Genomic DNA, 70,182 nt, shown 5'->3' with positions numbered 1-70,182 from the left:
AATCGGAGTGAGACGCGGCCTCTGAGGTGGTCCCCCCAGCCCACTCAGGTCCCACGGGAGGCAGAGACGGGAGCAAAGCCGGGCGCGAGTGATTGGGGTCTCGCTGCTGTCTCCTCAACTGCTACATCGGGAATCCATCTAGAGTATCTTCGGGGTCCCTTCTCGCTCTCCATTCTAGCTTCCACTCCCACACACATAGCCAGGGGAGCCCCAGAGCCTTCGAGGAGGTGCTCAGAGCTACAAGGAGATCCCCTTCCCACTATGGGCAACCAGTTGCTCTGCTGTGTGGCCCTCTGTCTCCTGGCAACAGGTGAGTCTTGAGTTCAGGGAGCAAATGGTGTCCCGAGAGGACAGCCTCCAGATGGAAGCCTTTCGCCCTGGATGGCAGCTTTAGGCCCTGTCTGAGGCTGTGTTCCCAGAGCCTTCCTCTTCCTTGTGTAGGCACCATGGCTGGTGAAGTCACTCAGACCCCAAAATACCTGCTCATACAGGAAGGACGAGAAGTGACCCTGGAATGTACACAGGACTTTGGCCACGACGCCATGTACTGGTACCGACAGGACCCGGGTCAAGGCCTGAGACTCATCTACTACTCTATAAATGTAAGGCACTTTCAGAAAGAGGAACTTGCAGACGGCTATAGTGCCTCGAGGGATAAGAAGGCGTCCTTTCCTCTCACGGTGACATCGGCCCGACAGAACCAGGCAGCTCTGCATCTCTGCGCCAGCAGCGTAGACACAGTGAGGCACAGCCACGTCCTCTCCGCGCATAAATGTGTCCCAAGCCCTGCTTCCCCGCCAGGTGGCAGGCTTTCCTGCCCTCAGGACCCGGCTTCCTGCTTCCTCCACCTCCACCGCCCCCAGGCTGCTGGGGCCGTTGCCGTGCTGTGAGGAAACGGCCACACGTCAGCAACACGCTAGGTTAGCTTTAAAGTGACATGGATCTCTTTCCCTACATCTGCCATCTGCCATCTATCATCTATGTATTTATGTATGTATGTATGTATGTATGTATCTATTTATCTATCTATCTATCAATCATTTATCTGTCTATCATCTCTCTGTCTAGATCATTAAGTGAGAGGTTGATTTTACGTCCCAGCTTTTTTTTTTTTTCCTAGTTCTAAACACTAGGAAACAAAAATGAACAGAAAATGGTTTCTTCCTTCAGAAATATAGTAAAAGCCCAGTGGGGAGAGGAATCTGTAGAAGACAAATACGATCATCCAATACCACATGAGGTGTGGTTTGCTCAAAGGTGACAGTGGGAATAACACGGCCGGTTGCGTCCGGGACATCGGGAAGGGTCAGAGAGAAGGCAGCCCGTGGGATGGAGCTCCGTGGCTGAGCGGGGCGGCACCAGGTGGACACGCGCTGTCAGGGGTACGGGCCTAGGGGACGATGCTGGGGAGGCTGATGGGATAACGTCAGGAATACAGTGATCGGCCCCCGTCAGGAATGTGGCCACAGGAGGCAATGAGGACGAATGGGTGGAGCGGAGTCACTGAGCAGAATCGAGCTTCCGGTTCTGGGGGGCCGTCCTGGGATGTCTGCAGAGAAGTAGCCACAAGGCTCTCTGGCACTGACCAGACAGAGTCCCGGTCCAGGGAGGGAAATATTTGCACGACTCGTCAGCAGACGTGTGCTCAGTATTATTTTTGACGAGACTTTTATGTTCTCTGCATATGGCCTCCCCTTCTGGTCCCGACACGTATCTGAAATTACAAGGCAGGTGGCATTAACTCTGTTTGTAAGTGCCTTTGTTTATGTAAGTTTTCTTGATCGTATCATTCTATTTCTAGAAATAAATGACAGTCTATAGTATTCAGACTAACCCTCCCACGGCATACAACTGAAAGTACTGGATTGAATGGATTTTCAAATATTCTTGGAATCATTAAGAACCGCAGCCTGTTCTGCGTGACCTTGCGTCCCCTAGGACAAGCAATTTCTGGAGAAATGTCAGGAGTCCCCGACCACGAGCTATAAGCCTTGGCTCTGTGCATGTCGTTGTGATTCCCTCCTGAACGCTGGGTGAGCTGGGCTTTCTTCTCTTGTATATTCTGTGGCAGCTCCACTCACACAAAGTCCAACGTGCTGAGATGCTGAGATGGGATAGAGACTCTGGCCTCTGCATGGAGGTAGAACACGGAAATGTGCTATGATGGGCTAAAGTTCTCTGATTTCAAAACAAACAGAAAACAAATACCGTCGGGAGAGAGCTGGATCTAAGATGCTTTACAGTCACAGTCCTGTCCAGACCGAAGTCACAGACACCCCCGGGTCCCTCATTCCCTGAGCCTTTTGACTCTAGAGCTCTCTGCTTCTGTGTGTCAGCCGGACTCACGAGGTGACAGGTGGGGAGAGGCCATCTGTCCAATGAGAGAACGGAAGTTAAATGGAAGACAGGAAGAGACAGACACTCTCACAGTTCTTGGTGATCTTGGATGTTACTAGAAAGGATCCTGATTTCTTTCTGTCACCGAAAAACTTGTAAAACCCAGCATATGCAGCTTACTCGATTTAAAAATTTTTACTATAAAACTCTTACCTGTATGCTTAAGACACATGCAGTCTATTGCATGTATTTTACCCATTTACTTTTCCCTGATACTAAAAGAACTCGTTAGCTGTAAAGTTTTCGAAGATCCCCTCCCCCATTGCCATAACCAAGCTGAGTATTGTATGAAAGTCAACAAAGTTGAAATATCACTAAGTGTTTCCTAAGAGCAGGCATTCAAGAGGCCCAGGTGGGACCCAGGAGACCCTTGAGGACCCACTTCGAAAATCGTCCATCGTCACTTCAGCCACATTCCGGCCAGCCCTGACGCAAGGGGGAGGGCCTCACAGGCGTGCGAACACTGGGGAGTGAGGCTGATCCGGGCGCCGTCTTTGAGCAATGCGAAATGCTGGGATTTCTGACCCTGTTTCTCATGACCGTGGGCCAAGGATGACTCAGAGCATGACGACAGCTGTCTCATTTGCCAACATCCATCCCGAGGCCGACTCTCGTCAGGGACGACACAAGGGGGGGGTCCTGGGAAATGTGTCTCCTCCTTAGTTGAGGTGATACAGGATCTAAACACCACAGGTGCATTTACCTGATGGCTGGTGGTCCCCAAAAGCAGTAGGAAGATTTTCTTCTGATCCGGTGGCTTCTAGCCACATCCATCCCGTGAATGTCGTAAACCTATTCTTTGCAGAAGAAGTACAGATGTAGAGGGAGGCCCCGCATTCTAATGTGGTCCACCCCAGCTAGGAAAAAATATGGCCACAGGAGCACACAGGATGATGCCCTTTAAACACAGGCCATTGCTGTGTACACAGTTAAATTTAGTGCGCACAATTATATTTACTATACTAAAGATCTATGTCGCTACAGTACAAACATTATTTCATGGATCGAGCCTTCGTCTCCCCTTTCTGACTAATCCACTCCAGAGAAAAAGAACTCAATATTAGGGGAGAGAACATTTCCAAGGGCCGTTCAGCAATGTGTGGTTCTTTCCCAGTGGGGGAGATGGAGGGACCCTGTGTCATTGGCACAGGCTCCCACCAGGGGGCAGAGGAGAGCATCCTCGGGGTCCTGTCAGCTCCATCCATCCTCCCAGGGGTTGGGACAGGAAGAGTGAAGAGCAGGTCGCACGTCCCTTGAGAGCCCTGTGGTGCGAGGCCGGGACCTGGCGATGCTGCTGCTGCTGCTGCTCCTGGGGCCCAGTATGAGCGTGTAGTCTGAGTGTCCTGGGCGAGCGTGCGCGCGGGTCGTCACGGGTGAATGGTGGCCGGAGGGTGTGGACTTTTTTCTGCTCATGACAATGAGCGGGACACCCATGCTCTGTGGAGGGGGAAAGGGTGAGGGGAGACGTCACCGGCCAGAGGAGATGGGGCCCCTGGTCCCAGGGAGTCTGACCCGAAGGGTCACAGCACAGCCGGGCCTGGGAGCTGGGAGGAAGGAGACGGGGCGAGGCTGCGAGTCGTCTGCCTGTGGTCACGTCTGACGGGGCCCGCGGGGCGCTCACCTCCCTGACCTCTGTTTCAGCAGGCCCCGCGCTTGGTGCGCACGTCATGCAACAGCCCAGCAGGGCCATCCGCAGGAGCGGAGCCTCTCTGGTCATCCAGTGCCATGCAGTGGACTTGCAAGCCTTCACTGTGTATTGGTATCGTCAGTTCCCGCAACAAGGCCTCACACTGATGGCGACTTCTACCCAGGGAGCCAGTGTCAAATACGAACAAGGTTTCACGGAGGACGAGTTTCCCATCAGTCATCCAGGCACAACGTTCTTCAATCTGACGGTGGCGAGTGCTCAACCTGCAGACAGCGGCCTCCACCTCTGTGCTGCCAGTGACACAGCGCTGGCCCGAGATGAGAGACCCAGTCAAGAACCTGTGCGCCAGCCCCCTCTTCCCCACCCCACCCCGGCCCCGCAGAGCCCTGTGGGAGGGTCCGGGGCGGGGAGGAAACCACAGCTCCCCTGATGAGACAGCTGTGTGGGAGGTGGGGTGGGGGAGGGGAGAGAGGCGAGGATATCTGTGGACGAAGTGTGGGGAAGCTGTAGCGTTTGACAATAGCAAAATATGAATGAGCTGAGCCTATAAAGTGGCCACGTGACTTGGGAAGCTTCCAGGGATGAAAATTAGAAAAACCTAGCTTTTCCTGACTCTGCCATATGTGAACAATACGCTTTTAGATAAATCTACACATGATCCTCCAGTTAGATCTCAAAGCACTTCTACAAAACATTGTGTCTTTCGTATAACAACCCTTGACATTTTGCTCTCCAAGACCGTTTTCCACCATCTTGTCACCATCCTCAGCCCTCGAGATAAACAAAGTAACAAGGCAGCCCAGTAGAGACGTCCCCTCATGGAAGAATTCTGTGATGTCCTATATATAGTGTTTCGGTTGATGCATGAATAGGATAAGGCTGGGTACAAAGGAAAGTGTGCACCCTGTATATCTAGGTACAGGGACCTTCATAGAGAGGATGTTGGCTCCGCCGGCTCTCGAGAAAGGTGTCAAAGGGAAGAGAAGGTAGAGGGAGCACAAGAGAAAGACGTCAGACAACATGACTTCTCTACAATCTAGGAAGTTCTGTTAGAAGTCAGAAGTTCATAAGTGACGCGGTGATCGTAAGCCCTTCGGAAAAATCCTTTCCTAGGAAACACCAAACAATTACACTGACCACAGATCTTGTATGACCCAAGGAAAAATAAGCAGAGGATGTCAAACCGTTTTAACGGAAGAAACATGTATGACCAGTAAACAGATGAGGAGACAATTAAGTTCACTGGTGACCAGGACAATGTGAAGCAAGACAGAGTGGAATGTAAGTTTATATCCATTTGATGAGCAGAATGTAAAGGCTGGAAGAACAAGCTGAGGGTGCGAATCCTCAGGGCGGGGAGCGTAAGTGACTCAAGCAATTTAGAAACGGTTTGGCATCTGCTCCTACGGTCGTTCATTTCTCTGTCCCATGACCCAGCAATTCCACTAAATCAGGAGAAGCTCTCGAATACACTTATTAAAGATATAAGTGCAAAATGTCCTCAGCACTAGTTACAAAACAAGACACAGAACCAGCCATAGATGCCCTGACAAGACAGCGAAGGAATCAACTGTGGTGGATCCACATGAGGGAAAACTATGCATGTCAGCCAAAAGGAAGAACTCCTGTGATGAGCAATGTTGTAGGTGAATCTTAACCATGTAACATGAAATATCAGGGCGAAAACTAACCTTGATAAGATTGTGGTAAACACAATGCATTTTTTATAAAGCTGAAAAAAAAAAAGAAAGAAACTAAATCTGGAAAATAATTTTCATGACTGCAAATATATTAAAAGGAAAGCGATGTAAAGAGTTGCTGCTGAAACTGCCCGTGACCAGTCTGGGGCTGCTTGCTGGTCACTCACATCTTTCCCAGCTCCGATTTCAGCGACTTCATGTTGGTAGCTTGAAATGGGCCATTGCAGTGATATTTATACCACAGTGATCAAAAGACATGGCCGGCGAGGGCTGGTTTTATTTCCTCCAGAAAGCTGGCTGTCACCCATTTATCAACACGCACTGGCAAGGAACGATAACCCAAGTTCAGGAAGGCATGCGACATGGGACTTGGGCGGGGAGCAGCCCCGGATGGGATGGAGAGAACCACGTAGCTAAATTTAAGTGCTGTCGAGGTCTACTTGTCTGTGGTAGGGTGAGGAGTGGGGATGTTTCACAAGTCCCTATGATATTTCTACGTAAACCCTAACCATGCATCAACGAACAATGCCTTGTGTTATGAGCCGAAGGTTACGATTAATCGAATTCTAGGCGCACATGACATAAAAAAGGAGAGAATATAAAACCAGTAACTGAAGGGATTTGAGTTTGTGACAGAGGAGGACGAAGGGCATTGTGTAGTGAGCACCAAGCAATGGGGACTCGGACACTGAGTGTGAAAATGAAGGCGTGGAAATGTGACCTCGCCCCTGACCAAAGTGGAACTGAATGAAATAACGTGGGAACCGGTTCAGCAAAGGACACGCTGTCACGTGATAGCCACATGGTGACCACGTCCATTTTGTTGCTGGTGACTAAGTGCTCCATCTGATTTCAGTCACCAAACCTCAGCCTGTCTTCATTGCCACTGAAACCGGGGACCCATTTAAATGGCAGCACCTGCTGTCAGCATTTTTCAGCCTGAAGAAGAAAGCTAGCAGAATACTGTTTAAATAGGCCACTGCTTCCTTCACCGATAATGGCAAGGAAAGGATGAAATTAGGTTCTGGCATGAAATATTCCAGTGATAACGTGCCTATCTCGAGCAGTCATTTATTTCCTTCCTTTGCATTAAGCGTAAGAGCGTAGTATTCCGATGTCAGCTAGCATGGATGGATGCCGCGTCCAATCTGGCCTCTTCTAATCCAGTTAGGGGAATATGGCAATAGCACTGAATCTAATCCCATCCAAATGTGTGTCCTCTCTCCTTAGTCCAGGATCACCAAAATAAAATCCTCCAGACTGTTTGTAATGTGTAAGTGAGCAATTCTTTTGAAATATAGAGTACTTTCTTTTTGGGCTCTGAGTCCGTATTCTGCTGTCTGGGTTATATTATGTTTGACACCAAGTTAAGCTTGGAGAGTCAGTGATGGAGAGAGTAAGAGATAGACTCTTACCTCCCTCTCACCAACACACACACACACACACACACACACACACACGCACACACATGCACACAACAGGGGCACGTCCTAAAGATGAGATGAAGTTAATTAAGCCTGGGGATAATGAACTGATGGTTGGGAGATTCAGTGCAAAACTTTTCAGGCAGGAAAGAAATCGCCCTGTTTAATGATTAGAAAGATGAATTAATATGACAGGAGCGAAGAGCGAGGAAGGAGCCGACAACAAGGTGAGCCTGGGGAGCGGGAGCCAGACGTCAGATCGTTCGTGACCTTATCATGATGTGGAATTTAACATAAAATTCAAGAGGAGTCACTGAGTTTCTTAAACGGACTCTGTAAAGAGCGGTTTTAGGTTTACAGCAAAATGGAGTAGAAAGTGTAGTGAATTTTCATAGATCCCTCAGCTCTGCCATTGAGGTTTTAAGCATTTTACTTCCACAGTAATCCGATTAGTGGGGTTTTGTTGTTGTGTCGTTGTGGTGTGTGCATGCACACATGTTTTTTAAATCGCCCTGGCTACACCGTAAAAAATAACAGGCAGTGTGAATGCAGAGAGAAGAATTAGCTAATACAGGTGCCCAGCTAAGGACGATGGCATGGTGACAGAGATTCAGGGAAACGAGATACTTAAAAGATGTTTTGGAGGTAAAATCGGTGGGCTTGGTAATTGATTAGACACACGAGGCAATGGATAGGAAGGCTTAAAGATGACTACCACAGCCAGATGGATTGGGGGGACCAAGTGGGGAGAAAGTATGATTTACTTGAGGCTGGGGGGTGCCTTCGAGACAGAGTGTGACTGGGAACATGCACAAAGCACTGGTGTGTACAAGTCATGGACCCCAAAATTGGATCTGAATAGGAGGTAAAAATCCAGCACATTTAGCATAATTGGAAGAATGAAAGTGCATATGGTCCCTTGATGATAGAATATACAAAGGAAAGAGTAGAGAACTTAGGAAAGAGATTTAAGGGGTACACTCTCCTTGAATGGTGGCTGGAAAAGATTGAAAAGGCAAATTATCAAATTAATCGATATCAGATTAATAACCAAGTAATTGTGTAACTGATTGCAAGTAACAGTTCCTCAGTTTCCCACACCAAGGGCTGCTTGTTTCCTGATTCTGCTCTAATACTAAAGCCACCTGACGGTTGCTTCACAGTGTGGAGCTGGCAACTCCTCCTACCTCAGGGAACCCTACACAGGCAGCGAGATCAGAGGGGATCTGATGAATTTGCCTATTTGACCACTAGGGGGTGATGTGGGTCTTTCTGTGAAATAGGTCTGGAGCCTAAAGAGCAGACACAGATCTCCCTTCATCTGAGAAGTCATTAGATACCTCAGGTACCTCAGGTGAGACACATTAGGTACTGGCTGGGAGAATGATTTGCAGGTATCCTGGGATGCCAAAAGGTCCTTAAAGGAGCTGGATCTAACATTACACTTTGTAACCCCTGTAGCATTTACCACATACCTACCTGGCACCTGTAGTTGTCTGATTTACACGTAATTAATCAATAAAAACATGAATGCCGGATGACTAGTTTAGAAGTAGCAAAGGAATCTAAAGAAGCACTAAATATTAATAACAAATTTAATAAGTTTACTGAACTTGACATAAATATGAGTCAGTTTTATTTCCATATACAACAGTTAAGATATATTTTTAAAGCGAGAAAGACCATTTACAAACTATAAAACCTAAGACAAATCTATTAGAAGATGAGCAACACCTTAATGCATAAAATTATTAAAATTTTAGTGGAAGACGCTTTAAAAATCTGAAATAAGTAGATATATACCATGAAAATGAATAAGTAAGTAAACTCACCAGTAAGAGTATTTAAATTTCCGCAATATCATCTATGTATTCAGTGGAGCACTAACCACATTCACAAAGGATATCTTTCCATGAAATCTGACCAAAGCAATGTGAAATTTAAGTGACAGGGACAAAATATATTGAAGAACTATCAAGTGAGGTGACTTGCCCTACCAATCATCAAATTGTTTTATAGTTTAGGACAATGAAAAAGGCATAAATAAATACTATTAAAATTACGAATATTCCCATACACATATAGGAATATGGCAGAGCCATCCTTGTGGGTATATAGAAGAATGATGTACTATATAATAAGTTATCCTGGGATGAGTGGTTATTCATGGCGTATTTCATAGAAAGAAAGATGAATTTCCACCCCTCTTCGGAGCAGAAGCAAAAATAAATTCTAAATGGATTAAATGCTTAAATGCAAAATTTAAAATATTTGCCATTTTGGTAAATAATACGGTAGTATATCTATATGAACTTTGGCAATGGGAACACTTCTTAAATCATTTAAAAATGCATTCTGCCCCCCAAATAACAAGGTCTACTAAATTAGGAAATTCAACAACAAAAAAAGCATTTCAAAGAGACTGAAACACAAGCCACAAATTGGAAAGATATTAACAACTCATATAACTGACACAGGTTTGGTTCGGAACATGTAAAAAAATATTACAAATAAATAATAGCTAATAACCAGAAAGAAATTGAGGCAAAGTGTGATTTAGAGAAAGTGATAGTGGCCTATAAATATGGAAAATATGTTCGATCTCCTTAGTCATCAGAAAAATGCAAACTAAAACTTCAGTGAAATATAATTTTAGCCTAATAGGCTAGAAAAAATTAAAGTCCTAGACATGGAGCATTTGAAAATACTCACGAACTGCTGTCGATGGGACTACTTATTTGGCATAATTAATCTGGAAAGCATTTTGTCATATTAAATGACAAAATGTAAATTTGACATGGTGACCCAAAGGCTGTCTCTACATTCCCAGGCATGGAGAAAATCTTGCACCTAGGTATGCAGAGAAATGTACAGAAATGCAATACTTTTTGTAGTAGCATAAAAACCTTAAAAAAAGAAGCACTAATTCAAGAGTGGCTAATAAATTCTAGTACATGAATAGAATGGAATGGTAAATATCAGTGAAGATGAATTATCTGAAATTACGTGTGTAAATATTAATTTTACCTCATGTTTAAGGGAAAAACATGTCACAGAAAAAAAAAATAGGAACAGAATGATCTCCCATAGATAAATTTCAAAGACATACAACATTAAATAATATGTAACTCACAGATTCTTATACAGGTGTTAAAAACTATAACGAAAAGCAAGTGAATAAAATGATAAACTCCAGGGGTGTAGATAGCTGGGCATGATGGAGAAATCACAATGACACCTGGAAGAATAACACGGTTTTAGAAATTCTCAGCGATAATCTCAATCCTGAGCTGATTGGTTTCAGCCAAGAGCATTTATTTTATTGTTTCCCTAGATGCATTGCACATGTGTCACACATACTGTTTTTGTATAGCTCAACATTTAATGTGAAGCAGCTGCTATGGCGTTTTATACATGGGGAGAAGCTATGATTGACATACCCCAAGCTGGATGATTCATCGCCTGAGAGGGAAGGGAGGTGGCAAGGGGCGGAGGCAAATCGACAGGTTAAACAAGCAAATAAACCAATGATGTGTAAGTGATTTTGCAACAACAACAATAATGAAAGAGCAGAGTCAGGGAAAAATACGGTATAAGCAGTTTGAAATTCACACCAGTCATTTCCACCAGCTCTCCGTATCCTCCTACTTCCTATGAAATATTTCAGTCTCACGTCCTTGGCGACTCTGAAAACTACGGGAAGCGAACACGTCATAAAGAGGCTGCTGATGAGGGGGAGGAAGGCTTAGAGAAAAGGCCACCTGCCACTGATTCTCCCCTGAGCAGACCATGTGCTTCGAACTTCTCTGCTGGGTGGCCCTTTGTGTCTGGGGAGCAGGTAGGTTCCTGTGGTGAACTTGTAGGTGTCAGGAATTTCTCCTGTGGCTACAATATCAGGATGCCTACCTTCTCTGTCTCTTTCCTCCACAGTCTCCATGAACCCTGAGGTCACCCAGAGTCCTAGTCATCTGGTCAAAGGAAAAGAACAGAAAGCGAAGATAGATTGTGTCCCCATAAAAGGACATAGCTATGTTTACTGGTATCGTCAGAAGCTGGAAGAAGAACTCAAGTTTTTGGTTTATTTACAGAATGAAGACATTATCGAAAAAACGGAAGTGATTGATACACGATTTTTAGTTCAATGCCCCGGAAACTGCAGCCTAGAAATCCAGTCCACTGAGCCAGGGGATGCCGCACTGTATTTCTGTGCCAGCAGCCAATCCACAGTGCTGGCTGTCAGCTTTTCTTAGCACATAAACTCATCACAATCCCCGCTCAGGAAATAAGCGGTGTAGTAGGTGGGTAGGAACTAACAGAAACCCAACATGAAAGAACATAAGCCAGAAGGAGAAATGTGTAGATGGCGGCTCAAAGTGAGCAGAAAGGGACGTTGAACACGGCTGGCGGGGACAGGAGCCTAAGGAAGGGGTAGGATTGTGCGAAGAGGGCTCAGATCCCCCGCTTTGCAGGATAGTGGGCAAAGACCTAAGATCCTTTTTTCAATGGTCTTTACAGAAATTAGTAATTCTATGCTTTTTCACCTGGCAGAGCTGTGCTTTCAGGAACGAGGATAGTGGCAGGTCAACTGCCTTTCACCTGGAGCCTGATCATCTGGCCCAGCGCAGGCCACTGACAACAGGCTCCTTACGCGTGTGACGTCCGCTTCTCACGGCCGAGCCTGCCACACGCGCTCGGTGGAAACTCAGCAACTCCCTCCATCCGGGATGCTATGGTCACGCAGGCTTTAACAGCAACTTCGTCGAGGCGTAACGCACACGCGATGAAATGCTCCCATTTACATAAATATTCCTGTGTGTTTCGACAAATTGTTATACCCATGTAACCAGCCTGACCATCAAGACACAGAATATTTCCATCTCCCCAGAAAGTTTAGTATCTTGGGACAAATTTGATGATAGGAATCAGAGATATTTGCATATATTACAGTTGATATGGAAGTCACAGATACTTTCTTATTACATTACATAGAATAAATATCATTTACTCTTGTCACTACTTTGAAATCATGGCAGTTTCCAGACTTACAGGATATATTTTATTTAATGAATTTTAAAGATGAACGTATATAAATTTCTTTTAAAATATTTTGATAACTGCATTTCACAATAACTGGTTACCTTTTTAATACTATGCATTCTATCTTACGGGTTTAAAATATTATTCTGAGAAGGAGTCCTTGAGATTTATCAGATTGACAAAGGGGTCCATGGCACCAACAAGGTCCGTAGCTTTGCAGCAGTGATTGACAACCTGAAGCTTTGACCCGGTTGGGAGCAACCAATCAGCAAGCATTCTCTCTCAGAGTCCTGCCTCCTTGCTGCTTGGTTATGATTCTCATTCTAAATCATTACATCATTCTTTCTCTCTTTCCCTCCCTCCTGCTCCCTCTCTCACACCCCTCTCTCTTCCAGGAGGGGGCAGCAACAGTTTCTAAAGCCAACAGATTGCAACCACAAGTTTCATCCTGAAGCATCTTGCATTACAGATAACCTCAGACATAAAAATAAAACACTTATCTACCAAAATAACGACATTTGTGAAGAAATAATCTAACACCAAATTTTTATTTTTTTAAGGCCCTCGAGAAGAAACTATGCTTTGCAATGAATTTATACTCATCGTATAAATTTCAACTCGATGCCAGAAAGTGACATTTTACTTAGCGGGCGCAATACTATGTCAGTAAACGTCTAATTTTCCCTTGACACAGTATTAGCTTTCTAAACCCTGTGCATTAGAATACTAGGTTTAGAAAATAATAGCGAACATAACCACAGTGCTTACTCTGTGTTAAGAACTGTTCTAAATTCTTTCTTTGTATAATGTTCATAACAACTACCAAAGTAGACACTCATTATACCCATTCTACAGATCAAAGGAAAGTTAAGAGATTTGCCCAAGGTTACAGAGCTGCTGAAGGGTGGCTCCAGGACTCAAGCCCAGGCCATTCCCCCAGTCCCTGCTCTAATCCCCCATCACCGGGGAGATTGGGGTTAGGGACTTTCGCTGCTGCTGAAATTACTGGAGTAGCCGCCACTCCATCTAGTTATCGCATATACAGAGGACAGAGAGCATTGGCTCTTCTTTATAGCAACAGAACATCTGAACCCCTGCTTGTGTTTGGCGTTTCCCCACTCAACAGTATCAGTGGGAAACAGAGCAGTTGATAGACGAGCAAGAGACACCGACACCCCAGGTATTTCTTTTCTTAGTTCTTGTCACAGCTAGTGCACAGGCACCTGGCATTCTGAGTGTGATCCTGACCAGGAAATGGGGCATTCGGTCTTCTTGTCATGTTGCCATTTGTCCCTGAGAAGGGATACACAGAGCTCTGTGGGCAGAAGACAGGGGACTTGATCTCTTTGAGACTTAGTCTCCCAGTCTGCAAAATCAGCTGTGATCGTCATTTTATAGTGACACATTCTGCATAATGAGCCAGGGGGAGCCCTAGATCTCAGCCCCTTCCCTATGCCTCTCTCACAGTGTGTGTCTGGAGCTTCGCCAAGCGCCTGTCCTGGCCATGGGCAGCTGGGCCCTCAGCAACATGGCCCTTTGTCTCCTGGGTGCGGGTGAGTCCAACACTCAGTCAGTAAAAACCAGGGCAGATGTACAAGAATATTCAGTGTAACACTTCCTTGTAATAGCAAAAAACTATGAAATACCCAGATGCACACCAACAGAAGAATGGATAAATGAGTGACGGTGTATTTCTATGAAGAAATTATACAGCAGTGAAAATGAATGAACTAAAATGAAACACATCTATATTTTAATGTAAATTTTATACACAATCGATTTTATAATTCTAAGTGAAGAATTATACCGCAGAAGATACATACAGAATTGCCCCATTTGCATAGTTTAAAGCATGCAAAACAAAACACTTTTTTGTTTAGTTATACACCTATGTATTTAAATATAAATTAGAAGAGAAGAAAGATCAACATCAACAGTAGTTAGAGAATGGGGGTAGAGACACATGGAAGCTGGAAAAAGAAACAAGAGATTTCAATAAAATATTGCCTAAGTGGGGTTATTTGTCCAAGTGCTCATTTTATTGGTATGTTATCAAAGTCTTGTGTATTTGTTCGACATCAATATCTTAACGTGGAGAAAACAACCTCACTGAACAACGGAATGAGTGAGGAGAAATTCACAAAAAGATATACATTAAGCTGTTAACATCACTTACCTGAAATGGGAGTGAGGTAAAGGAGGAAAGAAGGCGGCAAAAATAGATCATGAAAAAGGATGTGCACTATTTAAAATAAAGGGAAGAAAAAGAAAGCTTATCTAAAAGAAACACTAATAAATAAACAGGCTAAAACACACCAGAAATATCAACAAGTTGCAATCTTCTGCAAAGTTGTCTCAGAATTATAAAAACAGTAAGAGCAGGGATTTATATTATATTAAAAAATAATTAGATAATTATAAAAGCAATGCTTAGTTCTGAGTTAGAGACTGATGTTCAAATCAATGATAAAAGGCATTTTTCAGACAACTGCTAATGATATATTTTCATTCTATCTATCATCTATCATCTCTCTAATCTATCTATCTATTTATCATCTATCTATCACCTATCCATCTATAGAGAAAGAGAAAGAGAGATCCAGAAAGACTTTGGCAGTGATAGGGTACGTTTTATCTTTATTTCTTAAGTTTCTAAAAAATAAATGCCTTTGTTTCTGTTAGTAAAAAAAAAATAGCTATAAAATGTTTTTAAATGGATATTTATAAATTAATATTTATAAATGAATAAAATATGAACTAGTTTATTTTCTGAACTAGGATGAAAGCTTTCCTTCTGATACCATCAAGTGTTGTTTTTGCCCAGTAACACGATGATTAGGAGTCTGCCAAGTGAACACGTCACCAGCAGCTTACTGAAGGGGCGCAGGAAAGCCTCATTCTTTGGCTGCTTCGATGCCGCCATGGGCTCCAGGCTCCTCTGCTGTGTAGCCCTTTGTCTCCTGGGAGCAGGTGAGTCCTGAGCACAAAAGAAAAATCACGTTCTGGGTTGGCCAACCCCCTTGTCAAGATCCATCATGGACTTCGTCTACAGCTTCTGTTTTCTTCTCTTACAGGCACTAGTGATGCCGAAGTCATTCAGACTCCCGCACATCTGGTCAAAGGCAGAGGACAGAAAGCAAAGATGGATTGTCTCCCTCATAAAGGACATCCCGTAGTTTACTGGTATCAACACATCCAGAACGAAGAGTTCAAGTTTTTGATTTACTTTCAGAACGAAGATGTTCTCGATCAAATCGAGTTGGTCAAGAAGCGATTCTCAGCCAACTGCTCCAGTAACTCGCACTGCAGCCTGGAAATCCGGTCCTCAGAACCAGGAGACTCAGCCCTGTACTTCTGCGCCAGCAGCCAATCCACAGCACTGAAACGGCCGTTCCTCTTAGTGCAAAAACTCACCATGGACCCAGCCCAGGAAGCAGGTGATGCCTTAGGTTGGAAGGAAGTAACGGAAATGAACTGGAGCTAGCTCCGGCCCCAGTGGGATTTGCTACCAGGCTAAACGGTGTTTAGCAGCAGGCAAGGAGTGAGGGACAAACAATTCAAAAAAAAAAAAAAAAAAAGCAAAAATATACTAACTGGGCCAGAGTCTGGAATGGCTGCCTCTCCAGCTCTCAAGTTTCCTTCTCTTATTTTGTTTGCTTCGTATGTTTGTTTCCCTGTATCTGTCTTTCTCTTTTTCTCCAGTCCTCGTGACAAAGATAAGATGGTTACTAAAGGTCAAAAATCCAGTTGTCATCATTCCATCCCAATAATAAAGACCAGCCCAGCTCTTTCTAAACCTAGGTTTACAGTCCCAGGGGAAATAGAAGACTGGACATGAGCCCGCCATGAGCCATCTCCTGGAGTTTGCACCCCTTGTCATGCATTTAAAATCATGTAAATCTACTCTATTGTGCATGCCATTCTGTCTCGGATTTTTTCACTCAGCTCAAAGTGAGTGAAAAACTTCATTTTTCTATATGAACATCTAGTCTGTTGCTTCTAAATGATGCACGATGCTCCATACCCACTCCTCCAGGAAGAGTCACCCAATCTTCCTCCAATTTCCTACCAGCATTGAAAATGCTTATACGTATAGTTTTATGTACCTGGGATTATAGGATTACATATGCTGAATCATGATTGCTGAGACATGGAATACTATACATGTATGTTATTTTATGTATCTAAATGCCAGCAGAGGGCCCTAGAGAATTGCCGTGCAAGTCTATAATCCCACTTGAAAGTATATAAGTCTTCCTCTTATGGGGTTGTCCAGTTTTCTAGATTGTTGCCAGTTATGTAGAGAGATTTCGATCTCTCTCAGCCACTGTGATAGGCCAAGAAAAAACTGAAATAAAAGTTCTAAATATTATAAAGAAAGAAGTGAAATCATCGCTATTTTCAGATTATGTAATCATTTGTATAGAAAACCTAAGGAATGAATGAACCACAAGTAGAAATAATTAGTGAATTTATCAAGATCACAGGACATGAGGTCAATTTGAAAAAAAATCAAGTGTTTTTACACTGGTTGCAAACAATTGAAAAAATTAACTTCAGAAACCAATACCATATAAACAGTACCCATAACAGGAATAAATGTAGCAAAAGATGTTTAACGAAAGACCACAAAACATCGCAAAGGGAAATTAAAGAAAACATTAAAAATGGAAAGAAATGGCATGTGTATGGATTGGAAAATGTACATTGAAATAGCAATTCTCTCAACGAATGGTGTCGCAACAACCGGATAATCACCTGGAAAGAACTAAACATTACTGGTATCTCATATCTTAAATAAAAATCAGTTACGAGGTGAATCACAGAGCTACGTGTAAACGCGAAAACCACAAGTCTTCTAGAAGAAAACACAGGAAAACATCTCTGCGAGGTGAAGGTGGGCAAACATTCCTTATGACACAGAAAGCACTAACCAGGAGCGAAAGGTCGTTTCTACAGATCAATAGTTCCCAAACGAGAAGAGGAAATGTGGCCCGTAAATCAGATTTGTTCTACAGATCAATAGTTCCCAAACGAGAAGAGGAAATGTGGCCCGTAAATCAGATTTGAGAGTCGTGAGTCAAGTTCTCCCAGAGTACGGAGGATATCGGCTCATGCCATCAAGGACCCTCTCGGTTGTCCAGAAATCGGAGTGTCTTTTCAATTGCATCCCATCTGATGATGTGTCTTCTCCATTCATTTCTCTGATAATCGCCCCCTGCCCCTGATCTGCCATAGATTCTGCTCCCGGAGAGATTTCTGCGTCTCCTCTCCTTGCTCCACACCTCCAAACTTCTCCTGTAGGACTGGACTAGACCTGAGACTTTGCTCTCTCAACTCTTGTGACCCTCAAAATAATAGTTTCTATTCAAGTCCCAAATCTCTCTTGGGTTCAAATCACTGCCTACAGCAAGGGGGCAGCAGAACAGCATTCTGCTTTTAAGAATGACAAATTAGGGCGGTGATATTTTTCCCGTTAAGGACAAACCCAAAATGATATTATTCCTTATCATTATCCTGTTTGTATCAACTGAGTCCCTGGGTGGGCAAGTTACGGGAAGAAATCCATGTTTCTATTGGTATTATTAATGGAATATTCTACCGGAAAAGAGAGAGAAGAGGGGAGAGGAGACAGGTATATACGTCATATAGAACGCATGCAGTGGGTGTGCAACGTACTCGGGCACTCCCACATAAAGCAGCAACTGTGCAAAATAACACGGGGGAGAGAGAAGTAGATGACGAGTAAACAAGACAGGCGGTGAATTGGTAATTATCAAAGCTGGGAGAGGGGGGCTCATTACACCGTTACATCTAACTTGCACTATGGTAGCAATTGTATAATCAAAATAAAATATATTAAGCGGAAAACATTCCCAATGCGATATGTAGCAGAACCGATAAGTGTAGGTCCACGGACGAGCATCAGTCAATCATGTCCGATGGGGTTTCACAGCATCCCTGGCTGTGCTGTGCTGTGTGTTTAATCTGTTGCATTGAAGCATTGAATGCGGTCCTCCTAAAATCAGGAAAATTTTATGCTATGCTAAACCTAGCTCTTTAACGAACTCTTTTCAGTTAACGCAACATATGAGCCAAGGTGTTAAGTAGCTATTTGAAATCCATACCCACAATAAGTGAGTACCTTCCTGCACTGAGCAGGTATTTTCAGTAATGAGCTGCATCCAGAAAGCATGGACCAGAAAAGCATCTGGCCGTCTGGAGCAAAGTCGGTAGTGCTGCCCTCTGAACACGAACAAATAAACGACACCAGCAACATCAGTTTTCAGACTTTATGGCGAATATATTTAGATCGCAGAGCTTATCTAGACCTGAATTTCAAAAAAAAAAAAAAAAGAGAATAAATGCAGGGAAAAAGAGAGAAAGAGAGAGAGAGACAGACAGACAGAAACATTACAGGGTCACAACCGTCCAATGAGGCTAGATTCCCTTTATTTGAAAGGATTCTGAATTTTCTCCATATTCAATTGAATTGGGAGAAGGATGCTTCCTTGAGCAACAGCAAGCGTTAAGCTTTGGGAAGAAGAAAGAGAGAAGGCCCCCTGAGAGGTGGCAGAGAAGGACCGGGAGGGAAAGAGGAGGGGGTAAGAGTTTCCACATCTGCTGAAATGGACCTACAGTTCAGTAAGTGAAGGAAGCGCCACCTGCCTGAGCAACAAAGGAGGGGAGAAGGTTAGACCTTTGCAGGGCACGGGGCACGAGGGGGCTGTATCTTTCTCTGAAGCTTAGGAAGTCCGGAGGGACAGTGACATCACTGACTGGGTCCTCACAACTTCCTGTTCCCGTCCCCTGTTTCCCAACACTCAGAGCTGGGAACGCCTCCGTCCTGCCTCTTCCTGCCATGGGCTTCGTGCTCCTCTGCTGTGTGGCTTTTTGTCTCCTGGGAACAGGTGAGTTTGGAAATAGAAGAGAATCCCCGGCCTTAAATTTCCCAGGCCCTGGTTGAAGCTTCCGCCTTGAGCCTGAGGCAAAAGGACACTTCCTGGGCTCCGTCTCCAGTTTCTGTTCTGATTCCTCGCAGGCTCCATGGATGCTGGTGTTACCCAGACCCCGAGGAACAAGATCGCAAAGACGGGAAGCAGCATTACTCTAGAATGTTCTCAGAACAAGGGTCATGACTATATGTGCTGGTATCGACAAGACCCAGGACTGGGGCTAAAGCTGATCTACGACTCCATTGAGGTCAACAACAAGAACGAAGGAGAGGCCTCCGACGGGTACAGTGTTTCTCGAACTGAGCAGGCGAAGTTCCCCCTCTCCCTAACGTCAGCCAGCCCCAGCCAGACAGCTCTGTACTTCTGTGCCAGCAGCTTTTAGCACAGTGTTTCTAGGCCACCTGCTCTCTATACAGAAAGACAGGCACATGGGTGAGGTTTTCGCTCAGAGGGGCACAGAAGACTCTGAGAGGTGGGATGTGGGATCCTTAGAGCTCTGAGTCGTTTGATGCTGTGTGAGCCACAGTCTGAGCTAAGGGCCACCTAGGGTCAATGTCCCCGGGGCCATGTGAAAGCAGAGGCTAAACTGACCCTGTTTCTCCTGCCTAACACCATCCTTATCTCTGCTTGTGGGGCCTTTCTAGGACAATGAACCTGAGCGTTTGGCAAAACCGCCATGGTTTTCAGTAAGAGGGTTCCTTATCCCAGATGCAATGTGGTTATAATGGCTCTTCTGCATCTCAAAGTCCCAATTCCTCTTCCCACAGCTTCAGGTCCTCATTCCATGCCTTCGAGCTCAGAATAATAGGAGGACCTGACCTGCTTACTTTTTGTACTCTTTCTCTAAATTAATGAAATTTTAACTAGATCCACACGAGACGCAAGGAACAGAAACTGCAGTTGCAAAGAAAGCTCTCCGACAACTCCCCGTGTTCAGCCCCGGGTCTCTGGAGACCTCCCTGACCCCAGGAAGCTACTCCGCAGGCGGATGCTTCTTCGTACGCGAATGCACTGAGTCTTAAAGGTGTTGCTCTCTATCCACACGAGACCAGACCTGGGACCTCGAATAGATCTATCTTTGCACAGGCCATGAACAAACATGCAGCTGTCAGCCAGGGGGCCCTATGTCTCCTAAGAAGAGGTAAGTGCTGGGCCCAGAGGCAGAACCTCTGCCTTGAGGCTTCCGGACTGTGAAGCCAGTCAGAGTCAGAGTCTTGGCCTAATCTCTTCATCATGGTATTAGTTATTATTTAAATATTCAATAGAATGTGTATTAGACTTATCTGGTCACTTCCTAGTATTGCGAACCTAGTGGACCTCTCTTTAGATAACTTCCTAATCTGTAAAATGGAATTGATAATATGTGGCTCCCAGAGGTTTTAGTGAGTGGAGAAAAAAAATGTATGTGGATTGTCTAACACAAACCCCAGCACGAAAGTTAGACTCAGTAATAAATGACGATGTTAGCAGCAGTAACACTAGTAGTGATACTGCTAGTTAACCATTTTGAAAGCTAAATCTTAATGAGTGATTACTATTAACAGGCATTGCTGTAACCACTTAACATAGTAGCTCATTTACTCCTCACAGCAAGTCTATAAGTACATACCTCTATTTGCACAAATTACAGAGAGTAAAATTGAGGCACAAAACAGTTCATTGACTAGCCTCAGATGAGAGTAAGTAGCAGAACCAGTATTCAGACCCAGGCGGCCTCGCTCTGGAGCCTTCCATGTTACCTGCTAACCCTGGAGTAACGGAAGTCATCAAGGAGTATCACAAATCTCAGGAAGAACTAAGTCTGACTCAGAAAGAATGCGAAAAAATAGCACGCATAAACCCAAAAGAACAATCGTTTTTCCCCATCTGAATGGTCCAGGAAAGTCACGTGACTCTGTGAAGGGAAAGGAAGCCTCCATCTCTGCAGGATGTGGGACCAGGGGCATGGCCAGAGGCGGTGACATGACAGGCAAACAACCTACAGGCTGACAAGAGCCGGAGGAAGACCTGTTCCTTCCCCTATCCTGCCGTGGGAATCAGGCTCCTTTAAGAAGCAGCCCTTTGCCTCCTGAGTAGACGAGGTCTTGGAGCGCATGGAAAGATCAGATCCTGGATTTCTAGGCTCCCCTCCTGTGCCGTCTTTTGTCTCGGAGGTATAGATGAGTCCCGGATGCAGGCGAGGGACCCTGCGACTGGCTTCCCAGGCTCCCACTACCCAACGTTTCCTCAGAAATGTGTCATCCGTCTCCCTCAATAACGAGCAGGCTCTGCTTCGATTTGGTTGTCCTTTTTTCTCCCACAGGGTTCCAGGATGCTGTAGTCACCCAGCTCCCCACACACATGGTCTCGGGGACAAGAAAAGAATTAACTCTGCTGTGTTTGCAGAACACGAATCATTTCACAATGTACTGGTATCGCCCAGACCCAGGGTTTGGGCTGCAGCTGATCCTTGAGTGGTCCCAACGCCATTAACAAAGGAGACGTCCCCTAGGGGGGGTATCGTGTCTCTCGAAATGAATTGCAGTACATCCCCCTGACCCTGGGGTCAGCCAGCAGCACCCAGGCATCTGTGTACCTCCGCGCCAGCAGCGGACGCATAGCAATGCACGGCCACAGCCCCTCTGCACAAAACAGATGTAAACCAAGGAGCGAGGACACCACTCTTGAGACTCCTGACCCGTCAGATGTTTGCTGGCGAGCCTGCACCGAAGCCTTGCCTTGACCTTGATATCTCTTGCTTGTCTTTCCCCATTCCTGTCCCCACCGAAGACACCTTTCTCATTATAATCAATGTCCTCGCCCAGGTCGGTACTCCTCTAGGCCTGAGGGCTTTAACGGAACGTGAATATTTTCCTAGGCAAACTTCAATTTTCAGATCCAGATGTAGGAAAACCCTGATGGAATTGAGTTCTGACCAAGAAAAAATAACCCTCAGATCCGAAAAGATCCTCAAAGATTCTTCAGTGGAGTCCCTCAATGACTGATCACATTTGTACAGAAAAGTAGGCAGCGTCGATGGACTCTCTCAGGCGTGAATGTCTGAGGCGGCAGAGGGTAGTGAAGAGCTTGCGGACAGTAAGTGGGCTCGGGATCACCCAGAGGGAGGAGGAAGGCAGCGGGGTTGAAGCGACGCCAGTTTCTTATCTCGCAGTCCACACGTCACACGCCCAGGGCGGTGCGGCTGGTTCTCTGCTCGGGGGCCTCATAAGGCCGAAATCAAGGCGTCACATGGCTTGACCCTCTCGTTCTAGAGCCCAGCTCCTCCTCCGGGCTCATTCCTACCCCGGCAGGGTTCTGTTCCTTGTGGTAGGACTTCCGACCCCGTTTCCTCGCTGGCTGCCGCTGGGGGGTTGCCCTCAGGTTCCCGTGGTCTCTCTCCAGGCCGCTCCTTCTTCAAAGCCAGTGACGCACATGAAGTTCTTTTTCTGCTTCAAAAAGCTCTCTGACCTCCTCTCCTGCTAGCAGCTGGAGAACATTGTGTTCTTAAAAGGGCTCGTGAGATTAGAATAGACCCATGTGAATAAGAGCCCTTCCAAATATAATAATATAATATAATAGCCAAATATAATCACGGGAGCGATATCTCGTCAACTTTACAGGTTCCCACCTGCACTCAAAGGGAGGGAAGGACGCGCACGGGCAGAGGTCAGTGTGGGTCCGTCTTTGAGCTCTGTCTGCCACACCGAGGGGGAAAATAATGCCAAGATCAGCACAGCCGGCCCCCTGAGTCCCTCTGCTCCTGCGCAGTCATGGCAAAGCCAAGTGTGGGGAGGCCCCGCCCCCAGGAGCCCGAGCCCCACCTGCCCGGCGGCTGTCACCCTTTCCTCCGCGTTTCCCATCTTCCTCCCTTTTCTTACCACGTCTTGCCACAGACTTTGAGTCTCGGTGATCGTGTTCGTTTTCTGGTGCTGCCATGGCAGACTGCTTGCTGCGTGCTCAGTGGCTGAACGCAACAGAAACGTATTGCCTTACAGTTCTGGGGGTCAGAAGTCCAGCGCAGGTCTCGGTCAGCTGACACTTACGTATTGAAAGGGCTACGTTTCTTTCCGAAGGCTGCAGAAGAGAATCCGACTGCCTCGCCTTACCTTCTGGCTCGACTTCCTCTGTCTTCAAAGCCAGAACGTTCCACCTCTCTGTTCCTTCTTCCATGTTCGTGTCTCCCTCTAACCACAGCTGGGAAGGGTTCTTGGCTTTTAAGGACCCGGGTGATTAGACTGGGCCCACCTGGATAACCCACGATGCTCTCCCTAGCTCAAGGTCAGCCAGTTAGCAACCTTAACTGCATTTCCTCTTGCAATCTAAACATTCACAGCTTGCTACGAACTGAATACCTCTAAGAGGCCATTATTCTGCCTACCGCAGCAATATTCCACCAGAGGGCACTAACATATTCCTTAAGATAAGCATTACATTTATCAGAAATGATAAAAGAGAGAGTTTGATAGACTCGAACACTGCGTCACTAATTAAAAGGAAACCCAATATAGAAGTATCTCCCATGGGGTCTTTCTCAGGTTAACCATGAAGTATAGGAAAACAGAGTGACCTCCCCAGAACCAAAATGACCTGAGCATAAGTAAAATAGGATTTGACATGAGGCGAAAGTTCTCATCTACATCTTGGATCAGGATTACCCTTGGGGGAAAAAAAAATTTTCTATATAGTTAAAGGGAAAAAAAATGTGTGTTCTCCTACAAGGGTTTTAAGAAATGGCTCCCCGCTTTGGTAGAAGCAGGGATAATAATTGTTGTCGAGATACTGGATCCAGGGAGGATGGATGCGAGAGGCAGCAGGTGACTCAGCAGCATCTCAGAGGAGGAGGCTGAGCGCGAGCGCTGAAGAGGAACCTGGCTAGATGATAGGGATGCACAGCACAGAGGACATGCATCGCCTCGAAGTGCAGAGCTTGGCGGAGACCCCTCAGAGCTCCTGGCCGTCTAGCAGATTCTTTTTTCTCAGAGGGGAACTTCCCTCTGACCCTGGAGTCAGCCAGTGCCGACCAGACCTCCCTGTACCTCTGTGCCCTTCATTAGGGACACTGGAGCCTGCCCTGCATTGAAGAAGTGAAGTTTCCAAAACTCTTGAATGTGGTGACCTGGGAAGGAGAGAGCCGAGGGAACAGCCCCGTGTCTAGGGTTCAGAACTGGATGCAGACCGATGAAACAGTCCATGGTGTGGATTCGACTGTTTTTACACACGAGACTCTTTTAAAAGGGTAGTGGCTTAGAAATGCATCAGTGGGGAGACAAGGACAGGAGATACAGGTGGAATTTTTCCTGCAGAGCAGAAATGAGGACTTCTGCAGTCTAAAGTGCCGCTTTGATGATAGCGTGAGGTTTCACGTTGTCACATTTCTATGAGAATCAGACATGTTACAACGATTTTCACCATAAAATGCAAATATGAAACTATTCGCCACGTCTGATAAGAGCATACTAATAAGACGTTGTCAAATGCGTAGAGACAGGCAGCCTCAAAGCAGGGCTGGGAAAACGGCAGTGATCACAGCCCAAGCTGGCCTGCATCGGTTGCCTGTAACATGTCAGCCCTCTGAGAAAAGGGGAGTGGCCTCTCCCCGGAAAATGAGGGCCAAGAGGCTGCAGAGATGGAGACTCTACAGAAACCAACTGGAACTTCCAGGGCTGGCAGACACCTGTGTGACGCTGCCATGGGCTCCTGGCTCCTGGGCTATGTCGTGCTTTGTCTCCTGGGAGCAGGTGAGTCCCAGAACACATGGGCAACCCTGGGCTGTATCTTGCAGGTCTTACTTAGCTCAAGTCCTTTCCCAGAGGCTGCAGCATCAGGTGCCCTCCTGGGCTGTCTCTAGCTCTGTCATCTTCCCTCACAGGCCCCACGGAAGCCGAAGTGACCCAGACCCCGAGATATCTCATCGCAGAGACCAAAAAGAACTTGACAGTGACTTGTTCTCAGAACACGAACCATGAGGCTATGTACTGGTATCGACAAGACCCAGGGCTGGGTCTAAAGCTGATCTACTATTCAATTAATGTTAACATCATTGACAAGGGGGAGGTCCCTGATGGGTACAAGGTCTCTCGAAAAAAGAAGGAGAACTTCCCTCTGATCCTGGAGTCAGCCGGCGCCGACCAGACCTCCCTGTACCTCTGTGCCAGCAGTGAGTACACAGCGCTGCGCACCCAGCTGCTCACCACACAAAAAGGCAGCCGCAGGAGCAAGGTGGCTCCTCCCTCGGGAGGCCCCACCACAGCCAGGAGGAAAATCTTCCCCCACCCTCCCTGCCTGTAGACGTCTTTCCCGACTCCCCAGCTTCGGGGACCCCGAGCAGTGCAGGCCTTCTGCGGCGTGCCCTCCCCTCAGTGGCCGTACCAATGAGCTCTCTGAAGTGAAGGCAGGATGAGCTAACTGCGTCAGGTCTGGCTCCACACGTAAGGGCTTTCTGTCCTAAAAAAAAAAAAAAAAAGTGATTTGGCGTGCACGGCATTCCTTTCTCCTTCCTTTCTGGGCTTCGTCCCTGCCCAACCCGAACTTCCCATTTCGATCCGATGGGTCAACAAAATCTTGTCCCGTGTTCTAGTTGCCACTCCTCGGTGTTTTGTCACTTAGCGGAATAGCATCTTCCGGGTCGTTTGCCAAACTCGACGTCCCCCATTTTTCTCAGCTCAGCAAAGGATCCTGCCATCTACCCAAATGCCCAAGCCAGAGCCATACTCTCCTTCCACATCTAATCCATGCCCACCCCCTGCACGTTTCCAGGTATTAAATTCCTTGCCAACTTTACCAATTTTTCTAACCTCAACGAACATACCATGGTTCAGCCAAATGTCATTTCTCGCCTGGATTCTTAAACCATCTTCCAAGTAATTACTCTCTCTTCCAGTTTGCTACCTGTCCCCACCCTCGCCTGCAAAGGCATTCGACTGTCCGACTCCCTCTCCATGCAAACTGCCTTTCTAATTTCAGGCGTTGGCCCCTGGATTTCTCTTCTTCAGGGCTCAGCATCTTAATGTGGAGTTGTTTGGAGTTAATTCACAACTGCCCTTCAGTGGCAACGGCCACCTGTCAACCAAGATCGCATCCGATTACACACGCCATGTCTTCTGCCAGGTCCACCTGGCAAACTCTTTCTTGCCATCCAGATCTCGTGATGGCTTCCCAGGTTCCCCCGGGAGGTCCCTGGTCATTTCCTGGGCACACGGCACAGCTCTTACGCCCCTCGGTTTTGCAATAGTCTCACTGTATTGTTGTCATTTGATAAAAGTCTATCCTGGGGGCTGTCTGGTCTTTGATTTAGGGCAACGTGCCCTTCCATTTCTGCATCGGCAAACCACAACACGCAGGATGCTGAACGGCACGGCAGCTCCGTGATCCACAGCTGCGTTCCCAGTCCCTGGCCCATAGAGAGCGTTCCATAAATATTAACGCAAGGATTCTAAGACGGCTTCAAGAATTTTACTCGGAGTCGTCCTCCTTGTCTCTCTTCCCCAGCTAAGAGCCCTTTTCGTAAGCGGCTCAGATAACAAAGCAGAGGAATAAAGTCTCTAAGAGGCAAGCTCGTCACTTGCCTGACGCTCTCATCAAGCATAAATGCTGCCAGTTACTGCTCTAGACACATCCCGCTTCTGGAAAACTCCCCTCCCCTTCACACATCAAGGGACAGAATTTTCTAGCCCCAGACTCTACAATCCTCTCCAGCCCCAGGGATGAGCCATGATGACTGGGGGTTGAAGACACTTAGCTTGAGGAGAGGCCCTTCGTGGGAGGTTCTGGGGACGCTGGGCTCGAAATGGGGACGTTGACCCTCTGCCACTGAATTTCTGTCGTGAGGAAGGAAGGAGACGGGGACCCAGGGAGGCTGTGGAAGTCACCTTTCCCTGAGAATCTCTCAGTTAACAGCTAATAGAAAGGTCCAGAATCCTTTGCCTCCTTCCTAGGGTAGGACAAGTGTATTTAACTCACCAAAGCAAATAATGTCTTAGCATTATTTGTCTATGTCTATGCAGTAATGTTATTCCCATTAATAGTCATATAATAATCACTAATAATCAACATTCTCTTGATCTGTCCTTTAGACTTAAAAATAACCAACAATTACAACATGAGAATACATTAATACCTCTCCTTGTTAAAGGTCTCATTCACATGCAATAAAATATTTTCTATATGAACCAAAATTTGCATTTACCAAACAAAAAGCCTGTACTTCACAGGAAATACTGTTTTCACTTCTTAAAATTTTAAACATAAATAAGCTCCAACTGGTCACGCAGTATGATAAACATGAAGTGACTTGAGTTCTGTTTCATCTTGATGAACACTAAGCTTATTTTAATCTCATGTTTAAACAGAGAATATATTGTGCAGCAAGAATTGGGGAGAGGCATTGTGCCTAAAAGGAGCAGAAATGACTCAACACTTCAAGGAACTAACTCTGGAAATATGACTTGTAGTTGAGCCATGGGAAACTGAGGTTCTCCAAATCACTCCTGTGTAGAAACAATTCTTGTCAGGCAATAAATTATACACACAGACGTGTGTGTGCACATACACATATATATGTCTACACACACATGCAAACACATACGTAGATGTGTGTTTATATATATATATATATGTATATATATATATATATATAAACATAGAACTTACTTGCAACTTAGGCCAACAAAAGGGTTTTTTCTGGAAGGGATTTTATTCCTTTTTTTTTTTTTTTTTTTTTGCATGGGGGAAAATCTTTTTATTTACCTCTATGTGCCAGGGAATAATTTTAATCTTAGACCAATACCTTTCATTTAAGCATGTGAGATTACATTGCATATTTATAGATTTCACCAACAATGGAGGCATTCAGACTTTACACATCTTGTAAAAAAAAAAAAAAAGGAAAACCCATTCTAATAGAGATATGAATGATTTATTGATTTAAACCTTTTGTGTAAGTAATCCAATAAAACTGAGGTTCAAAGAGTTTCTGTGTTTAGTAATTGTGTCAACATGCTTGATTTACAGTAAGGTCAAGTCTGTTGGATTAAATATTAGATGTTTGCAATAATGTCAGCCTAAGGGATTTAATCTGAATGTTTATGATTGACTACTTTATATAATTGTAAAAAATAAAAAAAAAAAAACGTAGAAACTGTTCTGTGGTTATGATTGATTTGTGTTGTATGTAGGCACTTTTTCAAAAATGTATATACTATTAGGAAATTTTAATAGATGATGTCAGTAGAATAACTAGAAGTATAACTTTACTAGAAGATGTAAGTCTCGTAGTGGTGTCCATATCTGATCATTTTGTTTAGATTAGTGGTTTGCCTGGTGAGTTGTGGGGGTTTTTTGCTTTGTTTTGTTTTATTTTTGTTTTGCTGATAATGACACTTAACAAGATAGCTTTTAATGTGATTCTAAGTGTACAGTCCAGTATTAGCTATAGGCACGGTGTCTAAATCTAGAACTTACTCATCTTGCATCACTGAAAATTCACACCTGTCAAACAGCAGGTCCCCTTTCCCCCTCTCCCCATGACTGTCCCCAGCCTGGACCTGGCAATCACCACCCTTCTCTCTTTCTGGGTATGTGACATTATGCTAAGCAAAATAAGCCGGTCACAGAAGGACAAATATTGAATGGAAGGAGTCTTTTATTACCAAAATGGTTTAGAATTTCTGGTACACGGTGATAATAAAAGCAGAAAAATTTTGCATTTTGGTTTTATTATTTTAAAAATATCACTATGTATTACTTTATTCATATTTGCCAGTTATCCAAATAATGTCCTCTACAGCAAGAAGGAAAATAGATTCTGGTCCATGGTCCAATCCAGACTTACATCTTGCATTAAGTTGTGTCCCTTTACTCTTTGATCTAGAATGTTCCTCAGACTGTCTTGTCTTTTGTAGTCTTAACACTTCTGAAGAGTACAACCTGGTTACGTTATAAAAGAACATTTTAACATTGTGGTTAAGCATGTTGAACATGAAAATAATTTGTATTTTCCATGTTTCTCTTGGTAGCACATTTTCCAGCTTTTTATTATGAAAACTTTCAATCACAAATGCAGAGAGAATCATAAAATAAACCGTTTTATCCAGAGTCAATAATTAATATGTTGCTAACTTTCCTCTTCCTATTCCCAACATTTTTAGTTAATGTACTTTCAAGCAATTTCTAGACATCATAATATTTTACTCTAGATTTTGGTAAGCTCTAAAAAATAATGATGTGTTTTTATATAACTATAATATTACCTTACCTAAAAAAAATAATTATTTGCAGTTCCTTAATATTGTATACAAAATCCCCAATTACCTTAAAATGCCCTTTTACATTTGGTGTTGCATTTGAATGCGACGCCAATTACCTTAAAATGCCCTTTTACATTTGGTGTTGCATTTGAATGCGACGTCTCTTAATACCTTCCTCCTCCCCCTTCTAATTCTCTGCAGACGGCGCACGGCTACTGCCGGAACCCGGGGCCAGCCGTGCCCACAGCCCCCCTGTTGGTCCACCACTGCCCCACCGCATCACCAGGTGGACCTGCGCACATGGGCACTGGCACCATCATGTCTCCACCGTCAACTCAGGAGACAGGAGGCGAAGGTGTATTATAAAAGGAATTAGCCCGTTGACCATGGAAACAGCCACATCTCTCTATGTACCTACAGCGGTGGAGGCAAATCAGTGACGACTGGCACGGAAACATCTCCGGCGAAACGTTTTCAGCACACTGCACGTGGACTTAAGGACGGGCATGTAGGAATGAGGACGGAGGGACGGCTGGTGCTTTCCCACACAGGATGCCCACCTGGATGCAGAGATGTGCTCAGGATGGCGGGGAGCTGCTGGAAAGCCTGTAAAACTTCCTGCGCGCTAACGCCGGTCCCCGTGAAAGCAGAAAGCCATGCCACAGGAAGTCAGAACTTGAACCGGAACACAAAGCCAGACCTATTTCTTCTGGCCACTTCTGGTTAAGAGGTTCCCTGGGGATTCTGCGGGACAGGATTGACGGTTAATGTCAGAATGGCACTAGAGTTTGTAGCTTTTTCTTCCCACTAAGGAAGCAGGGCCAGGCTCTGCTTGGGTGAGGTCCCCATTATAAAAGTATTGTGAAATTTAGGGGATCACGTAGGCGCCCTCTGCCTGGCACATACCAAAATCCCAGATTCCAAGGAGCAAACTGGGTGTTCTGCATAAACCACATGCTTTGAGCAAGCAGTGTAGACATAATGAACTACACTTACCAGTTACCAAACAGTGAGAAGATCCCCAAAATGCAAGTTTCCAGATGTGAGCCGAGCACCTACCTTGCAAGCACGTCCTTCTGAGATCGCCATCTTAGGCCTCCTACGTGAACTTTTTCTACACACACACACACACACACACACACACACACACACACACTGACACTCCCATGAGGAAAAGGGGTGGCTTTCACTCTAGCTCTGCTCAACTCTCTAGAATCTCAACTAGACTCTCAAGGATGGCTGAGGGATGGTGAGTGTGGGCAGGGACAATGACATCATAGACAATCAGCCTGCAGTCTGGGCCTGGGAAAAGACCCATTTTTGCCTCGAACCTGCCATGGGACTCAGGCTCCTCTGTCGTGTGGTCTTTTGTTTCCTGGGTGTAGGTGAGTCTGGGGAGTTGCCAACAAACCCGTGTCTCATTATTTCTAGACCCTGGATAGAAGATTTTTTCCTCATCGGCTTCTCAATGACCTCCTTTTTTCACCTCTTTGATCCTTCTTTCATAGGTCTCATGGATGCAGAAGTAACCCAAATCCCAACATATCTGGTCAAAAAAGTGGGAGAGAAAGTTCTGATTGAATGTTCACAGAAAATGGGCCACGACAGAATGTTTTGGTATAGACAAGACCCAGGTCTGGGGCTAAGGCTGCTCCATTTCTCCTACGGCATGGGCAGTAAGGAGAAAGGAGATTTCCCTGATGGGTACAGTGTCTCCAGGGAGAAGAAGGAGGGCTTCTCCCTGACTCTGGAGTCTGCCAGCACCAGCCAGACATCCGTGTACCTCTGTGCCAGCAGTGAGCACACAGCACTGCACAGCCACATCCTCTCTGCACAAAAAGGGCAGGTGTGTGAAGGAAGTGAGTCCAACTCAGGGCTGCGTTACACCGGCTCCTGCCACACAACCTCCTGTGGCAATCTGAAAACAGGTGGCCACTTCCCAGCAGAACCACATCCTGGAGAACTTGGCCAGGAGAGCATAAGTCGCCAAGTCGGGGGCTGTCCTGAAGTTAGCCTCCCCAGCTGCGCATTGTCCCCAACGTAACCTCATGAGACTCCGCCCCAACCATTTCTTTTAAGTCAATTTTTCCTTCCCTTTTCTATCCTTGTCCCTCTTACTATACACATTAGGCACCTCGCTCTGGTTTTGCTCTAAATTGGTATTTCACTAGAGGGCGCTCACACATTCTAAACTCCTCTAGATAAATTTTATTGTCCATGAGCTGATTCAAGAGAGTTTGTGATATTTGAATTCTGTTCATTCAGTTTTAAAAAAAAAACCATAAAAACACTGATAAAACTAAATATTTCTCCAGGTTCTCTAAAGGGTCACTGTTTTGTTGAAAAATTCTCATTAAGGAAGAAATAAACTATGATGCAGAGGTGGTAAGAATTAGTAAGGTTTTATCTGTACTCACAATCCTCTGAAGAAAGTATCTGATTTATTTTTAGGAACATCTACTATCCTGTTGAGAATACGAGAGAAATGTAAAGGGTATTAAAAATCTTGGTAGATTTCACAGGCATATTCATTTGTCAAAACTTACTCAATGATACTTAAGAACTGTGTATTTAATTGTATGCAAATTCTACCTAAAAAAACATAAATTAATATTAAACTTTAGTTAATACATGCTGAAGTGTTTAGGGGTGAAGTACACTTTCGACTAACTTTTTAAAGTATCAAAAAAATGGATAGATGAACAGATAAATGATAAAGCAATGGGTAACTTTATCTAAGTGATGGAATCTAGGTGGTGGGCGCATGCACATTCATTTTAACTTGTTAAGTTTCTATAGAGATTTGAAAATTCTCATAATAAAATGGAAAATAATAACAAGGCAAATTTATATGTACCGATATGGACTAAACTCATGAAGATAGTGATAAGAATGCATTGTTAATAAATAAAAAAAAAATGGTACAGGAATATTTGGCTGTGTACAAAAAAAAAAAAAAAAGGACCAATCGGATACATGTAAATTTGAACAAGCCAGGAATATATTTCTAGTAATATATGTAAGAAACTTGCTGACTCGCTGCTTCTGAAGAAAGTAACTACTTTTTGCTCTTCATTTTGTATTTTCTGAAATTTTAACCAGGTACGTGTATTAATTAGATAAATACATTAAAATGATACGAATATCAATAAGGAGAAAAGATTTGGGATTTTATGAAGAAGGAAGGTCATTCTGTAAATTTTAGATGAAATGGAAAAATATTTGAGTTATTATTGTAGAAAGTTTGATATATTTGACTAAAAATTTTTAATGTATTTGCAGATATCCAGAAAAAGATGGAGTATTCTATACCTTTACAGTATACTAATTAGCAGGATTTATCTTGAACCACTGCCTCTGGCACTTCCTATAGATGTAAAAGTTACACACACACACACACACACACACACACACACCCCATTGGAAAGGGTTACTGAAATGTCGTTAACCCTGTTCTTCTGTTATAAGGTAAATTGTTGTTCAGTTTTATTTTTCTGAAGTATGGGTAAGTCTTATAATCAATGTTCATTTCTAAGGTAGTAGTATTAACCATCACCCAAAAATAACAATTATATTTATAACAATACGTCCTATATAATAGATGGAAACTCAGAATCAAAGAAATAAGGTAGGTTCGTTTTGCAAGAGTTTCTAGAGTTCCTTCATTTCCACCAGATTCTACTCTACTAAGATACCAGCAGCTACAAAAGTCAGGCAACCCTTGATAGTATTGATGGCAACATTTGGGCTTTGGAGTCACCTAGACATGAATATGAGTCCTGCCTCTGTCGCTTACTCTTGGATTATGTGTACTTGGACAGGTTATTGAAGATCTTTATATCAGATCTGTAAAAATTTCCTCATCTGTAAAAACGGGATCATAGTAGCCTGATTGGTAGATAAACTGAAACAATACATGTATAGCATAGAGTAAGTACTCAAAAAAATTAGCTCAGCTTTTATGCAAAACCAAAATATTTTAGGTAGTTACATGACAGGGAAAATCAGTGAGATGGCGGAAAATGGTCATAGCACCATGGTCACATTTTACGGGAGGATGCTCTGTTTCCTAGGCCACAACGAGCTGAATTAGAATAGAAAACACCTTGTCACTAAAGTCCATGGATTAAGTAAAGAGGAACCAAATAGTTATGACTGTGATGATCAAAATGAGAGAAGAGCTATGAGAGACAATAGAAATACGACACACCTAAGTTGCTAATTGATAAACGAAGATGGTGAGGAGAAAAAGGCAATAAAGACCAATTTCTGAGCCAGGAGGAATGGGAATGCCAGCTACTTGGAGGGAGGAATTCAGGAGTAGAAGCCAGTTTGCTGGACTGTGTGTCGGGGGAGGAATAATGAGTACACTCTGAGACGACCAAAAGGAAGACTCAGCAGGCGGTTGAATTCTGAATTACAAGGCTCCCTCGTATTCTGAAATTTTACCTTTAGTTATTTGAGGTCAATGATGCATTCCGTTCTTGCATTATACCCAAAGGGTAACATTTACGTGGTGCCCTTTGACGTATGCATGGTACGCACGGTGGACTGATGGCAGTTGAATGCTGGGGCGCCTTGTGAATGAAGATCCATCCTAAGTGAAGAGTCGCACAGTTCCACGAGGGGGCAGACTAATTTTGTCCCCAGTCCCCAGAAACTCGACTTCGGACTACAGGAGGGGAACAGAGGGCCAGTAGGGGAGGAACTACACAGTGGTGAGGAAAGATGAACTGGAGTTTGACTTCCTAGTGCCTTTTCTCAGGGAAGAGGAGAGACCTTCACCTAAAGATGCTGACTTTCCTGCTACTTCTCCTGGGACAAGGTATGAGCCCTATGTCGTGGGGAAGTCTGGGGTTAATGCTGATGCTGAGTAGAGGAGTGGAGGGTCTGAGGTCTTTGGTCAGAGGATGGTGGGCGAGGGGGAGATGTTGGATTAGAGGGCTCTGACAGAGTAACAGTTGGCAGAACAAAACGGAGGCAGTGTGTCCGGGTTCTTTGGGAGGCAACGTGATACTGGAGGAAATGGTAAAAAAGACCTTCCTGGGGACAAGCTGGCCAAACCTCATAGATTTCTCTATCTCTCTGTAACTAGGCTCTGTGTTTGGTGCTGTCCTCTCTCAAATGCCAAGCAGGGACATCTGTCAACGTGGAACCTCCACGAGGATCCAGTGTCAAGCTGATCGCCAACTCGCCCTCATGTTCTGGTATCAGCAGCTTCCAGGACAGAGCTTGACACTCATTGCAACTGCAAATCAGGGCTCCCAGGCCACTTATGAAAGTGGATTTCCCAAGGACAAGTTTCCCATCAGCCGCCCAAACCTAACATTCTCCGTTCTGACTGTGAGCAACCTGAGCCCCGAAGACAGCAGCATTTACTTCTGCAGCGCTGGAGACACAGTGCTGGGCAGGGATCGAAGACCTGAGCAAGAACCTCAGCTCCCTCCACCACCCACCCCGCCCCCAGCTGTCATCCAGATGAGTTTGAAGATCCTGTAGAGAGACAGGCTGGAGGGGAAACCACAGCTCTGGGGCGGAGACAGCTGCTTGTGTGCTTGTGGGTGAGCATGAGCATAGATGGATAAATTAGGGATGGAAGGAGACTCTGCAGAGCTAGCTGGAGGGCTCCATCTAAAGACAAGAAGATTGGCTACTGGGAGGCTGAAGATAAAATTGCTTCCGGAAGAGTGTTTAGAAATGGTCAGTAAAGACAATCAGATACAGTTTGTCTTCAACCAGCAGAGTCAGAAATACCCCTTAACTATTTTATCCCAAGGCTATAGTTAGCCTGTTCTCTACCAATGTACTTCAGAAGGCCCTTTGTCATCTTGGTATCCTACTCGTCCATTGCACCAATGGCATTATGCTGATGGTTCTTCATGAACAGAAACTATAAAAGCACTCGAGATGCCTCACTGTGACATACGCATAATCCAGACCAATGTGAAATCTGCAAAGTCAGGGACCTGCCACATTGATGAGCTTCGAGTGAGTAGTCCAGAGGTGTGGGATATATTGGAACACCCACTCTAAGTGACAAGAAAGCTGCTGCATCTTATACCATCCATCGTGGAGAAAGAGATGTGCCTGGCATTCCCTAATTAGAGAGTCTCAGGGCAGACGTAAAGAGTTTTTGGTGCTAAACCATACTCTCCTCTACCTGCCAACAACTCTTCTCCCTGCGAAAAGCTGCTCCTGGCTCTTTACTGAACTCAACACGGCACGCAGAACTGGGCGTTCTCTGATCCACAGACTGTCAAGCTGGACAAGCAGAGTTTTCTGTTTCAAGTTGAAAATGTGTAATCAAGACCAGACTCAAACGTAGCTGGAAGAAGGGACAATTTAATTTTAAGAGCAAGTCTCAGTCTCGTGGGACCTACTCTGCTTCTCCCCTTGACCCTCACTCAGTCCACATCCAAGGCTTCATGGGAGTTTCCTATTTTTAGTGGGAAGAAAACGTGGGCTTGTTTTCTAGATAGGTTTGTTCTTTATTCTGGAGTGCTCACTTCAGTTGAACACAGTGTGTTTCTGAAGGGCGATGGTGAAGGGAAATCCTTTGGAGGGCTAGAGCTTCGGCCTGCGGATCTGGCTGTCCACATTTTATAGCAGGAGAGATGGCCGGAGGTATAGATCTATCCTCTGTTCATCTTTCTCTCACACTATCCTCTGGACTCTAAACTATTCATTCACATTTTCTCTTTTTTGCTTCTCTGTGCTGCATTACAGGTAATATTTTTAGACTTACCGTCCAGTTTACTAATTCAAACCTCAGCTCCGATACGCTATTTAACCTTTCAATTGACTTTTTAATTTAAATTACATTAATTTTTATTTCTAGGATATCTACCTGGGTCTTTTGCAAGTACAAGTGGTCTTCCTTTTCTTTTCTTTTCTTTTTTTTATACAATTGTTCATTTTTGAAAACATCTTTCTCCTCTTGTATCTTTAAATTATTTTATTTGTTAAGGATATTAAGCTTCTATTTAGACTGTTTCTCTGTTAATGCCACCATCTGATGACTTTTTGCATCTGGTTTTATTTGTAGGTTCTGCTGACTTTCACTCAAGGTGGCTTATTTCCGTGGGCATTCTATAATTTGACATTACAAATTCGTCTTTGGAAATTCCTTAAATCCTGGAATAAATGTAAATTTTCCAGGAAATATTTATTTTTGCCTGTGTCAAGCAATGAGGAGGTAACAGACCTGATATCATTTTATTTTACAATTCTCAACATATATCTTCTCGTTCGTACTGTGTCTATCCCAAACCCCAAAGGGCTGGCAACTCAGTGGCCATGAATACTCAGAGAAAAAAAAAATTCTTAATCCTCAGCCCTAAATCAAGACCAAGAAAAGTAATACTCCTTGTTAACTGCCTATGTGATTTTTTTTTTAATTGGCCCTTTTGCTAAGCTCGTAGCTCTTAGCATCCTGGCTTCGTGAAGGAGTGATTCCTGTCTCACTTCTATTCCTGCACAAGAGCCAATGGGATTTTCCTAGTTCCCACTCTTCCTGATCCACTGGCCACAGGGACCCACACGTACGCCCACTGGACCTGGCCGGTCCCGTCCTAGCTTACCTTCCTGCCTCGAGCTCCCATTTTCCTGAGAAGTCGGCAGATTCACCTACGAATAAGCCTTGGATTGCAAGCACTTTCCCATATTCCAGCAAAAGTTTGTGCTAAGAGGCAATAAAACAACATGGTTAGACTCTTGAATTCTGCCAACAGGAAGACCTGAGTTTAAAACTTGGTTCCACTGCTCTATAACTGGATGTAAACTTGAACAAATGACGCTACATATCTATATATCCTCATATATAAAATGAGGATAATAATGATACCCAGAAAAATGAGGAATGAGGGTTTGTTAGAAGAATGAGATGAAATTATCCATATAAAATACATAATATCGTGCCTGGTAGAGATAAAACATGCAATTATTTTAGTTACTACCTAAATTTATTTCTCGCTGTAATACATGAAATTTTATCATTAGCAATTCCTTTCTCAAGGTTAGCTATTGTCCTCTCTGGGAAAAATTTATTTATTATTACAATTGTTTTCTATTTTTTTTTTTAGCTATTTTAATTACAAAATAATGCAGGTTATTGTAAAATACACAGATTATTAAAATGAGGAAAATTAAAATCACTCATTTAAGTATGTTAGGTCACACAATACATAGTTTTGTAATTTATTCACTTAGCTCAACAATATTTCATAAATACTATTTCATATCCAATATATTTTACATGAACTTTTATGAGAATATTTCAATACACCAATGACTATATATATATATATATATATATCAGTTTTTCCAGTCAAAACCAATGGCAAGGTAAAAATCTGTATGCCAAATGACAGTTGTGTTATTTAAAAAGCAAAAGTCACGTGCGTCGATTTATTTCTGTTATAAACTCAGCAAGGAGTAACAACAGCCTCCCTTACCCCACCTGCACGTGGCTGGCTCCTCCTTATTCAGATCCGAACTCAAATATCATCTCCCCAAACAGATCTTTCTTGACCACCTTACTGAATGTAGAACTTGTTGACCAGGCCACCACTCACATCTGTGATCACTTTGTCCTACTGTAATGACATCATCATTGTCTGGTATGACTGTATAGACTATATATACGTTACATATATACATATATTCTTATTTATTGTCTGTCTCACATTGCTATACACGCAAATTACGGCAAGGGCCTTTTCTATGTTCTTTGTCGTGTGTCCCTACAGCTTAGGAAAACCACAGGAGCATCACAGGAATTCAGGAAACGACTGAGTGTAGGAACTGAGTTGTGTTCCTTCAAAATTCACATGTTGCGATCCTGACCCCCAGTATTTTAGAAGGTGACTGTATTTGGACAAAGGATCTTTAATGAGCTAATTAAGTTAAACTGAGGTCATTAGGGTGGCTCCTAACCTGGGCTTTCCAGTGTCCCTATCGGAAGAGATTAGGACGTACAAAGAGAGACACCATGGCTGTACCTACAGAGGAAAGGTCGGTGGGAGGCCACAGTTGGAAGAAGTCTGTCTGCAAGCCAAGAACGGAGGCCTCATGGGAAAACAACCCCGTCAACCTTGATCTTGGACTTGTACCTCCCAGAACTGTGAAAAAATAATTGCTGTTGTTTAAGCCCACACCGACTCCCCCTACCTGTGGTATTTTGTTATAGCTGTCCTAGAGAACTAATACACCAAGCAGAGAAATATGATTCGGAAGAAAAGACGGAAATTTGGCCAAGCAGCATGGACTTCCCTGGAGATAAACTCTACAAAAGCATTTGCGTTTAGACAATGTAAGCCCATAAGGAAATGAACTAGATTGTTCTAACAGGAAGGGAACAGAAGCTTCAACCTTTATACCTGAATAGAAATAAAGCCCGACCACGTGTGCCAGCCCCCTCTGCTGCCTTCCCCAGGGCCGGGAAAGGGAACAGGTGTTATGGGTTCTAGATGCGTACGCCCGGAACCTGCTTGAACACGTGGCCCTACAGTAGACGGTCTTCATCTTGGAGCTGTGTCGGTACCTGGGTGGGCTGAGCATTCGGTTTTGAACCTGGGGATCTTTTTGCAGAGGCTCCCGGGCAGGTCGGCCTGTAGGAAAACAGTCTGGTTTTTATAAGCCACGTTAATAGAGAAACTCCAACTGGCTTCTCACCGAACTGAGCTTGTGGGGCTTGATTTGGATTGAATATGGTTTAGAAAAATAAATAGACTTGTCATTTATTAAACTCTGAGTATCACTGAGGAGGTCATGACTGTTACAATAATAACAGCCCACCCGGGAGTCCTCCTGGACTCTCCTCCGGCTTGCTTCTGCTTCCTCCAGCAGATAGATGCTGGAGCCGCTTAAGCAGCTCTCATAGGTCCAGCAATGGGACAAGGAGTGACTGAAATGTGCACAGAAAGATCAGTACGTGAGAGAAACCAACCTAAATTAAAAGCCTCAATCGCTAGAGACTTTCCCAATTCACTCCTCTGCAGAAAATGGAAGGACACAGGAAATGTAGAAAGGGACTTGCCTCTGGGTGTAAAACATGCATGTCTTCTGTGGCTTCCAGGTGGGGAGCAAGAGGGATGTGTGGGGAGGACCGGAGGCCGCTCCATTTAGCTCGTCAGCCATGACCAGTCTACGCCTCATCTCACTCAATTGTTGTGGGTCACACAGAGCACCCTTTCACTATCTGGATTCAGTGACACCCCCCCCCCACCCCACTACCCCCATCCCCCAGGCTGGAGTAGTCCAGAAAATAGTTCTTATCGGATAAAGAGAAATTGTGCCATGGGCAAAATAGGTAGTTAAGAAAAAGCAACAGAGGAAGAGAGCTGGAGTGGGGAGGGAAGACCACCTGGAATTTGGAAATCTGGCAGAGAGTGGCCAAGGGCCCGAGGAGGAGCTGACTAAGAGCTGAGGAGAAGGACCTGAGCTGGGGGCACTCGGGGAGGACAGTAACTTTAAAAAAACAAAAAACAAAAACGAGTAACTCAGAATCTGACCCAAAGCTGCTTTTCAGACCACTGGCAGGTTCAAGATTCAATTATATAGCAACATGACGGAAAATGAACAGCATGGAGACGGGGGAGGGTCTGGTGTCATCTGTTCACGCCTTAGCCAGGTGACCCCGGAGAAGTCATTTAACCTCCGAGCTTCAGATTCTCCATCCACAAAAAAAAGAAAGAAAGAAAGAAAGAAAGAAAGAAAGAAAGAAAGAAAGAAAGAAAGAAAGAAAGAAAGAAAGAAAGAAAGAAAGAAAGAAAAAGAAAATGGCATCAGCTGCCTACCTCGTGAGGCTGCACTGAGGATGGAATGGGAGGAAGAGAAGCCGAAGGAGCCATGATCGGCCATGCAGGGTCTAGAGTCAGACTGCCATGCCCGGGGGCCATCTCTGCACCTGCCGGGCCGCGTGGCCTCCGGCAAGGTGTTTCACCTCTCCAACGCTCATTTTGTCCTCTACGGAATGGTTGTGATTGTGATAAGGGGCCATGAAAGACTTACGCAATGTTTTTAGTTTAGTAAGCATGGACCAACTGTTCACTATTATCACATTTAAAGGAGAGTGGTTTGATATACTGAGCACTACTATAAGCTAGCAGGATGTCTTAGAAAAATAGGCAAAGGAATCCATAGTCCAGAATGAAGGAGACCAAGAGCTGCACAGACTTATCCAAATTAAATTGGGGCAAAGGTGGACCTCAATCCATCCTGTACATCAGAACTTGAAGTATGAGGTAATCTCTACCTATACCCATCTTCTCTGCCTATAAGATGGTTCCAGCTACTTTGACGAAAACTTACCTATGTTGCCGATGTGATAATTTATTGTAAGCAGCAGCACCCCAAAATATCAGAAGGCTAGTTAGTCTTAAGGCTTTAGACATAGAAAATCCTCCAGCTCTTGGATGTTTCCCTTTTATACGGCATCAGAGTCACAAGCATCAATCCAAAAAATGTCCCTCTTGTTTCAAAATAGTTTCCTGTCTTCTACTAAGTATCGCCTCCTCATACCTGCCCAGGGCATGCTGATACCTACTTATCCTCTGCAGCAGGACTTCCCGTGAAGCCTCCACAGCAAGGGGATAAAACGAAATAGTATATCTGGTAACATTACAGGACGATCGCCTATGGCCAGGCTCCATAACCTGGGTCAGCTACCTGTGAGCACAGAGAGATGTGCCACCCATGCCTTAGATGGGCCTAGAGGGGTCCGGGGCCATGGCAAGGTAAGGCTCTGAGGCCAGGTGCCAGGTTTGAAGGTTAATTCAATCTATTTCTGCCAGGGAGATAAGCATCCGAAGGAATCAGGATGTAGTTTGTTTGTCCTCTGACTTGTTCCCAAATAAACCACCTTTGAGATGCCACCTGTGGCAATTCCCATGCTTCACATTTTCCATGTCTTCCTGGAGCCTTGAGGCCATTTTTACATCAGTATTTTTGGGCACGACAGAACCTTTCTGATCCCTACTCTCATCTGCTATAGAGGGGAATAATTTTGTTCTGCAGACCTCAGAATTAAAACATTTGTGAAGTTAAACTTGAAACTCAACATAAATGAAAATCAGTGTACTACTGTGTGTGTGTGTGAGTGAAACTCTTTCAAAACTGTCAGGGACTGTACAAATACTATCCCCACCCGGATATGAGAGGGTGTGCAGTGAAGAACGGGTGAGCTCTGAGCAGTGGGTCACTTAGAGAGAAGCTGGCCTCCAGCCATGCAGGGAACTGCCCAGAAGACACCCCATGGCTCCTTCTCAACCCCATGTGCCCCATACTGGTATACCCCCAAATCACTCTGGCCAAGTTGCACCTCAATAAATTATAGGGCTGTGTCTTGGTGGCCATGCAGAGCTCAAAGTGAGATCATTTCTGGGAACATTTGTTCTTCATGGAGCCCAGCACGACAGTTTCACTGCATCGAAAGCAGACAATTTCAGAATTCCCCCCTTTATCGATTACCCAGTACTCGACCCCTTTACCTGTATCCCATGCTAATCCCTCTACCGACTGCTGATTCTCTGATCAGAACCCAAATTTACCGGCGTCCAAACCCCTTCTTATGTCTGATCTGGAGCATGTAATTCTAGCTCAGGCTGTCAGCTCCTAGCATGTGGGGCGATTTTCATCACCGTTAGTGCAGACTCCCGGGGTGACAAGGAGGCTGCTGAAAGAGACCCCCACAAGACAGGGCAAGTGGTGAGAAAGACCCAGGTCGCGATGGGGAAGGAGAGGAGGAATGCGCTGTTGGTCTTCCACCCCCAAATGTATCAGGCAGACATTTAACCTTAACCTTTGCCCCGCTCCACGAGGGAGACACCTACGTACCCCTTGCCCTCTTCCACAAGCCTGGGTGGAAAGGAGAGCCGGCTGACTCCCGGGGAACTCTGCCTCTCCCTTCATCGCCTCTTGACATTGGGATCCTCGTTCCCCCAAAGCCTTGGATTTGACCTTCCTGCCCTGGTTTAAACTCGAGAGAGGGGTCTTCATGATCACAGACATAGACTTAGAGAAGACTTCTTTCCTATCAGGAGGCTTCGAGATACTCAGCAGCCAAGTTTGCTACCAACGTCGGCCCTTTGCCTAGGAAGCTGAATAAATCTCCACGAAGCCAGAGGGTTTCTAGGGCCCTAGGTCAGTCTTCCTCCTCCTAACCCTCATCTCTTCAACTCAAGAAGGCCCAGCCGTGATATGTTGGGGGGCTTCGCTTCCCCTGTTCGCCCCATCCCAGAGTCCTTCTAGGAATCAGCTGGTCTTCCTGTTCTTATCACCTGTAGGTACAAACCCGCATTGCGGCCAAACATAGCAGAACTGATGCAAGACCCTGGGAAGGGGAAAGCTGTAGGTGTGTTTGCACTAGGAGGAGTGGCGACACCCCCCACCCGCACAGGCACCCCCCTCTCCATCGCCTTGGGAGGTATAAAGGCTCTCCACCACCCACCCAGCTACACTTCTGCAGCCATGAATCCACTCCTGATCTTCGCCGTTGTGGGAGCCGCTGGTGAGTTCCATGCGTGGCTTCAGGGCCCGTGCGTCCTCTGTCCTGGCAGAGACACGCGCCCCACCAATGCGTGCTGCCTCCCCTGTGTCTGTCACCTGTGCTCTGCGACGCTGTCTCCCCTGCCCGGCACCCTTCCTTCCCATTCCTGGGCTCTTTTAAAGCCTCACCTCTCTCGCCTCCTGCCTGACTCCTCTCCCAGCCCCATCACTCATCCAGGCTGGAAACAGAGACAGGGGAAGGGGGTCCACGAAACACACCAGGAGACTTGAGGCTCAGCTCCGACAACTCTGGGCCAGCTCCACTGTGGCTGTTTTTAAGCCCAGACACACCTCGGGAGGCTGAGAGAACACTCATGCCAGAGCCCTACCTAGCCCTAGAAATTCTGACTTGTTTGGCCTGGGGTGTATCCTGTGCACTGAATTTTTAAGCTTCCCAGGTACTGGTAAGCTTCCCAGGTGTGTACGGCCAAGGTTGAGATCACTATCCATCCTATTGGCTAATAACAGTACTTGGGTCCTGCCTGATGGGCCTTGAGCTATGGGAGAAGCTGGCTACAGTCAGAGCTACACAGCCCAGAGACTTTCCTACTAGGCCGACCCATCCTGACAATCGGGGGCTCCAAGAGCCTCCGGGGGGAGGGGAGTGATGAACGAGAGAGGAGGAAGCATCGGGAGGGTGAGAAAAGCACATTCCGAGGCTGCGAGGGGGTTCTGTGCGTCCTTGTCCTCTTGGCGCCCCCGGAGAGGTCTGGGCTGGAGCCCCGCGGGGTGCCCGGCCGCGTGCCCTGCAGACACACAGAGACTGGGAGAGCCACATCCGCTGATAGCGACTAAGGATGGCGGCGCTTCCTCCCCGCCTGTCACCGCCGTGCTTGTCAGGGATGCCGATGAGCACGAGCCAGCCACGGCATCTCTCTCGCCTTCCAACATCCCGCCGAACTGGCTTTTCCTTCCACTCAAGTTGCTTTCCCCACCAATGACGACGACGACGACAAGATCGTGGGGGGCTACACCTGCGCGGAGGGCTCCGTCCCCTACCAGGTGTCCCTGAACATTGGCTACCACTTCTGCGGAGGCTCCCTCATCAGTAACCAGTGGGTGGTGTCCGCGGCTCACTGCTACAAGTCGTAAGTGCTGGGCCCTGACCACGAGGCCGTGGCCGGCCCTCTCGAAGGGCATGGCTCAGTGCAGGGGAGACCCGGGGTTGGGTGAGATGGCCGATGGGGAGGAGATGGTATAGACAGCAGCTGGGGGTGAAGAGGGGCACACGTAGGAAGCCTCTCACACACACCCCAAAAATAAGTAAAACAGCAGGGATTATGGGTCATAAAAGCAGGGAGGGACTATTTGGGGCATAAGGCCTAACGGGAAAACAGGCAAGGACGTTGCATAAGTAACCTTTGCCAGGTGGCTGCACGTAAAACCGCCTAAGACATATTCAAAAAATACCTTTGCCTGGGTCCTATGCCAGAGGGATCACTCAGGATTTTCAGGAAGAGGGGTCTGAACCTGGGCGAGGTTAGTGCTCTCCACCTCCGGTGACTCTGCGCTATAGCAGAGCCGAGGATCACTGCCCCGACCAGGGGGCGTCAGAGTCACCTGGAGCGCCCCCCTTGTTTCGGAGCAGCTCTGTCCCACCCCCAGAGGTTCTGATTCAGTAGGCCTGGGCTGGGAACTGAGATGTCATACTTCTAACACGTTGCCAGGCGACGCGCTGCTGCAGGTACGAGGGCCACACTTTGAGACCCACCAGGTTAGGTCGCGCAGAATGACCTTGCTTCTCAGACCAGGAAGGGAGGGAGTATAAGTTATTGCTGTCCTAGCAAAGTCACAGAGGACGGGGGGTGCCTGCGGGGCATCAAGTTGCTTTTTGGTGCCCGTGACACGTGACACCGGAGGGTTGGGGGGATGGGAAAGGTGGCTAAGAAGAGCAGATGGGGGAGCCATCGTCCAGCTCCACTGCCACCAACCTGTGAAGCAGAAAGGTTCCCGGGGTCACTCCCGCACTGCCCCACCCCCGCCCCTCTACGGCCCTGGGCTGTCGCCACGCCCCCACCCCGAGCGGGGAGCCGGGAGCCTGCGGAAGGCGCGCATGATGCGGAGAAGAGCCCTCCCCGTGCTCCCCTCCCGCCAGCCGCGTCCAGGTGAGGCTGGGAGAGCACAACATCGAGAAGGAGGAGGGCAGCGAGCAGTTCATCAACTCCGCCAAGGTCATCCGCCACCCCAGCTACGACAGCCAGACCCTGGACAATGACATCATGCTGATCAAGCTGTCCTCGTCTGCGGTCATCAGCAGCCGGGTGTCCACCGTCTCCCTGCCCAGCTCCTGCGCGTCCGCCGGCACCCAGTGCCTCATCTCCGGCTGGGGCAACACCGTGAGCTCCGGATGTGAGTGGGGCGCTCGCGGCTGCAGCCTCCGCCTTCCCAGCGTCCCCCGGGCGCTGCGCTCTGCGCCACAGAGGTGCACGGCCTCGAGGCGCTGACCCCGGACCCGAAAGGCAGGATCGCACTTGCCATCTCGCTCTAGGGAGGGGTCCGCGATGGTCCTGCTGAGGACTGAGGCTCCCGGCTCCTCCTCGCTGGGGTTTTCCATTCTTGGGCTCCTCTCCTGGCCGCCCCAGCGTTCCGCCCTGGGTTACCGTCCCGCGTCCCGACCCCCATTTCTCTCTTCCTTCATCTCTTTCTCACTCCTCACAGCCAACTACCCCGACCTGCTGCAGTGCCTGAACGTGCCCGTGCTGAGCCAGACCAAGTGCAAAGCCGCGTACCCGGGGCAGATCACCGACAACATGTTCTGCGCCGGCTACCTCGAGGGTGGCAAGGACTCCTGCCAGGTGACTGTCTCCTTCGCGCGCTGAGACCCCGGGAGTAGAATACAAACCCCCAAGACTGCTATAGTCTATATGTGTGTAATATATATACATTATATACATAGTATACGTATATATACTATGTATATATTATGCATATATATAATCTATGGCCAAAGGGCTATAGTCTCCCTTTCCTACAAACCTGTCCTACCTTCTTGCTCCCAGGGCGACTCTGGTGGCCCCGTGGTCTGCAACAACCGGCTCCAGGGAATCGTCTCCTGGGGCTACGGCTGTGCCCAGAAGAACAAGCCCGGCGTCTACACCAAGGTCTGCAACTACGTGAGCTGGATTCAGCAGACCATAGCCAGCAACTAAAGCCCCCGCTGGTGCCTCTCTCTGTCACCACTAAGCTAATAAAGTGACCCTGCTCCAACCGCCGGTGTGTGCGCCTGCTCCCTCCAGCCCCTAACTCTGGGAAACATCCTCCTGCCTGAGGTTAGACAGGGTCCTGCCCCTTACAGAGGAGCAGGGCAACCCCGTCTAGGGAAAGACAGAGCACCTCGGCCTCTTCCGAGTCCCCCTGTCACGTGCTCTTCCTCACCCGGCTTGTGCTCCCTCCCAGCAGGGGAAGCCCACTGGCCCCTATTTCACGTGTACGAGGGAGACCGGAAGGCTCCCGGGGTCTCCTTTCCTTAAGCTCCAGAGAAGCCCGCCTTCTAGTCACCTCACCTAGTGACACCAATATGTGTGCTCCGTACTGAGTGCTTCGCAGACATCTTTACGATTAGTTTGCCCTCCCCTCCGGAGTAGTTATTATTCCAGGGGTACCAACAAGAAAGGGGGGTTGTTCTACCCATGGTCCTCACCCAGCAAATGCTAAATCTGGGGTGGGACTCCCTATGCGCCTGGCCACAAAGCCGGTGCTGCCTCTGCCCCTCCCCACCCCATGGTCCGTCCTGCGCAGCCTGGCCATCAGCCCTGCCCCGCAGCCCTGCCCAGCCCAGCCCAGCCCAGCCCCCGCCTCACCGCGCTCCTGAGGACTCTGGCTCCTGCCCACCTCCCGACTCTCAGTACAAAGAGGTCCTGCTGGTCGCATCCCTTCTCGAGTGCTTCCTCATCCAGGAGTCCAGGGTTCTCCCTGCCCTGCCCCTGCCTGAGTTTCCAGGCTTGTCTCCCCACCTCCCCCCCTTCTCCTGCTGAGCCCTCAGAAGTACTCCAGCAAGCCACCCCCCTCCACCTCTGGCTCTGCACACTGCTCATCCGTCCGTCGTCCGGCTCTCTTGACCGCCTTCCCACCCGCTCCTTCCCCCACTTTGGACAAGTCTCCCCCCCCCAACCTCTGCCCCTCACCCCTGTGCCGGCCCCTCTGTCCCTCCTAATCCACGCTGGCTTCCGTCACAGCCGTGCTCACACCGCTTAGTAAATACGACGCGTCCACCTTGGCCTACGACGGCGAGCGCCTTGCTCTTGCTCGTCCTGGTGCATCTGGTTATCAAGCAACGCCCCGAATAGAACAGGCCCCCAGTGATTGAAGGAAGAAAGTACCACCTAGGAGTGTTGAAGAAAGAAAGAGCCTTCCTGAAAATGGTTCTATGAGCGGGATCCCTGGCCCAGCAGCACCCGAATCGGCTGGGAATTTAGGAGAAGCGTGACTTCTTGGGCCCCACCCCAGACCTTTGAGTCAGAACATCCAGGATGGGGTCCCGGACGCGTGCATCGTGCATTCTAACGAGCCTTCCAAATCATTGTGACTGGCAGGTGTGCTAAAGCCTGAGAACCAATAGGGCAGAGACGGTCTAGGCCACACTCTCCGTGAAAACAAGGGCAGCTAACGCTGCCCCTATTTCAAGTCTCCATGATAAACCCTTATGCAAATCATCTTATTAGTTCTCCCACTGAACTCCATAGAGTAGGTGTTATTATCATCATCTCCGTTTTACAGATAAAGAGACTGGGGCTTAAAGAGCTTTGGAAGCTTGCCCAAGGCCTCACAGACACAAGTAGGGGGCCTGGCTCCAGGCGGAGGGCTTCCCGGAGGGGCAGCGGTCCCCACCAGGGCCCCAGACCTAAAGTAAAGAGATCCTGATTCCAGCTCTGTCTCTTCATCAGGCATGACTTGGGCAACGCATTTAGCCTCTTCGAGTTTTACTTTCATCTGAGTAAATTAAGAGACAAATTTGGGGTGGAAATGAGAGTGTTCGCGTGCTTGAAAGGTTTCAAGAATTCCGCATATATAAGGTGTTATTTGTGCATCTCCTCCCGACATCCCAACACACGCCTTGAGAAAGGCATACAGGTGACCACGCTTTCCCCTCCAGTCCCCTCGGGAGCACTATGCACATTCATTCTTCTCACCCCCTCAAGTGGCCACATTGAGATTGCAGTTACTTAAATCTAAAAAAATAACAGTAATTATAAATAAGGAAAGCCTGCCCCCTGCTGCCCAAACTGCGGAATGATCCCAGTCTGCACCACCTAACCACCGATCCCCGCTCCTTTTACGAGGGGGTGTGAGGGGGAAGCTCCATGTGCATTTGGGCATACTGGCCGTGACCCTGTGACAGAGTGGCAAAGCTGAGACAAAGTCCATCAGGATTAAAAAGACAGAGTAGTATTATTGTTCATAAGGCCAGTAGAGATGAGTGTCCCCAGCTGGATAGATGATCCAAAACAAACTTACTTGCAGCAGAAAAATATTACTAGGCAAAAGAGGTGAGTAAGACAGGAAAGCATATGGAAATAGATCAAAATAAGTCATTGCACCGATGACAGTGTGGACAGGTAATAAAGAAGAAGCCTTGCCACAGTCCAGGGGATGAAGCAATCGATGACCTTTAATCCAGGCTAGCGGTAGAGTGTCTGCCGTGAGATCTGTTACTACCCCTGAGTTAGATAAACAGACTCGCTTCCCGTTTTCCCTTTTCCCCAAATTCTAAGAGCCACGCCGTTGCACACAGCTCCTGGTACCACCAGGTAGCACTCTGACCTTCTCCATACTGACACCTGTCTTTTCCTAGTGAGGGGACAAGCAGTGGGTCCCTCACCTGGCACCAAAATGGAAATACCCAGGGTAATTTCGTGCTTGATTGTTCATAAAATACAAATTGGCAAACCCGATCCTAGAATTTTCAACTCAAAAGATCCTGGGGACCTCTCAGAAATTATGCATTTTCGCATGCTTCCTAGGCGATTGGAGATTCACCAAGAAAATTCAGGACCAAAAAACTGATCTTCTTGGGAAAAAGATAAAAACCTTGTAAATTAAACAAGTTTTTTTTTAAGTAGAAGATTTTGAAATATAACTTAAAGCAGTGTTTTGTTGTTTTTTATTTTCTTTGAAACTTTTATTTTATTTTAAACATAATATAACTATAGAGCTCAACTATCAAAACAATATAATAAAGTTGGCTTTTACCTCCTCTATTTCTATCTACTTCACTCATTCTTAAGAGATTATCGTTTTTATGTGTTTCCTTTGTAGCCTTCCAGCATTTCTTTTGTAAAATTAAGCGAACAAAAATAGAAACCTCATTCTTCCCCTTTGTTAGACAAAAGGCACACTATTGTGCAGTTTGCTTTTCCCCCCCGGTTAAAATGTATCTTAGAGAACTTTCCACAACAACATAAAACATTTTCACTCTTGTTCAGCATCGAATAACATTCCGTTTTCTGTATGTCTCATTGTTCATTTACCCGGTCCCTTACCAATGGACGCTTGAGTTTCCCCCAATATTTTTGCTATCCAAACAACACGAATATTTTATGCACACTTCTTATTTGTACTCAAGAATATTTACAGGACAAATTTCTGTAGGTGGGATTTCTGGGTGAAAAAAAAACAAATGCGTTTGTGATCGTTATAGGTGTTTCCAAATCGTACCATTCCGCACTCCTACCAGCAATCGGTCCAGCAGTCCCCTTTTACCGGCGAGAGATGTGTGCCAAGCCCCCCAGGGGGTGCCTGAAACCACAGATAGTACCAAACCCTACATATGCTACGTTTTTTCCTATACCTACATACTATGATTAAAGTTTAATTTGTAAATTAGGCACAGTAAGAGATGAACAATAACTACTAATAAAATAAAAAATATATAACAATATTCTGTAATATAAGTTATGTGAATGTAGCCTTATTGAGTAAAATAAGGGTTCATTGAGATACGTGGACAGTTGATCTCATAACCTAGACGACTACTAAGTGACCGATGGCCGAGGGACAGCTACAGGAGGCGCTGGACAAAGAGGTGACTCATGACTCAGGATGGCACCGGATTTCCTCACACCACCCAGAAGGACTTGCGATTCGGAACTTATGAACTGTTCATTTCTGGAATTTTCCACTTAAGATTTTCAGACCAAGGTTGACCGCGGGTGGCTGGAACTGTGGACCATGAAACCACGGATAAGGGTGGACTACTATAAACAAAAGTGAAAGTTCATCACACCGTGGCCAATAGAATGTTCTTCTGCAATTCGGTTTTCTCAAATTGGTGAAAAGCGACATTTCAATGTAATTCTAGTTCACGTTTATCATCGCAAGACCTTTTTCCCTTGGACCTTTTGCCTAAACCATCTGTTCTTTGCCCGTTTTTGTTGGACTGCAGGATTACTTTCTTGCTGATTTCCAGGAGTCCCTCATACATTGGGAAGATTTGCCTTTTTGATGAGAACTGAAAATATTTTGATTCTGTGTCTACTTTCCTGTGTAACTTTGTCATCATTATGTAGTCAAGTTTGTCTTTTTTACTTCTAGATTTCAAGGCATCGTTTGGAAGGTGATTAAAGGACGCATCACCCAGCGAAATGAGATTTAGGCCTTAACTGGAGGTTACATCTCAAGGTCATCGCATGCAGGGAAATAAAAATACCATAAGGACACCTTAAAATGTGTCTGCCCTTCAGGAAAGAGGGAGAAGATTGACTGAGACGATATGACCATGTGATTGTACGTGTCTGAGACTATTTACCCAGCTTTCTACACCCACGTCCCCTAACTTCCTGGACCTCCCTCTGACACCTGAAGTCCACGTGGACACGTGCGGCGTTCTCTGTCCCGCACCCATTCAGGAACACACCAAGCTCCTGCTCTCTCACTTGGTCCACGCCTCGGGAAGCCATGCCTTTGTGCACCTCCCTGTCACTCAGCTTCCCTCCAGACCCCCCCCCAGAGGTTAGGGGTTGAGCCAAAGAGATGGAGTCCAGTGACCTCTGAGCGGCATGGCCTGGGGGGCGGGGGGCAGGCTCAGGGTAGAAAGAGGCTTCTGCTTCCTTCCTGGCAGGGCAGCTCCCCACTGTGACGACAGCCTCCAGTAGGGCGGTACCGGGCTGGGGGGAGAAAACCAGCCCCCCGAAGCAGGCAGCCTCACAAAGACACACAACTGAAGAGCTAAGAACATCTTAAAGAAAGGGTATGAGCAGAGAGCTCCAGACCTGGACCTGACATCACCTCATATCATGGGGTGGGTGTGGGGGTTGTCACCGCCCCCAAACTCAGGCACCCTCAGAGGATAGGTGCTCTGGTGGTTTCTTTCAGAATTTGAGGGGCGGGCCTATGGGAGGGGCGTTTTTGTACAAAGCTGTAACATTGTGTGGACAGGGGGCCACGGTGATTCAACTCCGCAGGAAACCTTTACAAAAACCTTTCTGCCTGTCCCCACTCCACGGTTCCTCTGCATTTCTCCCAGGTCTCAAGCCCTGGGTGGCTCGGTTCTGAGGGTCTCCGCCTCATCCCTGTCCACCAGTCAAGTCAAAGCCGCGGATAAGGACAGGCTTGGATTAGAACTGAATTTTGCAGGCAGAGAGCCCCGATGTAAAAAGAACCCCTCCGTGGCCTCACGGGAGAGGGACTCGGGCAGAGCCCTTCATCCAACCCCTGCAGGACCCAAGACGATACAAGGTCAGAGGGCAGGTATGCCAGAGGTGACGTGTTCTCTAAAGAAGAAGCCAGAGACACTAGGACCCTGGCCTGCTCTCCAAGCCCACGTCCCTTCGATGGACCCTCGGAGACGATCATCAAGAAGCGGGCAAAGGGCCCTCGGGACTCTGGCCCCAAGGTCAAAAGTGTTCTGTGCAATTCTCTGTAAAGCACATGGGGACACCTCTCATCCCAGGGTCCTCCAGACACCAGAGCCCCTCCTCTCCACAGTCCAGATCTGTTTTCCTCCCTGTCCCCTGTCACTGTGCGAACACTCAAGTCTTCTTTGGAAACGGCACCAGGCTCACAGTTGTAGGTAAGACAGCCCCTAGGTCTCTCCTGGCTCCTGGCAGGGGACAGCAGGTCCAGAGCGTACATTTTGGAGTGGTTATATTCTGATGTGCTAATTATGACTACACCTTCGGCCCAGGGACCAGGCTGACAGTCGTAGGTAAGGCCGGGCTCTCTGGGGGGTGTACCGCCAGGGAGGACTCTCCTTCACAAAACGTGGGAGGCAAAGGACGACCTACCCCTGGGTCCTGGTCGAAGAGACTTCATCTCTGGGTCTGGAAATGAGTTCTGAGGAGGGTCGTTGTAAGGGCACATCCACCCAGCCACCCAGAGGTCCTCTGTGAACTCGTCACAGCTGAGACTCGGCAGTTAGGGCAGAGCAGGGCACTGGGTCATTACCCCAGACAGGGCAGCTGAGAGACCGACCGCCCAAGGGCCAGTAATAATCTCCGACATGGGTCCATCTTCCATCACTGGCAGAGGCCCGTAGCTGTCCTTGCTCTGGATTTCCTAGGAGGCCACGCTGTGTCCTCCTCCCTCGTCGTCCAGGGACAAGGACACTCTCTGGAAGGAAATGCAGGGTGCCCGAAGCAGGGCTGGTCGCTCTGTGAGGGAAGAGATCACCAACGCCCCCACCCCCCGAATCCCAGCTGTGCTCAGCAGACAAGGGGGGGTTTTGAAGTGGATCTGGGAGGCTGTGCTCTGGAAATTCCCTCTATTTTGGAAATGGCAGCCGGCTAACTGTTGTAGGTAAGTGAGACAGGGCTAGAGGCCTGGGAGCCTGCTAGGAAGGTCCAGACAGAGCCTCCATGTTGGGGGTTTAGATTCAAGTATGTTTTTATCAGAAAGATCAGAATTCTTGTCTTGATGCAGACAGGAGTGGACAAGCTCCATCTCCAGTAATTTCATGGACTGGCCGTCCCCAGCCCAGGGTCCCCTCCCAGAGAGGCAAATAATCTCAGCTAGGAAGGGGTCATCTTGTCCATCTCCAGTCCCCTTAGAGGGTGCCCCATCATGGCCAAGGCAGATGGAAGAGCCTCTGGACTCAGAGCTGTCAGCATCCTGTCATTTTTCATCAGGCAGAAAGGAGATGGGCCCAGAAGGAGGGGGTGCCGGGGACCGCACAGGGCTGAATTGGTCCTCTGACCACAGCATTCCAGGTGGCACACTTGTCCCCACCGCCACCTCCTCCTGGAGCTAAAATTCTGCTAAAGAGAGAGAAGGCGGGGGTCAGGCAGGTGGACTTGGGGAGGCGGGATGGGAGGGAGCAGGGCAGTTTTCCTACCAGGCTTGAGTGTTGTGCGAGTAACGAGAAACTGTTTTTCGGCGCCGGAACCAAGCTCTCTGTCCTGGGTAAGCGGGAGGCTCCCTGGGGAGAGCGGACTGTAAGGTGGGATTGCCAGGAGGACCCCACAGGGGGGGGCAGGAACCGAGAACACAGAGGGGAAGGGCTCGGAGAGTCGGGGTGCGCCGAGTCCCTGGGGGCCGGTGGGGGGGGGGGTAGCTTCTGGAAGGAAGGGCCCCACCCCAGCCGTTCCGGGTTTTTCCACCGTTCTGTCGTACTGTGGAGCTACCAGGAGCGGCATTTTGGAAGCGGGACTCGGCTCTCTGTCCTAGGTAAGGCGAAGGACCCGGGCGGGTCAAGCACTGTCCCCCGGACCAGGACTCTCGTCTCCCTGTCCCGCCCTGGCGGAAGGGGGCCGAGCGAACTCTCTCGTCCTCGGGGGGCTTCCAGGGACCCCTGCGCCTCCTCCCTTTGGCGCGGCTGGGTCGGCGCTCAGTCTCCCGTCCGTGGCCCCCTCCTCGCTCTCTTTCGCGGGTCTACGCTCAGGCCTTCGTCCTAAAGGAATCCCTTTGGTCCAGAGCCGTGGATCCCGGCGGGGAGAGGCGGCCATCCCCCCTGCCAGGAGGATGAGACTTGCGCTCTGGCGGGGCCCCCGGGCGGGCGGGTTTTGCCATGGCCCTCTGCAGCTGTGTTCCTATAATTCTCCCCTCGAGTTTGGGGCCGGCACCAGGCTCACCGTGACAGGTATGGGGCCCCGTTCTTCACTTAGGGTGCGGTCCTGAGTTTGACCGCGACGACCCGTCCCTGGGAGGGGTGCGGACCGGGTCAGAGCCGCGCTGCCCTCCTGGACCTGGCGCGCCCTCCCCGCCGGCCCGAGCGCGCGCAGGGCGCTCGCTCCGGGCGTCTGCGTGACTCCTGGGCGGTGGGCTCCACGCTTCCTTACCCTTCGGGCTCCGTTTTCCTCCTCCTCTTTCCGTCGTTCTCCAAGTCGCCTCTCAGAGCTGCTTTTTAAAAAGTGTCTGCTGTTTTACTTTCCCTTTCTTACCTGGCCGTCCCCACGTTTTCCCTCCCGTTTTAACTCCAGTCCTGCATGGTTCGCTCCGCTTGGGTGAACAGCTCCGTCCTCCCTGTCCACGCCCTTCCCAGCACCTGCCCGGGGCTCAGAACTCCGTCCCTGCCTCCATCTCCCTCCTTCTCGGTCCCGGCCAGTCTCCGAAGACCCATGCGTGTCTTCCCGTGGCGGTTCAGGTGCTCAGGAGACAGTGGGGGACCAGCTCCGTGAGATTGGGGTGATTTGAGGGGCTCTCCTGAGCCCTGAGGTCAGGGGTCCACGTCACCGCATCGGGGGAGCTGCTTGGGGGGTCTCTAGGGGACACTGAGCTCGGTGCAGGGCAGAGGAGATAGTTCTGACTGAACTTTTGCAACTGGAAACTTACGCCACCCCAGCAAAAGGCTAGGTATAAAGAAGAAAAATAGGTAGGAGACCCCATTTTCTCAAGCCCTTGGATCTGTGCTGGGATTACGGGGGAAGGGGCCCATCGTGAAGTACTGGCGAGCTCCGGAGGAAACAGACAGGCAGAGGAGCCGGCGAGGATGGGATGGGAGGTTCACACAAGGCTCAAGGAAGGAGACACATAGGTCTCACCACACTGACTGGGCTGGGCCAGGCTTTGTCTTGCGGACGCGGGCATATGTCAGGGAGGGTACTGGGAGTTGGAGAGAAGGGGGCCTGAGGGATGAATGTGGCTTCTTCCATCCTTCTGTGTCTTCAGATGAGGCCATGTCTCCAAAGAATTCCAGGAATCCTTTCCTCTCTTTTCTGTCAAGCTGTAAAAAGACCTAGGGATCGACCCTCTGGACCCTCTGATAAAACGGCCCTCGGGCTTTGGGGTTTGTTCGCATCCAGTCACCAAGCTCTTGCTGCTGTTGAGAACGCAGAGCTCGGCTGTGAGCAGGGGTTCCAAACCTGGCGGGGGGGGGGGGGGGCTGTCGGCACACTGGAAGGAGAAAAGGGCTCAGCCCACAAGCAGCGTCTTTCATGGGATGACAGCCATCCTGGACAAGCTGCCGTGTGCCCCATGGGTCCCAGTGTAGGGGGAAATGTGAAGCATCTGAGAGGACGATAGCCAGAGGCACCTGGCTCCTTAAAGCAGGTTACATTAAATATAGATAGATAGATAGATAGATGTACATGTATATGTATATGTATATGTACATGTATATGTATATTATATGTATATTATATGTATATGTATAATAAGAAATGTGAGTTGGGTACACTATATAGAAAATAATATATTCAGATGCAAAAAGAAAAGTGACTCTTCTAAGCAAAAAAAAAAGGCTAATTCTAATATGTGCTAGCACCCACACACACACACACACACACACACACACACACACACAAACGCCTTGCCAAAAAAAGGAAAATGATCATTTAAAGTCCGGGATCATGTCGTTAATGACAATCTTCTGCCTCAAAATTCACACTCATTCAACTCGATGATTACCACTTCAAGTCTAAAAGGTGACATCGTGCCCCAGGGAGGGCTTTGAAAAAAAGAAGAAAGGCAGATAGATACGCTCCTCTGATGTGCTACCAAACAAGGCCCTGAGTATCAGGCTTTGCAAGGAAATGCAAGAGAGCTGGGACACCCGGCCCCTTAGAGAGATGGAAGACGTAGTCACGGTGTGTAACCAGGGATAACTGAGAAGGAGGAGGCGAAATCGAGGGAGAATGACAACGGAGAGTGGAGCAGTGACTCCAAAACGAATGGAAATTACGCTACATAATTTTGCTTTATGATGACCCTCTTCTCAGCGTGTGGGTGTGCACACACAGCCCCCACCAAACCCAGACAGCTCTCAGACCAGCCCTGGTCCCCACCCCTCTTCCCTTCCAGATGACCTGAGCAAAGTGAACCCGCCCAAGGTCACTGTGTTTGAACCATCCGAAGCAGAGATCGCCCGCACACAGAAGGCCACTCTCGTGTGCCTGGCCACAGGCTTCTACCCCGACCACGTGGAGCTGAGCTGGTGGGTGAACAACAAGAAGGCCCAGAGTGGGTTCAGCACGGACCCTCAGGCCTACAAGGAGCAGCCCAGCCGGAACGACTCCAGATACCGCCTGAGCAGCCGGCTCAGGGTCTCCGCCACCTTCTGGCACAACCCGCGCAACCACTTCCGCTGCCAAGTCGAGTTCCACGGGATCGAGGAAAAGGACAGTCGGAACCTAGACGGGCCCTCACGCGTCAGCCAGAATGTCAGTGCGGAGACCTGGGGCAAAGCGGGTGAGCAGGGCCTGGCGGGGTCCAGACCAGAGGGAATGGGGCATCCAGGTGATGGACCGGAAAGACTAGATCCGGACAAAACGAGGTGGGGCGGTGAGACCCAAGCCCACCGCGGAGGAGAGCGGGGCGCTGGGGCTCGCTCCCGCGCAGACCCTGGGCACCGCGCAGCCCTGCTGCCGGGCCCCTGACCGCCGGCCTGGGCGGCTCTGCGCCTGCGTGGTGCGGCCCCGCCGGCTTCAGGGCCGCCACGGCCCCTGAATTTCAGGGACCCTGTGGCTACATTGACACAGCGGAAGGAAGGCCGCGCTGGGTGACTTCAGGTCTGGGCCTGACGTCGGTGCTGCCTACAAGGCTGACTTTGTCTGTCGTCTGCTCATCGTCTCCCTCCCCTCTTTTCTTTCAGATTGCGGCTTCACCTCGAGTGAGTGGCCTCTCCTTCTCTCCCCATGTCCCGTGGTCTTCGCTCTGGAACCGGAGAACGGAGAACCCGTGGACCTAGTTGGAGGGGGGGTGGGGGGAAGGGGAAGGTAAGGGCCGGGAGGGGGTAGGGAGCCAGAGATTCCTGCTCCCAGCTACACAGGCACCTTCTCTCCCTTCCTGCCGGCAGAGTCCTACCAGCAAGGGGTCCTGTCTGCCACCATCGTCTATGAGATCCTGCTGGGGAAGGCCACGCTGTACGCCGTGCTGGTCAGCGCCCTGGTGCTGATGGCCATGGTAAGGAGGACGGCGGGATGGGCGGGCAGGGTGGAGGTGACACTTGACAGAAACTTGGAGCCAGAACCAGAGGTGGGCAGAGAGAAAGAAGGGGTTCGCCTACATGCCTCAGCAGACACCCTGTACCTCTGGGACTGCAGCGAGAGAGCGAGGAGGGCACGAGAAGCTGGGGTCACCTGAACCCCAACGGAGGTTGCGAGGAGCCTTGTTCATCTAGTCGGTGGGCCGTCCTGCTTCCTCTCAGCCCCAGCATTCCCGGCGACTCCCACACCTTCTCTCCTTCAGGTCAAGAGAAAGGACAGCTGAAGCCAGCCTGGAGGTTATCGCTCCAACACGGTTCTCCCTTTCCCATCCTGAGCAAGTGCTTCTGAAGAGCTGTTCTCATCTCTCTACTCAGCCCTGCTACCTCCCCACTATGTGCTTATTCAGCTGGACATTCGTGACCGAAACCTCCCTGACCCTAAGGGAACCCTGACGTGCCAAAATTGACCGAACCAATAAAAATAGCCTGTTCTGGCTCGAATCTCTTGTGTCTTGTGTCTACATTTCTCTTCCGCATACCACTTCTGAACTCCCACTGACTCCAATTAGGCTGGAAACGAGAGGTCGACCAGGGAGGTCCAGTCCCCTCAGGTACCCAGGGCCCCCGCCTGTGGCTGGCACCACTCCGCCTTTTCAGAGAAACTTAAGTAAACGTGAAAGGTGGCGACGGGGTGTGAAGAGGTTTCCTCCGGAACAGCCTAGGAACATGGCGACGTTGACCTTTGGAATTCTCTGTCCTACCTGGGCAGAGGTGCCTTGAGGAAGAACAGGTGTGTCCGCCCACCGAGCAGTCATGTGCCCCCGGCTAACGAAGCCTGGGTTTAGGTCTATCACCCCTGCTCCTGTCTGCTGTCTCCCAATGAGTCCGCTGCACATCCCCATCCCTCGCCAGCTCGGTTTCTTAGCTGAGAAGAGAATGCACTGATTTGGACATTTAGCCTCAGCAGAGATGCCTTCCGATTTAAGCTACGAATCTAGTAATTAGTGGGTATGCAAATGTTCCCTGGTCACTCTTGGGAGGATAGAAAATGAAGTTTCCCTAAAACCAAGGATCGGCCCTATCGCGATTTCTAGAAATCCTTTAAAAGCTCTTTATTGTCCCATCGTCGTCACGGTAATGTAGTCCAAAGTCCTTCGGATGGCACGTAAGACCCACGACTGTCCTCCACCCCCTTATTTCACCTCATTTGTCTCATCCTGACCCCCCCAAAGCTATTTGCCATTTTGCCCCCCTCCACCTGGAAAAACCTAGTACTCTGACTCTTACTGATCCTTAAATGTTTGGTGTTGATTCTTTCCCTACAAGAAACCTTCTCCGGAGCTCCCTTGCCCCTCACCCCCCCGAGGCTCGGTTAAGTGCACCCTATATTTTGCTATTATAGTGCCCGGTGCACACCCCTCTCACACTCGCCACACCCGGTGGGAACTACTTCTTCACTTGTCTGATGCTGCGACTTGACTGTCAGCTCCTCGATGTGTTCTATGATAATATCCTGGGATGTGGTGTCGTACCTTGGTTCAGTGTGAGGACCCAATAAGTCGTCTTTGAATAAGTGAACGAATGAATGAGTGAACTGAAATTGACACAATTTGGGAGCAGATATGACCGTGAGGCCTGCTTGAAATAACCGTCTCCCCGGCCACCTAGAAAATGGCAGCCTTCCCGCTCTATTGAAACACATGCACGCATTCAAATACATGTGCGTGCCTATATACACACATATACGTGCATACTTACACACACATTTACGTGTACGCACGTGCACTCACTCGTCGAGCGCATCTATTGCAATGTTTTGCATCGCCTTTCAAGAAGATAAAGGTATCCAAGTCACAGTCCCCAGGACGCTTGCCTGTTCATAAGGGGGGTGATGCGGGAATAGAAACAGCTGTGGTATAAGGCGACACTTTGGAATAGCAATGTGAGCTGCCTCCTGAAAGGCAGTCGGAGGCTAGCACCCCACTGCTCCCTGGAATCACCCCGAGAGAGCACGAGAAGGTGGCAGACTCTTCAAAGGAAGACTTGATGTCAACCATCCACATCAGAGAGTGGTCATGACAGTCAGAGGCATGAAGAAAAGCCAAAACAACAGGGCGGGGTGCTTCTGGGTACTTCCGTGTGGCTGGGTGCAAGGTTCAGAGGTAGGAGTCATGAAAATAGGGCTGACAAGGCAAGTCGGTATGTGTCACTGTGGAGATGGACAGGTGTCCTTGCAACCAGTAGGAGGCCTGCCACACAGTACATGTTCATTAAACGTGTGGACTAAATAATGAAAGATAAGGAGCTTCGCCTTTGATCAGGAGGCGAAAGGGATCGTAGAGGTTTCCAGGCCGTCTGTCCTGGTGCCCCAAGTTGCCATCACCTGCTCTCTGGATCCCACCCCTCGCTCCTCCCCTCGCCGCCTCACTATAAATGCCAGTCAGCGCAGGTGGGCACGGTGAGTCCCAGAAGGGAGACCCGATGACATGGTAGATCTCCTCTGAGCCTGCGTGCTCCGGGGGTGGGGGGGGGGGCCTCTCTGCCCCCTCCCACCACCCCGAGCCCCGCCCCACTCTAAATGCACTCCGAGTGGGTCTTTCCCCAGCCCCACTCCATCAGGCCAACCTCCGCCACCTGTGCTTCCTGCTGCTGCCCAGTGGTTGGGGGAGGGGGGCCAGAGGGGAGGAAACATTTTTGTATCATGATGTAGCATTGTGGCAATTCGGGGGGGGGCCACGATGATTCAAGTAGAGGAGGTGCTTTTACAAAAAGCCCTGCCTCGGAAAATACCCTCACTCAGCCCAGAGAACGCACGCAGCTCCCCGGATCTGGCAGAGGGGCTGGCAGAGGTCTCTGGGGCTGGTCCCCTACGAGGTCTTGCAGGGCCCCACCCAGACTCAGTGAACACCTCTGCATCTCCCTGCTCCAGACCCAACTTCCGGGATGTCAAGGGCCAAGGCCGCAAAGCGGGATGGTCGCTCAACATGTCTCACAAGCCTGCCCTTAGGCAAAGCGCTTGCACATGCGATATTCATTAAGAACGTACACTCACCCTGTGGAAAAGCCACCACACCGTTTTTCAGAGGATGACGTTAAGGCCAGAGAGGTTGCAGGTTCTAAGAAGCATGGGGCAGGGTCTAGCCTGGAACACTTCCCAAATCTGGCCCCCACCCCAAATTCCCCTTCTGATTTCACTGGCCACTGTATCATCCCCCAGGCCAAGCCGATCTCCACTGCAAATGGGGGAGGCGACTTCATGCCGGGTCCACATTGCGGTGTTCAGCTAGTTTTGGAGGTGACAAGAGATGTCAGGAAGGAAAGGGAGGGTGGCCGAGGGACCGTGCCAAGGGAGGTGCGGAAGGAATTCTTGGCAGCCCCTTCCCACTGTGCGCCTACAAGAGCAGCAGCACTTTGGGCCAGGGACCAGGCTCACCGTGCTAGGTAAGCCTGCCCCTCCAGGTGGGAGGAGGGGTGGGCTGTTCAGCCTGGGTGACCCCATGATCGCCGGGCTTCGGGGAGTGAGCGCTGGACCCCCAGGGCCCATCTTCGGGGAAGTCGGGGTTTGCGCCTGGGCCCCCAGAGCTGTGTGAACACTGCAGAGCTGCACTTTGGGCCGGGTTCCAAGCTGACCGTGCTGGGTAAGGGGGCGCAGCTAGGGGTCCGGGAGTGCGTCGTGGGGCGGGATGGAAAAAGGGGGCAGCGGCCCAGCTCCGTTCTGGGCTGTGCTCAGAGGCGGGCGGCACCTGGGCCGGGGACTCCGGGTTCCGGGCGCGGGAGGAGCGATGGGGCGTCCAGGGTGGCAGGGGGCCTGGCCGAGTCCGGGGCAGCGGCAGAGTTTTTGTCCCGGGCCTCGGTGCTGTGAGCACAGACAAGCAGTATTTCGGCTCGGGCACCCGGCTGACGGTGCTGGGTAAGCGGGGACACGCCGCGCGCGGGTTTTTGTGCGGGGCCCGGGGGCCGTGACGGGGAGACGCAGTACTTCGGGAGCGGCACGCGGCTGCTGGTGCTGGGTGAGCGGCTCGCGCGGCGCGCCCCGGGTTTCTGTGGGGAGCCCCGGGGCTGTGCTCTGCCTCCGCGGTCCTGACCTTCGGCGCCGGCAGCCGGCTCGCCGTGCTGGGTGAGTGGCCGCGGGGCTCGGCGACGGGTCGGGATGGAAGGCGGCGGCTCAGGGCCCCGCCGCACGCCCGCATCGGGTCCCCGGCGCCGCGCCGCGCGCGAGCGGAGCGGGGCGCAGGGGACTAAGGCCGCCGCCGCGGCCCCCGCGGGTTTGCGTGCGGGCCTGGGTCTCTGTGCTCCTATGAGCAGTTCTTCGGCGCCGGCACCAGGCTCACGGTCATAGGTGAGGTTCGGCCGTCTCCCCGCCTTGCAGCCCCGGCCTCTGGGTCCCCGGGGAAGGGCGGGGTGGGCCGCATCGGGGGCGCGGCCAGTCGTCCGTCCGCGGGTCGGCCGTGCCAGCGTGGGTAGCGGCTGGGCACGCACAGTCCGCCGACCGCGCGGAGGCACGGGCGTCTGTGTGTCTCTTTCTGGGGTGAACGGTGGAGAAGAGGATTTATGATCTGTTAGGACTTGGAGAGCTGCTAGACTGGAGGAAAAGACTGAGAAGGGAACGCCCGGGCTGGGGGACGGGTGGGGGGCTTCTCACTGCCGCGCTGCGGAACGAGGGCTGGAGGGGCGCCCTGCGGACCCCGCTTCGGGAGCTGCAGGCAGGGGGTGCGGCTGAACACAGGAAAAAGGGAATGGCAAAGCAGAGTGGAAGAGAGAGGCCAAGAAGGTAGGTGACCATGGTCAGTGAGGAAAAGCATCCAAAGCGGCCGGGTGTGTTGATTAACTGTTTAGCAGTGCGGATTTAAACATTAGATTTTAAACCCCTGCTTGTCTCTCCTACGCCTCAGACCCCTGGAGGCCAGCGGCGTGCGTATAGCGCCCACTGTGCCTGCAGCTGGTCCCAGACAGGGGACAGTAACCTCAGCCACTGGGGCGCATTCACCCGGGAGGGGTTCCCCCTCCCCCAGCCTGAAACGGTCGTCTTCACACTAAGTATTCTACCTCGAACAGTCTAGATGGTGTAGGAAGGTCATTTGTCACAAACACACATCGAAATGCAGATATTTTGCTGTGAGGCGAGGAAAATTCCTAGGAGGATCTTAAGTTCTTAGAGCTGGAAAGGGACCTGAAGGTCACCTGGCGATGAGAATGTCGAGGCCAGAATGGCCATCTTCGCCTCGAAGCCCAAGGGGGTCAGAGGGAGTGTTCCCTGGGGAAATGCTGGCTCCCCGTGATCAGCAGGGGTGGAGGACAGAGCTTGCTTTAGTTGCCTCCCTAATGATTCATGACCTTGGCCAGGTGACTCTGTGAGAACCTGAGTTCTCTCGAACTGTAAATATCATCGAGGAAGCCTACCACTTAGCGCTCCTGCGAGGCTTGCGAGGGAAGCCACGTGTAGAGAGGAGAGAGCATCCAGCACAGGGTCAACTGTTGTAATTCAGTGCTTCCGGCCCCCACCACTCTCTGGGGTGATTCCCGTGGGTCAGCCCATCGCCACAGGAGGGGCGTGCTTTGGCCCGTGGATAATGGAGTAGGGGGCTGGGTGTGGGTGAGAGGTGGATCTCAAACAGGAAAGATAAACTTTACAGTTCACAATCAGAGCTTACACAAACAGAAGTTCGCTAGTACACGCCCTTACATCCACATAGGCAAGCCCGCCCGCACCCCACGGGGACTCACAAACACGCAGGGGTAAGTGACCTGCCCTCGCCGCCATAGGGTTGTGTAGACAGGGCTTCGGGGTGTACGGATGGCCCTGCTTCCAGTTTGTCCTGCCACTGACATCAGTAAACACTGTGGGGAACCTCACACTCGGCTCAAAGGGCGTCTTTAATTTCTACAATAAAGACTGAGCTTTTGCCAGGTGAAGGGGCAGATGAGTATAATCTATAATGCCCCTGGAGGGCTGGCGGCATCCCAAAGGAAGGGTGTTTGAGACCAGAGCCAAATACTAGTTAGGATATTAACTGCAAATATTAGTTAGGATGTCACCATCTTAGGCCCGGGGCAGCCAATAAAGACCTAAGGACTTAATAGCAATTAGCAGGTCAGAGTCACGGGGATGGGGACCTGACACATTGGGTGGCAGGACCAGCTCAGAATAAAAATGAGGGGTGCTCTGAATAAAAAAAAAAATTGTGTTAAACTTTAAAATGGTGACAGCAGTCATTAAACCAAGTGTACGGCCCTTCTAAGTATGGGGTCCTGTGTGATCTGTGGATGTGACCTACACTTCCATAGAAATGCGACTTGTCAGTTAGAAGAGTATTTTCTCCATCTTCCAGGCTAAACTAGATTTTCCTAAGAATGAGCTTTCTTCATTTTAATGGACTTGCTCAGAAACAAACAAACAAAATGAGTAGAAAGCAAAGAACAGGATAAAATTAATGGAGAATGGCCTGAAAGAAACGAGCTGGCCAACAAGAAGGTTGCGTGGCTGTTACCAAGAACACCTTCACCTGCGGCCATCCGAGATGCCATAGGGAGGCTTAGGACAAAAATTGTGTCACGACAACTAGAACCAAGATGTTGCTCTGACAATTGCAGAGGCTTATTTAGGAAGCTTGCTGGGGGTGGAGGGGTGGAGGTATGTATGGTATTTGGAAACAAAGAGGCAAAGAAGGTTGAAGAATCTCTAAATTTGACATAAGGGGGGGCTGCTCTCTCTGTCTGAGCTGAGGAAACTCTGGGGGGCCCCGGAGGTGGAAGAATGGCTAGGATGACGATGAACCACAGAAAAGTCAAGAAACCTCACTTTCTCATGAGTACACCATGATGCAAAAGGGTGATCTCCCTGAGTGCACAAAAATATGCCATTGGAATACTGCCATCTGAAGACAAGCCCAGGCCCAAAACGAGCCCCTTGTCCCCAACTCTCCTTTACTCCTCAGCCCTTTAGATTCAGGAACAAATAACCTGGCTGAGGACAGGGTCGCTCCAAGCCCTTATATCACGTGATCTCCACACCCACTCTGCGCGGTCAGCATCGCAACTCTCCCTTTAGAGCAGGCAAAATGCTAGAGAGAAATGACAGTCCTACAGTCCTGCTGGCGGGCAAGGCCAGTTTTGAGCCCTGGAGTCCTTTATTCAGATTGCGACCCAGTGTGCCCATTAGGTAACTATCAGACCGCATGCCAAGAAGCAGAGAGGGGAGCTTCCCTATCGAGGGAGAAGAAAGCAAATCACATACTCAGAGTGTGAGGCAGTGCCATTCATAATGCCACTCTAGGGGGGTGGACAGTAGGTGGTGACCTCCAAACAAATAGGACCTACTGCATAATTTTGCTTTATGATGATCCTCTTCTCAGCGTGTGGGTGTGGGTGTGCGTGTGCACACACACACACACACACACACACACACACATGTGCACACGCAGCCCCCACCAAACCCAGACAGCTCTCAGACCAGCCCTGGTCCCCACCCTTCTTCCCTTCCAGATGACCTGAGCAAAGTGAACCCGCCCAAGGTCACTGTGTTTGAACCATCCGAAGCAGAGATCGCCCGCACACAGAAGGCCACTCTCGTGTGCCTGGCCACAGGCTTCTACCCCGACCACGTGGAGCTGAGCTGGTGGGTGAACAACAAGAAGGCCCAGAGTGGGTTCAGCACGGACCCTCAGGCCTACAAGGAGCAGCCCAGCCGGAACGACTCCAGATACCGCCTGAGCAGCCGGCTCAGGGTCTCTGCCACCTTCTGGCACAACCCGCGCAACCACTTCCGCTGCCAAGTCGAGTTCCACGGGATCGAGGAAGAGGACAGTCGGAACCTAGACGGGCCCTCACGCCTCAGCCAGAATGTCAGTGCGGAGACCTGGGGCAAAGCAGGTGAGCGGGGCCTGGCGGGGTCAGGAAAGCAGGGAGCCAGACCAGAGGGAATGGGGCATCCAGGTGATGGACCGGAAAGACTAGATCCGGACAAAACGAGGTGGGGCGGCGAGACCCAAGCCCCCCGCAGAGGAGAGCGGGGCGCTGGGGCTAGCTCCCGCGCAGACCCTGGGCACCGCGCAGCCCTGCTGCCGGGCCCCTGACCGCCGGCCTGGGCGGCTCTGCGCCTGCGTGGTGCGGCCCCGCCGGCTTCAGGGCCGCCACGGCCCCTGAATTTCAGGGACCCTGTGGCTACATTGACACAGCGGAAGGAAGGCCGCGCTGGGTGTCTTCAGGTCTGGGCCTGACGTCGGTGCTGCCTACAAGGCTGACTTGTCTGTCGTCTGCTCATCGTCTCCCTCCCCTCTTTTCTTTCAGATTGTGGCTTCACCTCGAGTGAGTGGCCTCTCCTTCTCTCTCCATGTCCCGTGGTCTTCGCTCTGGAACCGGAGAACGGAGAACCCGTGGACCTAGTTGGAGGGGGGGCGGGGGGAAGGGGAAGGTAAGGGCCGGGAGGGGGTAGGGAGCCAGAGATTCCTGCTCCCAGCTACACAGGCACCTTCTCTCCCTTCCTGCCGGCAGAGTCCTACCAGCAAGGGGTCCTGTCTGCCACCATCGTCTATGAGATCCTGCTGGGGAAGGCCACGCTGTACGCCGTGCTGGTCAGCGCCCTGGTGCTGATGGCCATGGTAAGGAGGACGGCGGGGTGGGTGGGCAGGGTGAGGGGAGAGGGAGGAACATCACAGGTGGGATATGGGGGAATCTCAGCGCCTGCCTCTGCCCTGAAATATCCTTTCATCTCAAGGAATTCAAAAGGGAGAAAGTGCAGCGATCATTACCTGACGCGGCCTGGGGGGATGGGGAGCATCAGACGCAGAGTCAGGCGCAGAGTCGCCCCGCTGAGCCGCTCCCACTGTTCATGGCCCCCGGCACCCTGACCCTGTCGTTCTTCTGCAGGCGAAGAGGAAGGATTCCTGAGACCGGCCGGTGCCTGTCCTCCTTCTGCAGGCGAAGAGGAAGGATTCCTGAGCCCGGCTGCAGGAGCGCCATCCGCGTCATTCCCGACCCGCAGCTTCTCGCTCCCGTGCTCCCCGTGGTGCTCCTGAGAGCGATCCCCTCTCCCCCCTCGCCTCCTTCCACCACAATACACGTCCCTTTCCCTCTGCTGCCCTCAACCCCGAGTCTGAAGCAGACAGAAACAATAAAAGTGTCCCGCTCGACCTTGTGTCTCAAGAGTGCCCGTAGCATTAAGCCCTTCGCCGACCTGCCTTCCGATTTGGGGAAAACTCCACCCCTCATGCTAACGGGGTGACCGACCCTCCTCACGGGCCAGTGCTGCTTCCTCCTGTTCATCCTGATAGCCGGTGGACCCCGTGGTCCATACCCAGGCGTTCTGGGCCCACGTGTGTAGCTGGGCTCTTGAAAACCCGCATGAAGATGAGCGTAGGTGAACCATAACCTGCCCTGCAGCACAGGACCGAGGACAGGGCAGACTTGCGGGTTAGAATGCCCGGTCGTCTCTCAAGTCCAGATTTCAAGTGTTATTATCACGCCTTTAGGTTTTGTCTGTCAATTGTCAACACCTCCATCCTATCTCGTTTGGGGATCTGGGCGTAAGATTTAGTTCTACTCTGCACGTGCTGAAGAAGGCACAGGGTTGAAAACACCCATGTGTGAGGCCTGAAGATTTCCCCAGAGTCAGGCACGTGGGGTCAGGCCCGAGGGGAGTAACGGAGAGGGGAGCAGGGTCTGGGGGGCTGAGGTGTTATACCCATGTCATCTTCACAAAGACACCTCCGTTCGACTCGAAGGGCTGCAGGCCAGGCTGCAGCAAATGCGGCGTGCTGAGCACCTTCCCCGAGCGGAGAGGGTCGCTGAGCACGGTCAGCTCTGCGTACAGCCTCCTTCCACTGTGTAGACATTGGACTGGGGGGCGGGGAGGCGGGTGCAGTTAGAGACAAGAAGGCACAGACGAGTGAGGGGGGCCACAGGCAGTTACCTGGGGGGTAAGAAGGCAGTCTCAGAGCTGAGAGAAGGTGGGGAAATGCAGGCCCTCCCTGCTGGTCTGCTTTGTTCCAGACATGGGGCTGGGCGCTGGCACCCGCGCTGTCCTAATTAACCCACACGACACCCGCCCCAAGCAGGAGGTAGAGACTCCCTGGTTTACAGGTGAAAAGGCCACCGTTCTTCATAGACCCACTGACTGATAAGCTGTGAAACCCTGGCCCTTTCTTCAGAAAACAGCGATTCAGGAAGCCTTTCCGAGCGGCAGTGGATGGCCCTGGAGCAGCTGCTCCCAGACTCTGATGCAGGACCTACAGTAAGGATGTCAAGAGACCTTGAGTCCTGATTGTATTTGTTTCCCAGCTCGGTTGAAACGAAAAATCACAGACTTGATGGTCTAAAACCAAATGCATTCTCTCACTGTTCTGGAGACCAGAAGTTCAAAATCAAGGTGTTAGTTAGCAGGGCTACATTCGCTTCCAAAGCTCCAGAAGGGAACCCTTGCTTCCCATTTCTGTTGGTGGCTGGCGTTCCTGGGCGTGTGACAGAATCACTCCCACCTCACGCCTGTCTCCACTTCACCTTTCTTCCCTGGTCTCTGGGTCTGAGTTTTCCTCTCCTTTTCTTTACCAAGACAGGAGTCACTGAATTTAGGACATGCCCTAAATTCAGAAGGAATTTCATCCTGAGATTCTTAACGTTTACATCCGCAAATAACTTATTTACAAATTAGGTCCCGCTTTGAGGTTCTGGGTGGGCATGAATGTAGGGAAGAAGCTATTTGTCCACCACACTGAGTATCCAGGAACCGGAAATGAGGGGGTCATCTGGACCAGTTCACAGGGGGCAGGAGAAGATGTGGCCAGAGAAATCATCACATACCTGGAACTTCCCGTCTGCTGTAATTATCTCTAGATTTCTCTAACTGCAGTAGGATGTGTGTTTTTATTTTTGTTGTTGTTATTGTTGTTGTTATTGCTGTTGTTGGTTTTTGTAATGGCTAAAAACGTCCCAAAACAAGGGAGACAGAGTGCTGGCCTCGGGTAAGCACCCACAAAAGCAGCATCTCCCATTTTTTAGATAAGTGTGGTAGCCCCTCACGCAGATGGGATGGGGAGATGAGCAGCCGAAGGCTTCAGAGAGAACAGGGTGTCGGGTGGGCAAGAGGGAGTGGACTGGGACAGGGGTGTCAGGGGACAGGGGTTTTGGGGAACAGGTGTTGGAGGATGAGGTGTTGCAGACGGATGTTGAGGGACAAGTGTTTGTGTGAGCAGAGCAGTCAGGAGGGAGCTGAGCGGAATCAGGTCAAAGCTCAAGGTGGAGGAGGGGCAGGGAGGGTTCCCCTCACAGAAGAAACATGGGGTTTGTGGGCTTGCTGATTATTATCTTTGGGGTGCTGAAAGTAGAGACATTAGCAGGTGGGAGGATGTGGGAGGGGCGCTGGTTGGCACCTGGGGTTTGCCAAGGTGAGGAAGGAAGGAATGTCCTCCGGAGGATGAATGACTCAATGCAGGCAACACAGTACAGATGGGAATGGTGCACACTCCATCTGGACCCCACTTGATCCAGGGAGGGCCCCACGTCCCAAATGTTTACAGCCATTCCCTTTTCTCTGAGACAGCACTGCCCCCAACATCCAACTCCCAGGCACTGGGAAGTTCGTCTCTTCTGCCTCCGCCTCTGCCTCTTTCTCCAGAATCTAAGCGGATCCTTCTGGACCAATTCTGGGCATCCCATCCATTCTTTCTCAGGGGAAACTGGGCAAAGACGGGCTAGACGTAGGGAGGTCATATTTATTGTGTGAATGGGGACACTGTCGCGAGTGAACGTGGGATGCTGGGACAAGAGGAGTAAATCAAGATTGTCCCCGCAAGTCAGGACACACAGCCACTCCAGTTACTGGGCCCCTGAGGGGGTTTCTGGGTCCAGAGGTATTCCTGGAGTGAAAGGCACTGGAGCATTTCCTCATCGACTCGGGCCGGTCAAGTTGTTCCAGTCTCAAGGCTGATCTAAGCTTCACCCCACTGAGGAAATCTGTGAACAGAATGCAGTCCAGGGCAAAGCATGTTTATTGACTGAAGCGACTGAGAAGCCAAGCGTCTCTAGAAGAACCCCTGGGGTCCCCTGAGTTCTCACCATTCCACGGGGCACAGCTGGACTCACCACGGGGAGCGCCCTGGGAGAGGAACCTCAACCCTATGACCTTTAGAGATTTATTAGAAATTAGGAGGAGGAAGAAGGCATCCAACTGGTCGTGTAATAATGGGAATGTCCTGTTGGGGAAATGGGATTCCTGTCTGGAGGAGCAAGTCGAGTCACGGCCACTTGCCCAGGAGAAGAATTTTCCTGTCAGCCCAGTACCCACTAGAGACCTGTCACCCTTCCTATTGTACAGCTCACGGCCAGGCTACCTAAGGTTGGACAGTAGAGGAGGTCAGGACCAACCAGAGACAAAGACTTTTTCTCTCTTAACAAAGCAGTTAGAGAAGAGTGAGAGGAAGAAAGAAAAAAGGATTTGGGAACAAGAGAGCTTGGAATAAGCGTGACAGATCCCGGGAGATACCGATATCTCTATTTCTTGCCTTGATACATTTTTCTAACTTTTTTTTCTCCCCTAGTGACACAGAGAGGAGCAGCCTGAGTGACCTCAGCCCCTAACAGTCTGGGTGACACATAGCCCCAAATGTCCCATATAGGAGAAACTTCGTGAGGTCGATCTTAGGGATGTGTGTGGGACTGGAGAACTGGTATTTGAAACCTCTCTTGAAGCCATATGCATGCAACAAAACCATGCAAAAACCTGGATGTGTGACATTTAGGGGTGTCATGGGAGCTGCTGGAGATCGCAGAACAGCTAGAAACACCAGGCCAGCTCTCAGCATTGCCACTGACCTACGGATGAATTTGTCACCTGCAGACTCATTGATCTCTTCTTAGATTTCCATCACCAAGCTCCCTTTGCCATGCTCAGGGCAATTACCCAATGCCTGTGTAAGAAGACTCGGAGTGTAGAAAGCCCCCTAGCAGGGACAACAATATTAGTTACA

The 70,182-nt window shown here is 49.0% G+C and overlaps 2 protein-coding genes, 2 long non-coding RNA genes and 4 gene segments (V, D, J or C); 6 read left to right on the top strand and 2 right to left on the bottom strand.

The window, feature by feature from the left end:
* The window catches only part of LOC107516916, a 1,828-nt gene extending 868 nt beyond the window's left edge, over positions 1-960 (top strand). Inside the window, 2 exon segments of the V gene segment in view lie at positions 179-310; positions 442-960. Coding sequence covers positions 262-310; positions 442-890 — 498 coding nt within the window.
* A 2,093-nt stretch (positions 961-3,053) lies between these two features.
* Positions 3,054-4,475, top strand: LOC107516917. The segment is given in 2 exon segments: positions 3,054-3,716; positions 4,042-4,475. Coding segments are annotated over 2 exon segments (465 nt in total).
* A 14,365-nt stretch (positions 4,476-18,840) lies between these two features.
* On the top strand, positions 18,841-19,580 carry LOC107516967. The segment is given in 2 exon segments: positions 18,841-19,117; positions 19,249-19,580. Coding segments are annotated over 2 exon segments (345 nt in total).
* Positions 19,581-24,754: 5,174 nt separating this feature from the next.
* Positions 24,755-57,480, top strand: LOC107516946. The segment is given in 6 exon segments: positions 24,755-24,879; positions 25,011-25,298; positions 56,101-56,487; positions 56,891-56,908; positions 57,095-57,201; positions 57,314-57,480. Coding segments are annotated over 6 exon segments (1,017 nt in total).
* LOC118610763 lies at positions 28,785-30,621 on the bottom strand. The gene is made up of 3 exons (XR_004954021.1): positions 30,445-30,621; positions 29,502-30,129; positions 28,785-29,449 (listed from the first exon to the last, which is right to left on the bottom strand). It is a non-coding gene; the product is annotated as an uncharacterized LOC118610763 (long non-coding RNA).
* Positions 42,796-46,139, top strand: PRSS1 (serine protease 1). Its single transcript, XM_016157188.2, has 5 exons — positions 42,796-42,892; positions 43,853-44,018; positions 45,026-45,279; positions 45,589-45,725; positions 45,930-46,139. Exons 1-5 carry the CDS (start codon positions 42,853-42,855, stop codon positions 46,077-46,079), a joined length of 747 nt encoding a protein of 248 aa, XP_016012674.2. The 5' UTR covers positions 42,796-42,852; the 3' UTR covers positions 46,080-46,139.
* LOC118610764 lies at positions 50,961-55,168 on the bottom strand. Its single transcript, XR_004954022.1, has 2 exons — positions 53,198-55,168; positions 50,961-53,117 (listed from the first exon to the last, which is right to left on the bottom strand). It is a non-coding gene; the product is annotated as an uncharacterized LOC118610764 (long non-coding RNA).
* A 3,240-nt stretch (positions 57,481-60,720) lies between the features above and the next one.
* Positions 60,721-66,443, top strand: LOC107516918. The gene is made up of 6 exons (XM_036230224.1): positions 60,721-60,783; positions 60,917-61,133; positions 64,706-65,092; positions 65,510-65,527; positions 65,714-65,820; positions 65,937-66,443. Exons 1-6 carry the CDS (start codon positions 60,721-60,723, stop codon positions 66,441-66,443), a joined length of 1,299 nt encoding a protein of 432 aa, XP_036086117.1.
* Positions 66,444-70,182: the final 3,739 nt, after the last annotated feature.

The sequence above is a fragment of the Rousettus aegyptiacus genome, unplaced genomic scaffold (assembly GCF_014176215.1).
Source record: "Rousettus aegyptiacus isolate mRouAeg1 unplaced genomic scaffold, mRouAeg1.p scaffold_m13_p_13, whole genome shotgun sequence".
Taxonomy (NCBI): domain Eukaryota; kingdom Metazoa; phylum Chordata; class Mammalia; order Chiroptera; family Pteropodidae; genus Rousettus; species Rousettus aegyptiacus.
The sequence above is the reverse complement of the archived record's forward strand: the minus strand, read 5'-3'. Positions and strand labels throughout refer to the sequence as shown.

What these genes read in the sequence shown, in the direction of transcription:
- LOC107516918 (XM_036230224.1), top strand. Translation starts at nt 60,721, where the DNA reads ATGATCGCCGGGCTTCGGGGAGTGAGCGCTGGACCCCCAGGGCCCATC. An exon ending in CCATCTTCGGGGAAGTCGGG is followed by an intron (nt 60,784 to 60,916) that starts GTTTGCGCCTGG and finishes GGATGGAAAAAG; the next exon opens with GGGGCAGCGGCCCAGCTCCG. An exon ending in CCCTGGTGCTGATGGCCATG is followed by an intron (nt 65,821 to 65,936) that starts GTAAGGAGGACG and finishes TTTCATCTCAAG; the next exon opens with GAATTCAAAAGGGAGAAAGT.
- PRSS1 (XM_016157188.2), top strand. Translation starts at nt 42,853, where the DNA reads ATGAATCCACTCCTGATCTTCGCCGTTGTGGGAGCCGCTG. An exon ending in CAACACCGTGAGCTCCGGAT is followed by an intron (nt 45,280 to 45,588) that starts GTGAGTGGGGCG and finishes CACTCCTCACAG; the next exon opens with CCAACTACCCCGACCTGCTG. An exon ending in GTGGCAAGGACTCCTGCCAG is followed by an intron (nt 45,726 to 45,929) that starts GTGACTGTCTCC and finishes TCTTGCTCCCAG; the next exon opens with GGCGACTCTGGTGGCCCCGT.